At 46.4% G+C, this 68,454-nt stretch overlaps 12 protein-coding genes across 12 annotated transcripts; 5 read left to right on the top strand and 7 right to left on the bottom strand.

Annotated features, from left to right (window-relative positions):
* Positions 1 to 9,985: 9,985 nt before the first annotated feature.
* CCR75_002955 (uncharacterized protein) lies at positions 9,986 to 10,483 on the top strand (the record flags this gene model as incomplete). The annotated part of the gene is made up of 1 exon (XM_067961052.1): positions 9,986 to 10,483. The coding sequence occupies one exon, from the start codon at positions 9,986 to 9,988 to the stop codon at positions 10,481 to 10,483; it is 498 nt and encodes a 165-aa protein (XP_067823386.1).
* A 924-nt stretch (positions 10,484 to 11,407) lies between these two features.
* CCR75_002956 (uncharacterized protein) lies at positions 11,408 to 12,955 on the top strand (the record flags this gene model as incomplete). The annotated part of the gene is made up of 5 exons (XM_067961053.1): positions 11,408 to 11,496; positions 11,551 to 11,617; positions 11,697 to 11,787; positions 11,897 to 12,167; positions 12,305 to 12,955. The coding sequence occupies 5 exons, from the start codon at positions 11,408 to 11,410 to the stop codon at positions 12,690 to 12,692; spliced, it is 906 nt and encodes a 301-aa protein (XP_067823385.1). The 3' UTR covers positions 12,693 to 12,955.
* Positions 12,956 to 13,072: 117 nt separating this feature from the next.
* Positions 13,073 to 14,177, top strand: CCR75_002957 (uncharacterized protein; the record flags this gene model as incomplete). Its single annotated transcript, XM_067961054.1, has 2 exons — positions 13,073 to 13,375; positions 13,452 to 14,177. The coding sequence occupies 2 exons, from the start codon at positions 13,073 to 13,075 to the stop codon at positions 14,175 to 14,177; spliced, it is 1,029 nt and encodes a 342-aa protein (XP_067823384.1).
* A 397-nt stretch (positions 14,178 to 14,574) lies between these two features.
* Positions 14,575 to 16,023, top strand: CCR75_002958 (uncharacterized protein; the record flags this gene model as incomplete). The annotated part of the gene is made up of 1 exon (XM_067961055.1): positions 14,575 to 16,023. One exon carries the CDS (start codon positions 14,575 to 14,577, stop codon positions 16,021 to 16,023), a length of 1,449 nt encoding a protein of 482 aa, XP_067823379.1.
* Positions 16,024 to 16,183: 160 nt separating this feature from the next.
* Positions 16,184 to 16,792, bottom strand: CCR75_002959 (uncharacterized protein; the record flags this gene model as incomplete). Its single annotated transcript, XM_067961056.1, has 2 exons — positions 16,184 to 16,509; positions 16,579 to 16,792. The coding sequence occupies 2 exons, from the start codon at positions 16,790 to 16,792 to the stop codon at positions 16,184 to 16,186; spliced, it is 540 nt and encodes a 179-aa protein (XP_067823378.1).
* Positions 16,793 to 17,168: 376 nt separating this feature from the next.
* Positions 17,169 to 20,142, bottom strand: CCR75_002960 (uncharacterized protein; the record flags this gene model as incomplete). Its single annotated transcript, XM_067961057.1, has 3 exons — positions 17,169 to 19,279; positions 19,358 to 20,014; positions 20,103 to 20,142. The coding sequence occupies 3 exons, from the start codon at positions 20,140 to 20,142 to the stop codon at positions 17,169 to 17,171; spliced, it is 2,808 nt and encodes a 935-aa protein (XP_067823640.1).
* A 128-nt stretch (positions 20,143 to 20,270) lies between these two features.
* On the top strand, positions 20,271 to 21,296 carry CCR75_002961 (uncharacterized protein; the record flags this gene model as incomplete). The annotated part of the gene is made up of 1 exon (XM_067961058.1): positions 20,271 to 21,296. One exon carries the CDS (start codon positions 20,271 to 20,273, stop codon positions 21,294 to 21,296), a length of 1,026 nt encoding a protein of 341 aa, XP_067823641.1.
* Positions 21,297 to 32,942: 11,646 nt separating this feature from the next.
* On the bottom strand, positions 32,943 to 34,040 carry CCR75_005775 (uncharacterized protein; the record flags this gene model as incomplete). The annotated part of the gene is made up of 1 exon (XM_067963850.1): positions 32,943 to 34,040. The coding sequence occupies one exon, from the start codon at positions 34,038 to 34,040 to the stop codon at positions 32,943 to 32,945; it is 1,098 nt and encodes a 365-aa protein (XP_067815971.1).
* Positions 34,041 to 34,402: 362 nt separating this feature from the next.
* CCR75_004562 (uncharacterized protein) lies at positions 34,403 to 35,023 on the bottom strand (the record flags this gene model as incomplete). The annotated part of the gene is made up of 1 exon (XM_067962648.1): positions 34,403 to 35,023. One exon carries the CDS (start codon positions 35,021 to 35,023, stop codon positions 34,403 to 34,405), a length of 621 nt encoding a protein of 206 aa, XP_067822016.1.
* A 1,614-nt stretch (positions 35,024 to 36,637) lies between these two features.
* Positions 36,638 to 37,396, bottom strand: CCR75_004561 (uncharacterized protein; the record flags this gene model as incomplete). The annotated part of the gene is made up of 1 exon (XM_067962647.1): positions 36,638 to 37,396. The coding sequence occupies one exon, from the start codon at positions 37,394 to 37,396 to the stop codon at positions 36,638 to 36,640; it is 759 nt and encodes a 252-aa protein (XP_067822015.1).
* A 23,921-nt stretch (positions 37,397 to 61,317) lies between these two features.
* Positions 61,318 to 61,599, bottom strand: CCR75_002965 (uncharacterized protein; the record flags this gene model as incomplete). Its single annotated transcript, XM_067961062.1, has 1 exon — positions 61,318 to 61,599. The coding sequence occupies one exon, from the start codon at positions 61,597 to 61,599 to the stop codon at positions 61,318 to 61,320; it is 282 nt and encodes a 93-aa protein (XP_067823637.1).
* Positions 61,600 to 64,218: 2,619 nt separating this feature from the next.
* CCR75_002966 (uncharacterized protein) lies at positions 64,219 to 64,446 on the bottom strand (the record flags this gene model as incomplete). Its single annotated transcript, XM_067961063.1, has 1 exon — positions 64,219 to 64,446. One exon carries the CDS (start codon positions 64,444 to 64,446, stop codon positions 64,219 to 64,221), a length of 228 nt encoding a protein of 75 aa, XP_067823634.1.
* Positions 64,447 to 68,454: the final 4,008 nt, after the last annotated feature.

The raw sequence follows: 68,454 nt of genomic DNA, 5'->3' as shown, positions 1-68,454 counted from the left end.
CCAAGACATTTAATGTCTCGGTTTCTTCCTGGGATTTATCCACAGACTGCCGAGGGATTAATCCCTCGGGATCTTGAAGTCTAGTCACTTCAACATTAACTATTTGAGGAGGTTTCTCCTCAAGTGCGTGGGGACTTATTCCCTCAACGTCTTCCGAATGTAATTGCGCTATCACAGTCGGGTACTCTACGGTCGACTCTCTACTCGACCTAGGATCATCATGTTGTTCCGTTGGGGAAACCGGTATATTCCTTGAATGTCGCCCGCTAGGCGTACATTCATGTCTTAATCCACTCGACTTCTTCGAGTGGTGGGCCTTCGGCGCTGCCTGCATTCGTACAGCCGCCGCCAGCTGACTCCACAGTGTGATTAGTAATCACACTGTGATTCTGTGCAGTTCTACTAACGACCGTACCAGAAGTGAGACCATGGCACTCACTCGTAGTACATCAACACGCTTGTGGACGCTCCAAGACGTTCATCAGATGGCCATCTGATGAACAAGTGGCAGGCATCTTTATGGATCGATGCTGCCAGCTGATTCTTGGCTCATATTTTCTGAGCCAAAATAAACCTAGGATGACATCAAATTTGTCAATTAAATCCAGTACGATGAAATCATCATAATACTGTAAATCTTTTGACGTGTTGTGAAGTTTCACTACGCGTTTCATGACTGTTATCGATGCACCTGTCGCTAGACGCACCGTCATCCTCGTTGGAGGGATGTCGCGCTCAACATATTTGAGCCTACGACCCTCTAGTGACTGGCGACGAATAAAGTTATTCGACGCTCCGCAGTCCACTAGGGCTCTAAGTGACAAATCATTTGTCACTTTTGACTTCAAGGTGATGAGGGATCCCTCATCACCAGTTGAAGAGTCACAAAATGATTGTGTGTCTGGAGCAACTTTTGTCAAGAGATTTGCAAATTCTCTTGAGCGGCGTTGCGCCCTTACTGACCCCGACCGTATTTTGGCGGTCCGCCTCGCTGTTGCGATTACGCAACAACGTCGGACCCGCGACGGTTGCCTTTTTTAGCATTCGGTCAAACATTACGATCAGTACCTTTCGGTACTGGGCATGGCGCATTGCACTCATGAGCGTAGTGTCCTTACTTTTCGCAGCGATGGCATTTCTGCGATCGCTTATTGCTCGAAAAGGAGGTCTCTCGCTTTCGATGTAAAAGAGGTCCATGCGTTCTGGACCTCCTAGCTTGTGTCGTGTTGGAGGAGGATACGATGACGAACTAGCTTGAGTCTGTCTCAAGCTAAAGTCCTCCTGTTCCGCAACGGATATTGCGTCTTCAAGCGTATCCAGTTCCAAGCGGAACAGGTGGGTCTTTACGGGACCATCCGTAAGACCTTGCATGAACACCGTAATCAACGTGTGTTCGTGGACTGGGCTATTTGTAATACAACTCGCTAAGAGTCGTATGTGCTGAGGGCATATGCGTGTACATCACGCTTGCCTTGCTTGAGTTTCAGAAGCTCTGAACTCAGCCCTAGGCGGTTCAAACGTCTGTTTGAGCGGGGCTTTAAAAGCCTCTAGCGACCCAAGACAAGGGTCGCGGAATTTAAGGCCCAATGCCCAAGTTTTGGCACGACCTGCCGAATTTGGTTGAGCGAATGCGACTTGCATTTGCTCGTCGATGATGTGACGTGCCTTTATGGCATCGTCCAACTCGACAGACCATCTTAAGAGGGAGTTTCCTTCGACTCTTCTATACTTAGAGATATCAACTTTTAGAGTTTCGGGACGACGCGTATGCGTCGTCCCAGATACAGGGGTCTGTACCTGTTGTAATCTCAACAGTTCTGCCTGGTAAGAGCCTTGCTGATTCAGCAAAACTACCTTCTATTTCACCTCGTCAAGTTCATGTTGTATGAACTTGGCGAAAATAAGTACCCACGTATCATAATATTCAGGCTAGTAAGAATGTATTGCTTGAGCATGTGGTGAGCACTTTCGCCGCGTGAGGTTGTAGTATGACCAAAATTCGTTATACTGTCAGTCCAAGTAGCCACAAACATTTTTGTGAAGGGAATCCATGTTTCGATAATGTATTCTATAACTGCTCCGTCGACATTCCATTCAAAAAGATTCCATAGTTCATCAAAGGAGCTTTATGTTTTTGTATACATGATTGCCCTCCATTCCTTCATGGCTGTCCATTCTTCTTTTTTTGAAAAATATGCTTCGCATTTTTTACTGTACTTTTTCAATATGCCATACACAAGAGAATGTCGGAAGTTGGGAATTGTTCATGAATTCCTAAAATTAGTGCCGGCTCGCGATCAACAATTTTTTTTAAAGGAGCAGCGTCCTTAAAGATCGATCGAAAGAAGTTTATTGCGGAAGGGTATGAGGATTGATTTTCGTTTACAATGAAAACAAATGCGTCAGAAAATGTTCTATACATTGACAAGCACCCAACGAGATGCAACAGTGGAAGCTTCAAAGCATTTGTCTTGTATGTAGCATCAACCAGAAACATGTTATTGTGACTCCGAGCCAGCTCCGTAGATTTTGGATGGGCAAAGTACAGTTGGGATATTTTGCCGTCAGAATCGCTCACTATAGCTTTTACATCAAATTGTAATCCGCGAAATTTCTGTACAAGGACATTCATTGGGGTGCGGCCATCTAAAGTTCTTTAAATTGAAGCTTGACGGGCGTTGTTCAGTTTGTTTATTGGCAAAACAAGTCCATGATCATTCCGTAACAAGTATAGATGCTCCTTGTTGAGACCCTAGCATAATACAATCCAGCTATTGTCTTTTTATTTCTGAGGTGGACAGGATGAGCGCTCATACAGGTGGATGGCAAATGGTTATGACCCTCTTCAACCACGCGGAAAGTCCAATGCAGGTATTCTGTATTGCTTCGACCTGAATGAACAATTGACGAATGCTGTTGAGGTTTTCGTGTTCTAGTTCGTTTTGTTAGACCAAGCCGATTGCGGTTAACCCCCCCCCCCGATCGCATTTGAAATGGACCGTATAGTGTCCACTTCGCTGCTTGTAGAATGATTTTGTCACTATCCCATTGCCTTGGGTGGCAGCGAATTCATTCAATGCCTTTTCCATGGCTTCGCGAGAACAATATCTGATTATAACAAGTCCGATTGGTGGCTGCAGCGATTTGTTCTGAGCATTGATCTCAGATTCCTCAAAATAATTAAAATCCATTATATGCTTGAAAACGGCTTGTGTTGCGCGACTCGTTGAATTGCTAGGGTAGGGAGGAAAGCAAGGAAATGAGAAGGATATTATTATTATAATACTTAAGAATAACAAAAAGATGTGATTTACCGATTAGCCAATCCGAGGTGTTTTGTCTGTGGCAATAGTCAAAACGTCTGTGGCAATTATTAAATCGTCACTGGCAATAGTCAAACCGTCTGTGGCCATAGTCGCACCTAATACAATTTCTGTACTACCTGGAGCTACTACGAAATTACTGCCGCTTTTTATCGGGCCGTTTACGGTATTCGAGGATGTTGGAGGCCGAAATTGTAGGCTCATTCTCCCGGCATGAAGATGCAATCCGTCTTTTACGTGGGTCGTCTGATACGGTATGTTGATCCAAAAGAGATCACATATCCCCATCCGTCTAAGGAGACCGATGGTGACGCCGACCGTGAGTTGAGCTTCGTTCACAGCGCTTTGCGCCTCAATAAATGCAGGACAAACTGGCGCGAGTATGCAGGCGTAGTCGCCACTGCTATCGGGCGCCGCCTGCATTGGCGCATGCTGCTGGACTCCAACGCTTCCTTGTTGGAAGGTTTGCCCACCTCTCCGTGAAGTATAAGCTTCAGATCCTCGTCCAATGGAGAGAATATTCAAAGAGTTTCGACTCATGGATACCGGTTGACGCCCTGCGCGTTGACGTACCGGGACTTGTGTCGGCCAAACCCGGCATGGTAATGCGCTAGTATAGATATTAGTACTAGTAAAAAGTGCCCTGTTACACCTGGTAGCACTTCGTAGTCCACCCAACGAAACGCGGCGAGTGCCGTCATTATTGGTAATCTAGTGTGAAGAGCTCAGAGATGCCCCAACCGTCGTGACGCAAGACCAAAATTGTTGTGGGCTGTAAGAAGTCTCATAGAGATAATTAGGGTGCGCTTGGTCAACAGATTGTTTCACGCAAGCAACTCAGTCGCATCAATTCCACTACATCGCACCAACCTTTCCATAAATTTAGCGACGATTGATCCGCGGACATCCGCACCGCATTCTAGTGAAGATCCAAATTTACGCCTTGACGTCGCATCGGTTGTCACTCCACTAGTTCCAAATAGACTAGCAGCAGCAGCGTGATGAAGAGAAACAGGGGGTACAGTATCGCCCATGACTTCTCTTACACGCAAATGAGCGAAGCTTTTTCGCTGCGACCGTTGTTTCGCCACATCAGAATGTGACTGAAAACAGCGTAGGAATTCTGCTAGTCATTGGTCAGCTGTTTCTGTCGAGCGCAACACGCTCGAGATCGGGGAAACACGATCAAGTGATTTCTCTTGTGCCTTCACGAATCCTAGACGCCATAATAATAATGAGCGTCTTCAGTAGCGCGCTGTAGGAGCGTCGTACTAGTTTTATCCGAACGAGGACATTCAGATGGAGGTGGCATAGGGGTAGTATACCACCGGTCACATAGCCGCGTTCAATACGGCTGTTGCGCTGTCAACTGGATTCATTGATCCATCCCACTTGCACAGTGATGATGTAGATCCGTCGCTCATTGATGACAACAAAGAGTCGACACCTTTGCCATCACCACATTGTATTGATGAAAAAGAGCTAATGGGGGAGGGCGATGGCGCTATAATGCTCATTCACAATTCACCTATTACTCCTAACATGAAGACGCCTTACGTTGCGAAGGCAACTGTCTCGTCATCTGCGCCATCTAGCGCAGCGGCCATTCATGAGAGCACTGCCCATAAACGTGCGATTGCTTCTCAGCTGGGTAAAATTCCACCATCTGTCGTCCAGACCTTCCCTTATGGAGACTCTGACGCGGAAGAGCCTGAGCATAAAGCTTAAATGATGGTATGTGATCGTGTCCAGTTGGTGTCAGCAGTAGCTGTCGGTGACGCAACAGCGACGGCGGCGTATTATCGCCACTCGTACGTTTTGTTTTGGGTTGTGTGGGTGTCTTCACAGATGACCCATCAACTTTGCACTTTTTAGGTGGCATAACAAGCGCCGGGTGATGTCACCGTAATAGGTGATCACACTGGTCGCTAAAGGAGTGGCTGAGAGGACGTCGTGGGCGGCTCGGTGCTCGTTCTTCCCGTTGACGATGATTTCAAAATGAAAAATCGTTTATAAGAGGGATGGTGTAACGGGCTAGCTGCCTTATGCTACACACCCGTTAAGGACTCTTAATAGAGAGGTCAATCACTCACCGTATGTGTAATGCACATAGGGCATTCACATTGAATAGATGACGTCTTGCATCATCCGCGAGCTGAGGTATTCAAAATAATACGCGCGCCATGCAGAGATGCTCATCTACAGGGATGTTAACTACTGATTAGGTAAAACGGTTTTATATTTAGTTATATTGAATACAAATCAGTCTCAACACTACTTTCAAAATATAAAGTGTGGACGAGAAGTCGGGCAACAGCTTCCGTAACCACACTTGTTCTAGGGTACAAGTTCGTTGGGTGAGTCGCTTAGCCGTCCACCAACTGCCTCACTGCACGCGAAAGATAACGGTCAAACCACTACTTCGCTGTGCTTGAAGTTGGGTGCTTTGTTGTGCGAGGTCGCATAAAAAGCGCCTGCCTACAATGCGTGAGCATAGGTCGTATGCAAATCTCAAGTGTATATTCGATACAAACGAAATACCACTTCTTGGGTGCATCGTGGGTAAACACGGTGTAACATCCTGTAGATATCAAGTCCTGGCGATTGCAGACCAAGACAGACCATTTGACGTGGTCTGTGACGCCAGCGATTTTGCAATCAGCTGTGCGTTAATGCAATATGACACAGGCGGCGCAGGGCGCGTCGTTTGCTATAGGTCGCGTCAGCTACAACCAGCAGAACGCAATTATTCAGCGCATGACAAGGAAGTAATTGCCATGAAATATGCACTGGCTAACTTTAGTGTCCATCTTTTGGAAGATATACCGCTCATTGTTTATACGGACCATGCGTCTTCACGCACTGCCGTAAGCAGCCCACATATCTCGCGAAGAATGGCGAGATGGTTGTATTTCTTTGCTGAATATAATTTCTCTGGACGGATTTTAAGCCAGGCCGGCTAAACGTCTCGCTGATGCCCAATCGCCCCGGTTCGGTTTGAAGCCGGCTGCGCAAATTAATAGTGAACATGAGCCCACCATTAGGACAAAAAGTGTACCATGATTAACATTACTTGACGATGAAAGAAGAGTCTATCAAGAAGATGACGCTGTTAAAAGGCCTCATAAATCACATTACAAATCCATCACAACCGTCCATAAAAAACTGTCGAACTGTATTTATCTTCATCTGATACATAACATGCAATGGTTTCCTGTATTTTACAGCCATTGCTGGCGAAACACCCCGTGTCGTCATTCCCACTCATAATAATTTGCGAGTTGTAATCATGTATATGCACCAGTTAGTGGGCATCGTAGACGTGTTAGGCATATCTCACGATAAGTCGCTAGTTTTACTGATCTCGTCATTATAATTTGTACGCAGTTTACATACGTGCTTGCGAAGTTTGTCAAGGGTTGAAGCCTAGTGCACAACCATTGAAGGCCTCGAGTGGTGAGTAGCGCTTTCTAGTTGAACACTTCTTAACACACCGCGAGGTAAAGGGGGTCCGAACAATTATCTCGTTCGATGGCGGAGATAACTACCCTCGCATGATAGTTGAAATCGCGCCCAACGATGACCGACGTTCCTGGTCTCGTCCAACAGTACGATGAGACCCATCCTCTACCTCAGAGGCCCAACGTAAAACGAACGCTTTGCGCGTGAAATGATTGTAAGTTATCAATCCTTAAAGTCAACCCCACTCACAATTTTGAGCTATGCGCATCTCAGATGGGAGAAACGTCCTCCAATGAGGATCTTTAAGGGAGGTCGCCTCCTAGGGGTATGGGACTGCAATTTTCAACAGCAGAGACATGGGGGCAAGGTACCTGCCTCTCTAAACAAACGGGTCACATAAAAGTAAAGTTTGGTAAGCCAGGCCTCAAGGCCTGTAACAAGCACATTATGAACGAATAATTTCAAGCCTGTTACAGGGGAGTTACATACTCGGCACGCTTGCAAGCGAACAATCGATGCTGAAAAAAAGGCATTGATGAAAAAATTCGTTGTTTTGTTTTCTTCAGACTTGTGAATCCTGAATGAGTCAAACAACGTGAACTTATACGTCCGCTGACCAACAAACTAAGTCGCTCTTAGAGGGCAACCAGGGCATGTTTCTGGAGCGAACCGCAACGTATTCCGGTCCTTCTCCCGTTAACTAATGTTTGCACTGGGGCTAACATTCCACCAGAGTTGTTATTAATAATGGAGTCATCACAAGATGACTCAGGTAAAATCATCACTAGGGTAACGCACAATGTTTGTGTGTGAGGAGAAACTCTTGTCAAGAGGCCAGAAATTATCTCGACGTTGCTGGACCAGTTGGGTGCTCCGTACTTACTCACTCCGACCATTTTTTATGATCCGCCTCGCCGTTGTGATTTAGTAACAGCGTCATATCCGCGTCTTCAGTTATTTTAGCGGGAGGTCGATCGTTTCGCTCAGTGCTTTTCGGCACTGGGGTGGGGCACTATATTTGTAGTCGTAGTGCCCTGTCTTTTGGTAACGATTGCATCTTTGCAACCGTATGTAACTTGAAGAGCGAGGTTTCTCGCTCCACACATACAAAATATATAGATTCTGGGCCTCCATGTTCTTGTCGTCTCGGTAAACGATAAGCACTACAGTGGTCGAAAGCCTGTTCCAAGATAAAGTCCTCCTTTTTCGCTACAGAGATCGTTTGATCTAGCGTCTAAGTTTAAGCCGGAATACGTGAGTCTTGACGGGACCGTCCGCATGACCCTGTGTTTGTTCATAAATGGGTAGACTCAAGATACAACTTACAAGGAATCGTGAGCGCCGGGCGCAAGCGCGAAGGTCATGCTTGCCCTGTTTCAAATTCGGTAGCTCTGCTCGAGCCCTGAATTCGGCACATGGCAGCTCAAAGGTTTGCCTGAGCTGGATCTTAAATATCTCATACGACCCAAATTCGAATGGGTTGAGAAGCTTAAGCCTTGAGGCCCAAGATTTGGCACTTCCAGCCAAGTCTGACGTGCCAAACTTTATTTTGTCGCATCATCATCGATGCGGCGAGCTTCGATGGCATCACGAACCATCTTAAAAGGAGTTGCTTTCGGCTGCCTTAAGCTTAGAGATTTCAATTCTTAAGGTTTCGGATCGACGCAAAAGGGTCAGCTCGCTAGCACCATGTGAATGCTGCTGTCTCAGCAGTTTTAAATGTTATGCGCCCTGTTTTCTTAACACCTCTGCGTGCTAAGAGCCTTGCTGCTGAAGCAAGCTATCTTTTTCGAGCCACGTCGAATTCATGTTGTATGAACTCGGCTATAGTCGCATGTTGTTCGTCTTTTTGTACAGCGTACAACATTGAGTCTACAGCTGGCCCGCTTACGGCCGAACTCGTTCGTTAGACCGCTTCCATTCGAGGTCACTCAAGTGAGTAAATCGTCCACGCGTTGCGTGATACCCTTCTTGAGGGCTTAAAAGCTCCTTTCTTTTTAATTTAAAATTTTCATGTTGATGGACGTACCTGGCCGTTAACGAACCACGAAGAGCTGCCAGGCGTAACTAGGCAGATTTCAGTAAAGGTGAGGTACTTGACGTACACAACGTGCAGAGAATGGACCTAAGTAGCTAAGAAGTCTTGGCTACTAAAGGTCAATACTGAAGGCTTAGTATAGGGAAAAGTACAAGTGTATTAATATATTAAGCTCCTACGTAACGATCTTCTCATCTACTGACTTTAATAAATTACTATTAAAGTATATATAGCGCCTCCCTCCGTGCGCACCGCTGATTCGTGATTTTTGCAGCGATGGGCGGGGTAAATTTGAATTAAAACCAACCAATCAGCAGAACTGTTGTCTTGTTGCATCAACATTACCAGATACGGTAATATTAGAAAGAATAGGTAAAAATTAGTAAATGATAATATTATACTTCTTTGTTATTTCCTCTATAGGAAATAATATGAATTTTACCTATATAAAAATAATATTTACGTAAAGTACACCCGTTATAAGAGCCATCATTTGTGGAAAAGGACCTTTCTGTAGCTTGACATACAAAACTAAGGGAAACTTTTAAATGACAAATTGTAATATCAAAAACCTCATTTAGCTTCGAATGTTATTTTAATTTGTGCCGCTGGCGTCCATTAATGTAATTAACGTTCCGAAATTAAAAATCGAGATTTCACTTGAATAATCTAAGCAGCGGCTTCGATTTTGACAAGTTTCAACGATTGTGACGAAGAAGTTACACACACTATTACCTGTTTGAGTCATCTGCGCATTTTATAAAGATTTAAGTTTTACTAAGTCACTCTCACAGCGCTTCACTCACAAAAATGTCGTCAATCAAAAAGTGATTTTATGAAATCCCTTCAAACTGGTAGGTGACACTTATCACATCCAATGTCACGTAATTCTATCGTGTGCTCGTAACAAGAAATGTGATCAAGCAGCACAGAAACGCACTGCAATAATTGATTGAATAAGCGTTTCCTGCCAAATTTTCCACCCAAATTAATTTGATGACTAGCCGCGCGGCTAGGTGTAAGCATTCTTTAGGTGTAGGGAGATGAAAATGATTTGCTAAAGAAGAGAAAAATGAGAACCCGTAAAATTTCTCGCCCTCAATAATGAAAAAGCGTCATTGCTGAATTTACTTCAAGCTACGCACTTTAAGACTGACAAGAAATGGTCTCTTCTTCTCTGCCGCCGTCAACACTCGACGCCCTCGCTCCTCCGTTCTATCCATCGATGTCTTGGTATCCTACGATTACTGATGACTATTACATGGAGCGGCGCCACTCGCCCGGCGAATTAGGCTTCGTTATCGCTGACCACGTAGACCCGGTGGTAGAGATCCCAGACGAGGAGTTGTTTGACTCCGCGTACTACCCGATGACGGACGCAGAAATAATGGAGCTTGAGCAGGTGGACGAGGTAAATGAAATTTTAGCTGAACTGGAATTAATGGAGTGTCATCAAGAATTGCACTTTAAGCTTAGCGAGAAGACGCGCGAACTCCGCTCTAGCTCGGATGTGGATGCTGAGATTTACAGCCTGATGTCCAAGACTTCCCGGTCAAAGAGCTTCTCTTCAAAGCCAAAGAACTTTTTGCCTTTCAGAAACAATTTGCACTTTAAGAGGAATGCGCGCTCAGCATTGCACCAGCCTCGTTCGGTGAAGTAGTGCTATATGCTTGATGTGTCAACGGAGTGAGAGAAAACGCAACAAGCGATCGTGGTTTTGTACTCATGATTAATACAAGCTCCATCGGGCTTTTACAAAAAATACCAGGGTAGGTTGATGGTTGTCTTGGGCATGGATTTGGCGGCAACAGTCGAGGACCCCTGAAAACGAGAAAAAATTAACTTGCGACGGATAAGAGAGTGGATACAATGGACTATAAAGAGGTCGAAAAAAAGAATGAGCGAGCGAGCGGCGTGATGGTAGTACTAGGCCTAGGACTCTGGCTGTTTGATTGAGGTCAAGTCAATCGTAATTAAATCATGAACTCATCGTTGCGGCGTGCAGGTGCTTAAATGGCAAAGTTTGCGGTGCGAGTGCGCACCCTTTTACTAATAATGAATAAAGATGGACCGAATAAATCATGTTTTTGTTTTATATTTAACCGCCTTGTACTTGCAAAGCTGAGCGGTTGCGTTACGGCTGCTTCTACAGTAGATGGGACTTCGCCATACGGGAGCAGAGACAAATTTGTACGTGAAGCAGTCATCTTAGAATTGAGGTTTTAGCATCTCTAGGAGCAACGAGCCACCGAGGTTGCAAGGCGCATATCTCAACAGATAAGATGATCGAATGCAACATATTGCGTCGATACTTTGGCGCAAAATGTATACTAGACAAGGTTGAAAACAAAAAGAATACCGGCACTTTAAAGACCGCACCGGCTCGGACAATTTTCTCCAGATTAATCTTGTACTGGAGAGTGCAGTTCCGCCAAAACTTGACGTCCGTGGTATAGTAGTAATGAACGACATCGAATGCCGATAACAAAGTCGGCGTCGGCGACTGCTAGGAAATGTGCAGATTAGGAATTTCCTTTATGTATAGTTAAAATAAAATCGATTTCATAAATAAGATCAAATTTGCATGAAGACATGGGTGCGAGAATCGGCGAAGCGCACGCGGCAGCCACACTTTGGACCTGCACTCAACTACTCAGTGAATCTATCATTGCTGTGCGTTTGTCTTTTCATTATTATTGCCTACTCAAGCGTTTGATCGTCTTGCAGTGATTCTGCCTTGCAGGAGGCGTTTGTGCAGTTGAATTGTGACGACGAGTCTCAAGCGTTCCTTGATGTGCATGAAATGCGATGCAGGATTGAATCAACTATAAGTCTGGCTTTTAACGGATTGCATTGCAATCTTTCGCTGACAGGCATGCACAGGTGGAAGTTTGTGGGAGTCCCTGAGCTCCACCGTGCTCGGACTCTTTTTTTCGCTCACAGACGCGAACGGAATTTTGGGGCGTACGTCAGCGCGATGGTCGGCGCCAAAAATGACAAAAGCATAGCAAAATATGTTTTCTATCTAATAATTTTGTTCTAATGCCCTCGTTTGTATTGATACATGATTCAGGTGGTCAGATGTTTGTGCTTTCCCAAGCTCAAGTGCAGCGCCTTCTCTATCTTGAGCAACCCATGGCTGGTGGTGGTGGCTCTCTGCTTGACATTGGAGCAGGAGATGGTAACGTTACGGCGTCGTTGGCCTCTCTTGTGTCACAGGTGACCACGACCGAGGCTTCTGCACCCATGGTGGCTCATTTGAACGCACGAGGCTACAACAGCGTCCAAACTTGCGACTTGCAGCACAAATTTGTGCAGTCGCGGAAGCCGTATAACATTATCAGGTTTGTCGTCGTATGTGTCTTGCTTGAGCTATTGGGTGTGTCCCTTTTTCGTAATTTTACAACCTTGCGATGTGTTTGATTGTCAACACTATTGTGGCGGATTTGATTGTTTTGCTGTGCGTAATACCAACTATAAGCATGCTCAATGTGTTGGATCGTGCAGATAAGCCGCTTACGATGCTTCGTGCGATCCGCGAGATGCTAGACCCGCGGGAGGGTCTTTTCTTATTGGCGGTGGTACTGCCGTTTTCAGCTTTTGTGGAACAGGGTACCCGCCGCATGGAGCCAAATGAAAAGCTGCCGATGCAAGGTGGACTCTGCGCCGAGGGAGCGTCCTTCGAAGTTGCGGCCAGCTTACTGCTGCGCAACGTTCTGCTGCCAGCGGGCTTTAAGCTCCGACACTTTAGTCGCGTGCCCTATCTCTGTCGTGGAGACATCCAGCAACCTTACTATGTCCTGTCGGACGCGATCTTTGTGCTCGAAGTCGACAGCCAATTCGACATCAGGCCAAGCTTAGAAAATTAAGCAGTTGATAGTAGCTGTTTAGCCACGTTAGTGGCAAGATTTATGAAACGGCCACATGTCTGGCGTAAAGTGTAAAGGTGCAAGCAGCTGGTGTAGAGTGCTGCGTGTACTGACAATATACTACAAGCAGCAATAAAACCGTTAAGACTCTTCGATAGTATTCGATTCAAAAGCCCTGAAGCAGGGCATTTCCTTCCCGTCGCGTCTGATTTCAGCCTGCTGTGAGTGGTAGTAAAAATAAAATCTTATGGTTGACAACGTCAGGTTGCGCACATGATATTAATTTTTAACTCACTCGGGTATTCAGTTTCAGGGAGAGAGCCGCTCTCATCACAACACGATTTGCGTTCCGCCCGCGTAAGAGAAGGACTCGTTAAACTATGGCACCACTACCTGAAGCCTCCGCATTGCCACCTCCTGCGATTTTATTAACATCAATGCGACAGCAGAATAAAGTGGGTGAGTTGCAAGAGCCGGAGAGTGAGAATGCGTGCAATAACGCCCAGATCAAAGAGCTTGCCGAAGCTGCGATGGATCACGCTATGGAGATCGCCGTACAGGAAGACACGATAAATATGGATGATCACAGCACTTTAAAGAAAAGCGTGCGGTTTAATTGCGCAGAAGTGGTTGAGTTTGAGCCCACTATGTGGACAGCTACTGTTTCTTCTGAAGGCGTGCCGGTAAGTTTCGTGCTATTGTCGATCCTAGTAAAGTGAGATTTGAGTTGTCATATTTGATTTGGATTTTATTTATTAGCTGGGCATGTCTGTAGACGTTCGCCGTCGCACAAAGCGCCAATTAGACACGTATGAAAGCGAGCGCAACTCGTTTCGTGTAGGGCGTCAGGATTTCATGGAACTGGGATATCTCGAGCCCGAAGAACGATTGGATATCTTGGAGAAAGCGGGCCACTCGATATCAATTATTAGCCACGTTGAGCGTGAGACCGTTCGAATCAATCGTGAACGATCTGAATCCAATGAGTATGATCTCATGTACCAGTACGGATTAGGCGAAGTACCTTTGATGGTGGACAGCAATGTAGAGATGACGGAACAAGACTTTGGTGATGATGGTATGCTCGTGGACGATAACAGCGCTAGTGCATACCTTTACGGAATTGGTAGCCGAAACATGGTTGTGGATTCTTTTATTATGGAAGATATGAAGGCTAATGACAGCATTAACGCTCGTGCGTACGACGGCTTAAGTATCGTGTACGCCTCGGACTGTATACTTGGGGACGGTGAGAGCTCCGACGAGAGCTTTGAGCTTCCGTACTCTATTGACTCGTTTGACTCGCCCCTGAGTTGTGACTTTTTGAGAATGAGTACGTCACCTACCGACGTGTCAAGCACATCAGATTGCGCGCATGTTGCTGCTAAGCCCGCGAGCTGCGCTCTATCCGTCAGTAAATCATCTGCGAATTGCAGTCCAACAGAGGCTGCCAATGCGGTAGAAGCCACATCAGTCGTCGCCTAGTAAAGTTATGTGTGAAAATTAGCTGTCTGTCCTTTTACGCATGCCATTTGCATGCGCTGCGCCTTTCGAAGCTTGGGTCGAAAGAAGCGCACGACATTCTTCAACTATTGAGTACGCGACATGGAAGCCACTACGCTCTGCCCTCTTTTTGCTGTTTGTAGCTTTGACAGCGAATGTCATCATTGCACGTAGTTGTATCGATAGGATAGCATTTACTGTATTGATATTATTTTATCAAAAGCCCCTGTTGTTGTTTCATTGATTTTGATTTTTACAAAATGTGATTCCAACTAAATATGAGCCCATTATTTAAATTCCATTCCCACATATTGGAAAGATTTACCAAACAAGTCGCAGAACCTGCCATATAAACGTCACAACAGCATCCTTTAGTGTCATGGTGCTTTCCTCCGTCGCGCGTGTGTCCAGCCGCTCGCTACAAGGCATACGCAGTCAAACCTTTCGTTTGCTTTCCACTTCATTGCCGTTTGATTCAAAAGTGCCGCACTACGACGTCGTAGTCGTTGGCGGTGGCCTCGTGGGCTCCGCCTTGGCTTGTCAAATCAAGAGCAACCCAATTTTTAAGGGCAAGCAAGTCGCTGTAATTGAATTGGAAACGCCTGCTGCCGTGTCCTCTGTCGAGGACGATACGCCTGATCTTCGTGTATACACAATCACGCCAGCCAGTCAAAAATTAATTGAGAGCGCTGGCGCCTGGAGCCTTATTGCCGACAGCCACAAGGCCGTGTTTAGGGTCATGCAGGTCTGGGATGCCATGGGCGATGGCTTTATTCGCTTTGATGCTAATAAAATCAATAAAGACATACTCGGTCACGTCATCGAGCATCGTGTGCTCGTGCGCGCGCTACACGACCGCATGAATCAGTTAGCCGCTGACCCACAGGACAGCGCGCCGCTCAAGCTTTACTGCCCCGCCAAAGTCAAGCACTTTCAACGTCCTACAATTGTATCTGGTATCTCGGACATTGGACTTGAAGACGGTCAGCGTTTAAAAGCCGACGTCGTCGTGGCAGCTGACGGAGGCAACTCGATCATTCGTTCGCTCTCGGCGCTCGGTACATGGGGCTGGGACTATGACCAACAGGCCGTCGTGACTACCGTCAAGACGGACGGGAAGAACGAGACGGCTTGGCAACGTTTCTTTCCGACAGGCCCCGTGGCGCTGCTGCCCATGCGCGATGGCTACTCGTCAGTCGTCTGGTCGTGTACTGCGGAGATGGCCAAGGAGCTCACTGCTCTCAGTTCTGAAGCCTTTATCACGCGTCTTAATGAAGCGTACGCTGCCCCACCAATGTCTCCTGTACCTCCCGAGTTCCCAGGTCTTCCAGTGCTCTCGAGTCTAATGAATGGTGTGCATCAAGCTGCCGCCACTATCATGTCAGCTGCTTCTCTTACCGATCCGTTTGTTGCCCCGCCTAAGGCTGTTGCTGCAGTGGGTCCACGCGTTGCGTTCCCTCTCAAATTAAAGCACGCAACCAAGTACATTAAGCCTGGCATTGCACTTGTGGGGGACTCGGCGCACACTATTCATCCACTTGCTGGCCAGGGTTTGAACCTTGGACTTGGAGACGTCAACGCTTTAAGTAACCTTCTTGTGGGAGGCGTTAAGAGTGGAGAAAATCTCTCGAGCGAGTATTTTCTTCAGCAGTACGAAGATGAGCGAATGAAGGCAAACATTACCATGCAGTTGGCTATGGATGGTTTCAAGCGGATGTTTGGGCCTACCCCCGACGCTGTCTCGGTGGCTCGAAACGTTGGCATGGGCACGCTTAATGCCGTAGAACCACTCAAGAATCAGATAATGAAGTACGCTATGGGCTTGTAGATGCATTTAAGCAATTTATCGATAGCAAGTTGGCGTTAAATCGATCGATAATATTGCAATGTATCGCTCCAATGGTGAAGGCCGGATTTTGTAGATGTTACCATGTCGAATGTAGTCAATTGTTAGTGCTTAAAGAAAGTTGCTATCGAAATGTTGACTTTCACGCTTCTTTGAGCGGCTTGTTCGGGTTTGTTAAGAAAAAGTGGCTGTTAACGTCAAAAATGGAAATATCTCCGATGCCGGGGGTAGCCTGCGTATCATTGTCGAAGAACGTGGTCCCTTTCGGTAGCGGCACCGTGTGTGTGTCAAATATTGTATCGAACGACTCCAGTCCGGGCGTGGAAATCAAATTAATAGCCTTGTAGATGACCAAGGAAAATACGTAAGTCACGACGATCATTGCCGGTACAGCCACAGCCCAATGCTTCGAGGGCAAGTAGGTTAACCCGTAAGCTTCCAATGTCGCTTCGGGCACGTAAGCCCAAACTAAAAAAAGCACTATACCGGCATTGCAGTCAGATAATGTATGCAACTCGAACGGAAGAAACAACATACCATAAAATAGAGCAGAAGCCAACCAACCTCCAAAACCGAAAAGCTCCATTCGCATGGCATGCAACCGCTGCATTTCTTTAAATGATACTTGGGCTGTTGCTGGCTTTCCGGTTGGAGCTATTATTGCGCCATGGTACGTATTAATCTGGGGAGCTTCTATGGAGCTTGCAACATTAGCTAAAGAATCAACTGCTTTCGTCTTTTTGCCGGCCATGATTTGCAATAATTTATGATCTAATAGAGAAAATTATTTTTAGCTGTCGCAAGAAGTCTGATCGATCCCGAGCCTGGTTTGTTTGCGATTGTTAGAACACCGAATGAGATTGTGTTCGTATGCTATGCATAAGAATATAGTTTAATTTGGAGCATTATATTGCGCTCTCTTTTACAACTGTAGCATTTTATGTTTTAATATTTTTACAGAACTCAATTCTATTATCCTTTCTCTTCAAGACGAAAATGGCAATCGTCATATCATACTCATATCCATATTGGCGAAAATCTAGCTGCAAGGTGCTCCGCTCGGACAAGAAAGGCTCACTATCTTAAACTTGACCAATGTTACCTTTTAAATACACCATCATAACTGCTTAGTGGGGTAGCAACGCGTTTACAGCGTCGTCATTCTCCCTGTCGTCAATGTTTTCTCGCACAATTGAAATTGAGTTGCTTAAAGCACGCTTGACTTGCTCGGCGCGTGAAACAGTGCGACGAAGTTTTCTGAAAAATCTAACTGGAGACGGACCCGAGATTGGATAAACTTCGTCCGACTCAATGCTTTTAGCCAGGCGAAAGCAGCGCGTGCAATGCTCTTCCTCGAGCTCACGTCGCGTTATAATACCACGCACATTATTGTGCCGATTCACCACAACGAGATGGCGTAAACCAGCACTTCGAAAAATACGATATGCACGCACAAAAGGCGCCTCCTCTTGAATCACGTACGGCGTCTGGTTCATGTATGGTGTCAAATCGACCCACAAAGCGCGGTCTTCCTCTTGCAATGTGTAAAATTCATCCCCAGCAACTCTTCCAGCATGGACAGCTGCTCGAAAGTCTTTGTGCATTCGAGATGGGATTGGATACCGAGGATAATGGACTTCCATATCTTGGTACGATAAGCAGTAATTGTGAGCTAGAGGCGATTCCAACAACTTCTGATCAATGCGCGTCCTGCCACTCGCTTCCACATCGCTTGATCGGGAACGACGAAAACTCTCGGATCGCTTCTTGTCACTGTAACATGAAGCAGGATGGGGTTGGCGGTGAAATGGTTTCGGTTTCTCAAAGCTAAAGTCTCGGTGGCTTAATAGTACATTTAGCTGTTTTCGTAGGATGATACCAGCAAAAAAGTGGCTCCCAAACGTAGGGTCCTCTACGATCACTGGAAATGCATTGTGTTTGGTACTCAGGAGCAGATCAAAGATAACACCAGCCCGTTCAACCGTGCGCAATGTTTTAGGGTGAGCCGTCATGATGTGTTTGACACGCAAAAAGGAGCCACGAAGGGGTGGATTCCAATCTAGAAACGGTACATGGCGCAAGTGGATATGAATATCGTAGATCCCTTCGTTGTAGTAATTGCCCACCCAGCGAGCAAAGAAGGACGTGAGAATCAACGGAAGTCCAAATTCGACGTTTCCCGTACATTCGAGAATAATGACAGTCAGGGAGATGGTCATACGAGTTACGCCACCGAGCATTGCTAAACTTCCCACAAGTCCGTACAAGCGTGGATCAACCGTTTTAAGGTTATAAAGACTGGTTACAAAATTGATGACTCGAGTCCATAGTCGTCCATACGCCGCGCCAATCAGCAAAGCCGGCACAAATAATCCGCTTGGGATTTTTAAACCGTACGTGATACACGCGAGCACCAGCATTACGAGCCAAAAGACGACCAAATTGCGCACGCTAAAGGAATCAGGCGGGGCATGAAACAAATGCTTGATGGCAATTTCTCCTCCTGTAAGCATGAGCGATGCCAAGTCATTGTATTGGCCGATAGGGCAGTAGAAGCGTACGAGTTCTTTTCGGTATGGATACGCCATCGTCTCGTCGGCTTGATAGCACTCTGCATTATCCATTAAAATGCTCGTACAGTTCTCACAAATGCAAGCTGAATTTTCCTTTGATAGCTTTTCCATTCCAAATGCAAAAGCTTTGCTAGGGGCACCATTAAGCAATTCAATAGCATGCGTTTTTGGAAGATTATGACATTTTCCAAGCAGAAATGGCGTCGAGAAAAGAATAGATGAGACCAACATGGACACTAGCAAAGCCTCGAGCCATGCGACACCAGGCGCACGGATCCAGCGAGACCGTATTCTCGCTAAACGTGTATTTAGTCCATTAAATAGAGCTCCTTGGAGTCCACCACCAATACCCATGAGAATAAAAAGCGGCAATTCCCAAATCTGGTACGTGCTGGATGCAAATGGTCCAAAACTGAAGCTGCCTGTATGGCTTCCAAGCGTTCCCCATGATAAGTTATCATTCATGCCAGATAGAAAAAATGCCAGCGTAAAAGTTGCTGACATGGCGCAAAACAATGTCCGCCATGTAAGTGACTGGTTCCAAAAGGAGGCTCCCTCCTCCAATACAAACAAGACTCCACCGATAGGAGCACCAAACGCTGAAGCAACACCAGCAGCGGCTCCGCACGCTACAAAATCGCGCTTTTCTCGATCATTCCGAAAACCTGCAAAGTAGGAAAAGCTAGTAGGATGCAGCGTTTAAAATTTAAGAGCACGTAACGCTTAAATATTCAAATAAATACCTGGTATCGTAGCCAACAGTCGACGATTTTCCCTGTGAAAGACCTGCTGCAACAATGGCACCACTGGAGCTTCATGAGATTTTCGAGTGGGTACGCGTAAGAAACACTTTGTCGCGCACCTATGTATCATAGGACCTTCTTTCCCTAATGGCAACCCTCCAGCAACGGAGCATACCGTACCAATAACTTTGCAACAGAAGGTTCGTAGTCGTAGCAAGTGCGGAATTTTCATGCCATTAAGTGTTGTTTTCACCTCCGAGATGCCTACGAGCAATGCATTAATATGAAGTATTGGTCGCGAGCTTTGCTGCCACGTAGCCAATAGAAATGTACCTGATCCCGCCGCAACAAGCTCACCAAAAACCGTCATAGTTGCAGAGATCATCACAAGTCCAAGATTAAATGCCACAAAGCTCCAGAATGTCGTACCAAAGAGCACATGCTTTGTTAATTCGCGATGGATCGTGTACTCGAGCAAATGGTGTTTAAGTGAAAAGAGCAGCGTCGTAAAAAAGAGCATAAAGACCGCTACGAGTGCCGTTATAATGCCTGTGAGAAGCGTTAGGAACCAGCGTGCATAGATCAGCCGATTTTTTTCTTGACCATCTCGGTACTTGAAGCCCATGCCAGACTTGTTTACAACGCTTTCAAACAGGTCTGTATTCATGAAACAAGGACACCAAATAGCACAAATCTTCGTGTCATTGATTGCAAAGGATTATATAAGCGCTAGCAGGCATTGTACCATAGTCAAGACTCTCGAGGTCCATGCTAGTCCACAACATCTCGCGTCAATGTCCCGAGTATCTCAATGTAGCCAATTTTGGTCAATCATAGCTAGGAGTGTATACTAAATATACTTTGTATACATACCGTTTTACGAACACGAGGCAATTTACTCAAATTACCAACCATGTCTTCGCACCGGGAACGTCTCCAGCGCTTCTACGATAAGTATAATCCAGAAAAGCTGCATGAAATTGACAGTGTGCTGGAACGGTTCAAAGGTCGAGAGGCGCAGCTGTTCTCGTCACTGGTGAAGAAGTACGGCGCTGAGCCTACCGAAGGCGAAAATTTCGATCTTGTTAGTGAGACGCAAGAGAACACGGAAGTGGCCAATGCAAAAGGTGTTGCTGCCAATGTTTTCGAATCGAATGAGGAAAAAGATTTTAATTACCAAAGGCTACTGGCATTTTACAGCAAGTACAACCCCGAGAAGATTGACGATGTCCCCCAAGTTCTGCTTAAGTACAAGGGCAACGAATCCAAGCTATTTGACGCATTGGTCAAGAAGTACGGACCAGAACCTGATGACTTGGACAAACAAGACGATGATGAATCACACGATGAAGTGGATGCGGACGACAACCAGCCGAAGCTACGTCACGTAGTCTACTGCCCAGTTGACACGTTTCCGCCCGAGTACTGCGAGTACGGTCCCATGTTTAACGAGTGCAAGCCGTGGCTGGCTGAACACTGCCCCAATTTAATGCTCACGAAGTATAATCGCACAGTGACTGAGCTCTTGGAAGTTGAGCAACAGATTGCCGACGGCGTTGAAGGCATTTCGCTCGAAGTAAAGGGCAAGACCGTCAAGAAGAAAAAGAAAAACAAGATTGAGGAGGCAGCGAAGCGCAAGGAGAATTGCATGGTGACTATTTCTAAAAGCTCACGTAAAGGTCGCAAGCGGCTTACTTTCGTCACGGGTCTCGAAGACTTTGAGGGCGTGAACATCAAAGAGGCGTGTAAGAGCATGGGCAAGAAGTTTGCCTGCAGCTCCTCGTTATCCAAAACGGATCTGGGCCAGCAACAAATTCAGCTGCAAGGGGATTGCGTAATTGAGCTATTGGATGTGCTCCCGGAGCTATTTGGTGTGCATGAAGACCACATCATTGTCGTTGATGAACCCATTAAGGCTGCTAAAAAAAATAAAAAGTAGCAATACCAATTAAAAGCAAAAATTTACTCTTTAATTGTAATATTTGCTTGTAAATTTAAAGAAAGAAGGCATTGCGTGAGATTGGAAATGAGCGACGACATTCTAGACAACATGTCCCTCTCGGACGACGAGATGCTGGACGATCTGGCGGGCGAAATGCTGATGGAGATGGCGGAAAGGGACTCTACACAACCAGCTCTATCCTCTAATTCGACAGTACCGGCGTCATGGGCCCATGGAACTGTTGTCACGTCGAATAACGTGGCAAACCCGCCCCGTATGCCTGATTTGAGTCAAATGATGTCCCAAATGATGCCCATGGTGTCCCAAATGTTTAGTGGTAATGGTGGGAGTGACACGCTTCTTGGATGTAATGCCAACTCCTACCAGCAAGCCCCAGTCTCGTGGCAGGAGCTCGTTAAGCGCCACGTTCCTGAGAATGAACAGGAAGACTGGCTCAGGTCTATTGACGCCGACATAATAAAGCTGCGCCTAGCCAGTACGAACAAAACTCTTTTTAAGCCTCACAGTTGCTCCTACCGCACCAAGTCGTTGATGATGCCAAGTGTATACATGGCCGTTGAGACGATGCTCGCCACCATGCTGAGTGAAGCAGTGCGCTCTGCCAATCTGGAGCACGTTTGTCGCTGGCAAGAATTGCGAAACATGTTGGTCTCGGAGCTCGCACAGACAAACATGACGAAAGTCTTTGAGGCAAAGTTTAAGGATATGTTGTGGAAGCGTGTTGCCAGTGACCCAGACTACCTTCTAGAGAAGGATTGTAAGCGCTACCGCAATATAAGAAAGACTTTCTCAGCCGTGAAGTCATGAGATTGTAGAAAAACTCGTGAATTTGTTTTGGGATGGACAATTATTACTTCATGTAGCGGAGCTACCTCGCTTCTAAAGTCAGAGGAAGACTTTCAGACTCGGAGAGTCACTTAGTTATATTAAAATAATGGTGTTAACAACTTTAAGATCAAAAGGGGAAATACACTTTATTTAATAATTTAAATCTAAAAAAACTTACCCTAGCTAAATTAAAATAGATTTTGGCCGCCAGATTTATATCTGGCGGCGACCACATTTGTTACCCATAATAAATGGAATTTAAGTAACTAACTATTTTAAAATTAGATAAAAGGGTGTTTTACCCATAAAGTAAATGTACCACAACAACGGTTCTCCAACCGATGTGTGCCCCATTACACCCCCCGCATCAGACTGTTGACACCGAGTGACAACATTCGCTTCATTTCCTCGTTGAGGTTGGAGCCTTAACAGCTAACCGTTCGGTTGTGTTTTTCATTCCTTTGTCTCATGACAATCAAGCGTGAGTCACAGACTCTTAGCACCTTCCTCGACGATGAGGGAATGGTGGACTTTGAAAGTCACTCTCCTTCAGAGGAGGAGGAGAAAGAGCGTCGTTCTCTCACGCCTTCTCCTCCGGGTGAACATCGGCGGGCCCCGAATCCGCTCCCAGAACGTGGTGCCGCTGATGTCTTAACTGCATTGAGCAGGATACGGGACCCTGAGTCCAACATCATTACGAATCCGCTCCATGAAGAGCAAGAGCGGATAATCCTCATAGAGGAAAAAGGTCGTCGTCGGGCTGCCGAGATAGCGAAAGGTAAAGCTCATAGTGAATATAGATTCACTCCGCTTAGTGTGGACGAGCGTCTCAAAGAGATAGCGGGTCACAGCTTGGGCACCTGGATCTCCGGTGACCCGGAGAGGACGCCGGAAGAGATCGCTGCCCGCGACGCCTTTCATGAGCAATACCTTACGTCAAAGATAATAACGCGATGCCAGTATCTGACGCGTTTACGTGATCAAGCCCGTGGAGCTTCGGTGACCTCCATGGGGAAATTCCGATCGTTCTGTCTCCAAACGAAACAAGGAATGAAAACGAAGTCTCATTTGAGAACTGGGTCCACCGGGCCCGCCGACTTCGTAATATATATTTTTTGGAGTATCAGAGAGTCTGCGGATAGAGGTGATGTTCATTTGGAACGGAAGCTTCGCTTCGATTTCGCTAAGCTTAAGGCCAAAGGCCAGTTACGTTCGGCATTTATGCCACAAAACGAAGAAAGGCCTAGCCGATATTTCAGTGCTTCGGTTGACCGTACAACCATGAATCGAAGCCGCATTGAGGCTATTGATCCACCTAATCCCACGTTTAGTGGTGGGAAGCGTCGTTTGACGCGAGTTGACCCTGAGCTTGGCGCTCAAAAACGTCAACGGCGTACGGGCAATCTTGCCGAAGAGGTACCTCGAACTCCCAAGAGTTTTCAGAAGAGGGTACCCTAGCCACTTCACCAGATACTGGTATTGACCCTCACGACGACGTCGCTTTAAAGTTTATCCACATGAAACTGAAGGTTCCCCCGCGCATCAAGCAGCGCGGGAGGGGTCCGAATTTTCGGCGGAAGCATTTGATGTTCTACGGCACGAGGTGCAACTTCTTCGTGAGGTCCTTGCTCGGGTTAAGAGCTCTTTTGAGGCGGTTCGGGACCGTCTTTCGACGCTGGAGCGTCAGCAGCCTCGTTTAGAGGGCCAGCTGGACATCCTGGTGAGGATGCAGCAATCTGCGGCACGACCGCCTGTCTCGGCGCAAGCGCCTTCAAGTCTACGTGGGAAGGGTCCCGAAAGGCTTAAGCAAGCCAACGTAGAACACTGGATGCGTGAGCAGCTTGCTAGGAAGGTTTAGCGTATAAGCTAGGCCCTTCTTGGCCACGACCGTAAATGGTCCAATAAAGCGCGGGCGCAATTTGGTCTTGAAAACTGCGGAAACCAAGTTGGTAGGTAGATTTAAGCGTTTAGTAAAACTCGGTCTCCGACCAAATAATAATTAATACAGCTTTTGCCTTTGGTATCTGCTTGTTTTTTTTGTTTGTCTTGCCTATCAGCCATCGTATCACTTACATGTCTTAAGACACTAAATCGCGTCGCGAGAAACTCGCTGACTTGTTTCCGAACGGTAACAGGGCTGACATCAGCAAGCCTATCGGCTAATTTTCCCTTACCAAGCCCTAAACCACGTAGTGGTATCGTTAATGGAATGCGTAGGTGGGCAAGACCGTTTACATAGAACGGAGTATAGCCTGTAGAGGCATGGACAGCGTTATTTAACGCAAATTCCACCACTTGGAGCATTGAGCTCCAGCGCATTGGTGTCTGAGCACACACGCTGCGTAAAAGTCTTCAACGACGCGATTGACACGTTCAGTTTGACCATTGGTCTGCGGATGGTCCGCAGTGGACATATGTAATCTGGTGCCAAGCACTCAGAAAATTAGTTTTTGAATTTACCCGGGAAACGGCGGTCCCGATCAGAGACAATTGCCACTGGCAAACCATGTTGTCGAAACACGCGATCGATAAACAGCTTAGCTGTACCTTCTCCATCAATGGAATCCGGCACGGCCGCTAAGTGAGCCATTTTGCTCAATCGGTCAACAGAGACACTATGCCGGAGTTACCGGCTGAATCTTTCGGTAGAACGAAAACAAAATCCATACTAATGGACTCCCAGCAACCTATTGGGACGGGAAGGCTCGCCAGTGGCGCCGCAGCATGCGGCGAGGGTTTAACCCGTTGGCAAGTTTCGCATGTGCGAACACATGTGCTGACCCATTTATAAAGTTTGGGCCACCAATAACTCTGGCTTATAGAGCCGTTGATATTTTCTCTACCAAGATGACCATTAAGGACAGTATCGTGTGCTTCATAGAGGATTCGGTACTTCAAATCCTCATCATGAGGAACAGCGACACGCGGAGGGTCCGCGATGTCTGTGCAATAAAGCAACAGGTCGTTACCGATAGAAAATCGATGTAACCTTGCACGCAAACGTGCCAGCAATTTAATACCTGAATCAGAGTTCTTTAAAGCTCGTAGCAGAGCTACACACTGTTCATCCTTGGCGTAAGCCGAACGGATTAATTCAGGAATAGGCGACAAGATAGTTGTTAAATGAGAAAGCTCATAATCCAGGCTGCGTGATAACGCATCGGCCAAAGCATTCTCCTTGCCGGGCTTATACTTCACCTCGAAGTTCGACTTAGTCGCCGTGCGTAATGACGCGTCATCTGTATATATCACAAACGGCTTAGAGCCGAGCAGGTGAACTCTGAATTTGACGAGAGCATACTTCATAGCAAGTAACTCTTTGTCATGAACTGGGTAGTTCTTTTCCGCAGCTTAAAGCTGTCTAGACTCGAATGCAATAACACGTTCATGCCCATCAACATCTGTTTGTAACAGAGCACTGCCAATGGCAAAATATGATGCGTCACAGAAGACACTGAAAGGCCAATTGGATTTGGCATTGCCAGAATCGGAGCATGGATAAGACTATCCTTAATTGCTCGAACAGCATTATTTTCGGTGCTAGTCCAGCACCATTCTGTATCCTTTTTAAGGAGACTAGATAGTGGCCTAGCTATATCGGCGTAATTTTCGCTATATTTGTGTAAATAATTGGCGAGACCCAACCACTTGCGCAAATATTTTTGGATTTAGGAACCGGACAATCTACTATGGCTTTTACCTTAGCGGGATCCGCTCTAAGGCCTCGCTTTTCAATGAAACATCCCAAAAGAGGAATTTGTCTGCGCTAAAATACATTTAGATGCATTAACATACAGTTTATTTGTGCGCATACACTCAAGCACTGCTCGCAAATGGTCTAAATGGTTGTCCATATCCGACCGACCCTGCTCCGCACGACTATGGACAAAAATGTTATCAAATTAAGTCTGTGCATAACCTCGATGAGGGCGAAACAGTTGCGTCACTAGACAATTAAATGTTGCCGGGGAGTTGGAAAGCCCTTGTGGCATTACGAGCCACTCCCATAACATACCGCTTGGGGTGCTAATCGCTGTGAGCGGAATATCGCTAGCTCGCATGAGCAGTTGGTAGTAACCATCGACGAAGTCCAATGCACTGTGCATTGTACATCCCACCATATTATTCTGAAGAACATCCTTTCTCGAATGGGGGTTTGTGCTGGTATAGTGACATCATTAAGCTTATTATAAAAGCATGTACGATGCGCCATTTACCATTTGGCTTTTTGACACAAAATGTCGATGTCAATGAGAGATTTTCTCTCTCGTACCATTCCAGCCTCGTGCTTAGCACGGAAGAAATCGTCAATGACGTCACACTGCTCCCTTGGTAAAGGCCATTGTCTTGTATCACAGTATTTTGTTCCCGGAACCAAGTCAATTTCATGACGAACACCTCTATCCGGAGGTAAAACAGATGGTGAATTATTACATACCACATCTTGGAATTCCTTAATTAAGGAATTAAAGGGATCCATAGGATCTTTAAGGATCGATGACCTATTTCGCGCACTAAGTGAGCTTTTGTGTCATCCAGGATAGCTTCGTCTAGAAGTGACGATGAGTTCAACTCAATTGTTGGTCGAATGACCACCATCTCAGATAAGTCGCCAGCCTTTAAGGCTCGGCCGCACTCATCAATAGACATTTCGTCTAGCTCTTAAAGAGCATGTTACGAAGGGATTGCCGCAAGGCTAACTTCCCCCTCAATGTTACCGGTTACACCATTTACAAGCGTATGTAATTCCTTACTCAAATCACTTTGCGAGGGTATAGACCCTTCGCGTCTCGCCAGCCTTGGAGTAGAGACAATACGCCTCTTAGAGGCTGGGACATTCACGTCTTCAAATTTTCAGCCTGTATGGGATCTATACCAGAGCTGGTGTCTACTTCGACATCCGACAAGGAATTAGGTAACTCAGCTTCCTTGTCCAGCGACCGTTTACGTGTCATTTCACGTGCATTAAAAGGGTTTGACCCGAAATGCCATGGCGAACCGCCAATTATGTCACTACTGACACTCAGCATGATGCCACCTCGGCCGACCACGGTGGACTTAGACTTGCCACTCCACGTATCTCAGGGATATAACACCCTTGATGACTCGGTCTTAGGCCAACAATGCTTTTAGCATTTAGTGAATCGTTTTTAAAACAATTGCTACTCGACGGAATACGTGCCATTCCAACTCCTTTTTCTGAGTTAAGCCCAAAATAAATGTTTTCAACATTGGATTTAGTAACTCAGATATTACAATGTCTAACACACTGATAAATTTAGTCAGTCATATGCGCCAATAGCGCTTTTGTCTCCTAGCAAAGGTGGGCTCATGACTTCTCAGAAATTTGCTTGGAACATTGCGCGTGGTGCCTAAGGTCTTAGACCTCCAATCGATCCGTGACTCATGGCGTTTAATCCAGGCCATACCAAGGATGGGATCATATCTCGAATTCGATTAAGGACGAGGCAGCGTTCCATACTGTCAAAGTCCAGAAACTTCTTGCCTAAATTCAAGAAACTTTAGGAGCAGTGACACGAGTCCCAGTCGCTAAGCGAGCAGTGATTGTATCACTTTCATGCGCTTTAAGTCCCCAACGCATTAGTTTCCCTCAAGCGAAAGACGTCAAGCATAAGTGCAAGACGCTCCTGAGTCAATTATAATTGACCACGGCTTATCAAAACCCTTTACAGTCGCTAAAGCGACTAGCAGCCAGGCTTGTACTCTCACCGATCTAATTGGGGCTAGATTCTATTTATTCTCACCTCCTAGAGTTTTAACAGAGCCTAGGTCTTCCCCAGTAGAGCGGTTTTCACCTACATGGTATCGACGTTTTCCGCACCGTACCAGATTTCTGGTATAGGTCGGAATTGGTGCTATTTTGAGCTTTACGAGTATTTTGTAGGGGACAGGCCGGACGTAAATGTTTCGTGCTTCCGCACATACAACATCTACAAATGATTTCATGCTGTTCCACTGCTTGAAGTGCCTTTTCTCCCTCCTCAACGAGGCGTAGATCCATGAATTCCGGTCTATTAGACGGTACCAATGTGCTCGAAGAGCTTGTTCGGTAAATAGGCGGGCTAACGCGAGCAGACTTAAAGACGAACTCAGCGCGTAGCGCTATGGCAATTGCGTCTTCGAAAGTAGCTGGATGGGGTCGTAATAATTCCGAACGGTCAACGCCTTCATTGAGAAACCCCAAAAAAATTTACGATAGTTGCTTCTTGCATCGGGCCTTGAAGCATAGATGCAATGAGTGTTCTCAACTCCTGGGCATGGTCCTCTAGGGCTCGTTTACCCTGTCGAGTCGCTATGAGCCGTGATCGTATGCGTAAAGCCTAATCAGGCGGTGCAAACATGCTGGTCATTTGCTGAATTACCGAATCCCATGAGAAAAAAAAGCGTCGTCTATGGACGCTGCACGAGAGTGCCCACTCCATGGCTCTATCTTCGAGGTACAGAGATATACCGAGTTGGCATAGATGCCGCAAGGGTGATCCTGAACCTGGCCGATCGGGGAGGATTCGTACGCATGAAGGTTTCAACCCTTGCATGCAAAACCTCTGGTCCCTGAATATACTGAACTTTACATATTCAAGCCCAAATAAAGTTTTGAGCTTGTCATACGCTATGCCCTGCGCTTCTATAAGTTTTGAGACCTCTTCCATTTCAGTGAAGGCTTAGTCTTATAAAGACTCAGAGATTGACTACTAGTGCTACCAGATGTAGCGGAGCTTCTTCGCTGCTAAAGATAGAGGAAGACTTTTAGACTTCAAGATCAAAAGGAAAACTCAGCATTTTTAATTTTAATTTAAATTCAAAACCTTACCGTAGCTAATTCAAAATAGATTTCGGCCGCCAGATATATATCTGGCGGCGACTACATTTGTTACCCATAATAAATGGAATTTAAGTAATTAATTATTTTAAAATAGAATAAAAGGGTATTTACCCATAAAGTAAATGTACCACAACAACGGTTCTCCAACCGATGTGTGCCCCATTACAATAAAGGTACCACAAAACGGTTCTCCAACCAATGTGTGCCTCATTACAGAGGCAGTCAAAAACACGTCGATTTGGGCGAGCGCGCGTGAACAGGCACAACCGCGTCTCCGATTGCGCATAAAATGCAACGTCAACATTTGATGATATTCCATATGTCTAACGTTAACTCCATTTTGTTCGGTATTGAGGTTTCGACCTCCAAGCGGTACGGAACCGTACATTCGACCAGCACCATTTGTTGGACACACTGCTGAGCTTTATAGGAACGTTATTTAAGTTGTATATGGCATAAGCGGCCACTATAGTAATTTGATAAGGCCTTTCGGTGCGCGTGCTGCTCTTCGAGTAACGCCAAATAGGCAGCCTCCGCATGTGTGATTAGCTGTACTCGAAAAGGCGGGACCAAGCCAGACCCATTCTTAGACCCGGCTTTGATATTGTCGATTACCAGATCAGGAGCAAGCCTGGTATGAGCGAGCGTTAAAATTTTACGCATACGCCAACTGCTGACGCTAACCTAAATGTAGTGATAGCGTAAACGACTTTCAGTAGACAGCGAAGGCCTAAATGATACCTGCATCTTCCTACGATGTTCCGCTGTAAATATATGCTGCAGCGAGTGTACGCTCGAAATTATGCTCGACCTCTAAAATTAAAATTGCGTGGGCTAAAATTTAAGCTTCATTGTAAGGGTGGTCGATTTGGCTATTTTCGCCTCGCGAACCAGACTCAAGATTTTTATTGATCTTCCTATCTGATGAATTTTAATTAAACGATAAATGCTCAGGACTCAATTCAGGCATCAGTAAACTGCAAGCGGGCACGTCGTAATGCGGCCACGCTCTACTTATACACACACCATAGCACAGCGAGGAGGCGGTTTAACCAGCTTCTTTTGCGTGCAGTGAGGTAGTTGCGGTGGGCGCGTTAGCGACTTCACCTAACGCACTAAGTACTTTGATTAAGTGTCTTCACGGGAGCGGTAATCCGGCTCGTGCTAAATAGTTCCGCTTACCATTTTTGGTAGGTGTGTGGACTTCTTAGATGGACTTTTGGGTAATCAAACCAAAGGAAGTTGGAGGCAATAACAGGTCTGGGATGCCCTTAGATGTTCTGGGCCGCACGCATGCTACGACGGGGTGTATCGTTACATAAAATTAACACTTATAAATAGTTTATTAATATATTATCTAAAAGGTAGAGAATATTTGGAGAATATTACTTACATAGTAATGTTCAGAAATCTTATCCATAAATAGGTATAGGCCATTATATCTATTTATCCACCACGACCTGATTGGCACGTTCTGTTTGGCCATTGATCTGAGGATGGTCTGCAGTCGACATGGGGAACTCGCCACCTAGCAGCCCAAGCACTTGTCGCCAAAACCCAGACGTAAATCATTGATCCCGGTCCAATACTATGGACTCGGCCATCTCGTGTAATCGGTATACGCGATCCAGGACAAGAGAGCTGCCTACTTGCCTTTGATCGATGTCTTACATGGTGCTGAATGAACCATCTTGCTTAGACCGTTTACGAAGACGACGAGCCCCGTCCGACCCTAATGTGAAGTCTAGACTTACTGACTTCCAACAGTTGGTTGGAATCGGTAGCGGCTTCAGTGGCGCACTGCTGGACGGTGCAGGCTTTATGCTGACACTGTTCGCAAGAGCGAATATAGTTGGCCACCCATCTAAATAAGTGCGTTCACCAAAATTTCTCTGACACTCGTAAGAATGTCTTTTCACGGCCCAGATGCCCACTAGATGGCGCATCATGGAGCTCGTGAAGGGTCATCAGCTTGAGGTCTGTGTCATGAGGCACATAGATTCCCAAGGAATCACAAGGTGACAGCTGATGCCATAACAGGCCATCGATGAAGCTAAAGCGATTTACCTCAGCTTTCTCCTGCATTTTTTCGACCCCTCAGTGGTAGATGCGGACTCATGCGTCTCGCACGCTGGTTATTGCCATCGCTCTTCGGAAAGGGATTCCTCTTGCTGGGCGTCTTCGCCCCAGCAGGGGCCCAGGCATAGCAGCGCTCATATGACTGCGCTTGCCACATTTGTGACAGACAACGTCTGCATTGCCCAACTCCATGGAAGTGACACCTGTTCTCTCGGCCGACGGCTTATACCAAGCTATCGCCGAGGCACTGTTGTAAAATTTCTCCTCAACTAAGGCAATTTGGATTCCATCGTTGACGGCACCTTTCTAATAAGAGCCTGTCACGATGAGCCATGACGTATTCCGTTCATAAACTTGGGCACTTTTATGTGCTCCCCAATCGGACCTACGGTAATTGATCCCGACAGCTAGTGCATCTCCTGCACATGCTCTTGCATAGATCGCTTCGCCTGCCACGCCCCGAAAACGCGCACCTTATGCAACACCTCGTTGTTTGGTGGCTGGCACATGGCGCGAGTCTTTGTCTTATAATCGCCCATGAAGGGAACACCTTGAATACGCTATACCCGCCGAGTAAGCCCACTCTGAGGCTTTACCGCGCGGGTGCGACATGGAGTACGGCACCATCGGGCTGTCATCTTCGATTAGCTGCGACACACCGCATTGCTTTACTGCTAACAGCCGATGGATATCGTGCGCGCTGCAGTTCCATCGAACTTGGGCGGGTCCATCCGAATAAGCCTCGGCTGAGAGCGGAGAGCATCTTAACAGTCCTGTTGAAAGCCTCGCTTCGAGCCTGCTCTCGCCTTAGCTCATCCTGAGTCTGTGTGACAGACTCCGCCGTAGCATGGCTTTGTGCCTCGGACGCGACCCTTCGCTGTCCGAGCATGAGTGCGTCAAACTGCTCCAACTGAGTAACATGTTGCTCAGGAGACTACCCAAGACCCTGGCCATGGCTTGTTCCCTAAGTCCCTGCGCCGTCTGCTCAGCCAACTCCCGATGATGTTCGGAGGTGGGGGGAAATGAGTCCAATCGATATTGAGGCTCATCCTCACGTACACGCTCAAAGATGCGGGTCGTGGGAAGGATTTCAAGTTCCACCAAGTGTAGACGGGCGCTACTTAAAGCTGCCACGTACTACGCACGCACACACCTTCGACGATTTACCGCCTTCTCTCACGTGCAGTGAGGTTTGTGGTGGGCGCCTTAGCGACCTCACCCAACTCACGAAGTACACTGATAAAAGTGTCGTCACGGGAGCGGTAATCCGGCTCCTCGTGCAAACTTATCAAGTATATTGTAAGTTTAAGACTGATTTATATTTAATCGCATTAAATATAAATTTCTGTTATTACCTAGCATAAATGCCGTCTTTGTAGATAGACTAATATGTGCTGCGAGCGTATCGTTTTTGGGTATTTCGCATAGCGGATGACGCTAGGATGTACCAATGTGCATCACATACATAAGGGTGGGTCACATATATATGAAGCACACTTAAGTGGTAGGTTTTTTTTTTATTACTTCAATTAAGTACCTAGGAATTTAAGTTGAATATAACAATTCCAACGTAAATACTTCTTTATTATTTTCTCTTACAGAAATAATATTCATGTTTTAACGGTACACCCCGTTCCATTTCGTGCTAAACTGACGGCCCCGGGTCACTCGATGTTATGTAAGAGCTAATTCCTGTCTAGGACAGCGACTCAAAGAAGTAATTCACTATTCTTTCCAATCCTGGGTGCAGGTCCTAGTGCCGTGTCATCTTTTGTGCATTTGGGCATGTAAGTTCAGTGCTTAACAATTAATTCATTGTAAATGCCCACATAACGCGATAATCTTTTATCGATAAAGTCATCCAAGAATCTTTACTCGCTCTGTTGATTACAAGCTTCCGCAGTGAATCTCGTAACGTCCAAGGAGCTTTGAGCAATGACGTTCTCGAGACGCTTTTCAATATCGACGGTATGAAGCAAAATTCGCTGCATTAGAATCGCCGAGTCGCCATCTAATCCAGGAATCAGTGCCTGTAGATTCCGTTCGCCTTGCCACAATTGAATAACTCCCGCTTTCAGTGAATACCCTTGAGCATCGAGGTCATCGAGACCTGATCCGTGTTCAAAATGAGTTTTAATAGCTTGCTGTTGCTTGTCGTCGTCGTCAAGATATGGCACGACAGCAATAAGCTGCAACGTGTCGTCTAACTCATTCAGAACCTTTTCAATCGAATGATCTTCTGGTGCTTTACGATCCACGGGATTATAAGCCGGAGCTGAAGAATGCCGTTCTTCGCGCTTGGCCTCGTGACGGTCGTTCTCATGCGTTTCATCTTCCTTTTCAAAGCCTAAATTTGGATTCTCTACTGCGTGTTTACCTACACTTTTGCCCCAGCTTCCTTTGTCCCATTGAAAGACCTCAGGGAGCCCACAGTTGCTGAAAAATTGACCCAATGCCTCCTCTACCAACGTATTACATGCACCTCCCGTCGTGCGTAGTTGCAACTCGACTTCTTTAAATTCACCCTCGATAGGTGTTTTTAAAAAAAATGGAAGTTTTAAGGTCTTGGCTGGGGGAAATTGATTGTGTTTCTCAATGGCGTCCAGGATGCCCAAGAGCTCTTTGTACGATTCCTCATTTGCGCGCTGCTGCGTTGGATACTGTCCAAAGAGATCCGGATGCGTACGCAAATAGAGCTTGCGCAACGTTTCTTTAAGAATTGGCACCTTGACTCCTTTTTGGCTCTTGTTGACGCGTAATTTCTTCCGACGGAGCGTGCGTTCGCTGACTTTTGTTCGTACAAAACTAATGCTGCTGGTTCGGGTTGATAGGAATGGAGGGTCGATAGAGCAAGGCACGCGGTGCTTATGCATTTGTTGCCAGGGAATTGCTGTGCTTAAGCGTGTAGACGCGTGCATTTGGAAGCGAGAAACGATAAGCGTCTGACGAGCTAGTGCGACGAAGCCCATTACCACCGCTTTTCAGAGCCCTGAAGGCAAGAATGAATAAAATTATTTATCACTTTTTTTGAGAGCAAAATATGCGTTTTTCGTAATGAGCACAAATTCGGGTCATGCCTGAAATTACATGTTGCCCATTTTCTTGTGCATTTTACGGCGAGGTATTCTTACAATCGTTCTTTATTTCTAACATAAGATAAGGAGAATTTATCAATGGTGCAAGTATACGTACATCATTTATACGGGACTTAGACGTCTTGATTGCCTGTGTCGAATCAAAAGTTAAGAGCAAAAGCAAAGCACGCGGGCTCGACCAAGATCTCCGCAATACCTTGATGGTGTCGAGATGACTTCTTTTTTAACGGACAATCTCAAATGACCTGATTGTCTTCTTGCAACTCATCTTTGTCATCGGGATCAACTCCACCATTCGAGAGCATCTCACGCACTTTTCTCTCAATATTAAGCGTGTGGAGCAGGATACGCTGCAGAATCTGGGCCGAATCGGTATCCAATCCCTCAACAATCTTTGTAAGGTCGCGCTCACCCTTCCAAATCTTATGCGTCCCAGCTTTAATATTATACCCACGTTCATCAATCTCATCAAGACCACTGCCACTCTCAAAGTGTTGGCGCACTTCCCCATACTCCTCTTCATCCATCAGTGGCACAGCAGCAATAATTTCAAAAACTTCATTGAGCTCTTTCAGCAAGTTTTCAATCGAAGCATCTTCAATTGTCATTTCACTGTCGTCAAATGCTAGCGTAGGTTCAATTTCGTTCTCTTCTGGCAGGACCACACGCTCGCTCACCTTTGTTCGCAAAAAGCCTACTCGAGTCGATAGGATCGGAGACTCCATCGCACAGGGCAAGCGCTGCCACTTCGTTCGCTGCAAGAATTGCTCATTAGCTACAAGAGGACAAACGCGCATACGGGAATAGAGGAATCGAGAAGTGGCGCGTGCCTGACGAGCTACCGACATGAAGGCCATGACGCAAGGCGAAGAGTGTTGTTTTTATTGGTTTTGAGTCATTTCTTGTACAGCGTGATATTAGGTACGTAGTCCATTATTGCTTCAAAACTTTTTTTATTTTCAAGCTGACAAGCAATAGTAGCCGAAGATGCTTTTTTAGCCGCTTAATACTCCATAATAGCTCAAATTTAAAATTTAAAATAGTTTCTTACATCCTTGACAACCTCAAAATGGAAACTGCAAAAAAAAAGTAGCGTAAATAATACTGTACATACAGTACATCGTCTGATACAACCGTTTGCTCTTGAGGTCACGGGAGAGCTGTAACATGAGTTATTTAAATAGTGTCGGAAAACCTAAAGTGACCTCAGGCAATTTGCATACAAGGCCAATGCAAGTCTTTAACGCTACCAGTAGCTAGAAAGCCTGTTGCATGTGACAGAAAAACACGATCTAGAATATTTTCGTGCCTTACATAATAGCACTCCTCTGAATTATGCAATGCGGAGACCTCCAACACATTCATGAGCGCACATTGCAATGAAGTTCAGTCGCAAATAATAAACTGTTTTTGGGAATATGCGTCCAATATTGCGCAAAAGTTTGTTTCGCGAGGAACATGAAAGTTTGCAGCGATTGATCGAAGAGCATTTTTTTATTTGGTGATGAGCAAGCTAAGTGACTCCTACACGGCCCCGAAGACTTCGCAAAAAAAATTGCGTCTTAATACGGCAATGTGAAGAATGCGTCTTTTTACATGACAGGACGTCGACGCTGGCATACCTCTAAATCGTTAAGTTGCTTGCTAATCACTTTTGAGTACCGCGAGTTTTTACGTGTTTGTATAGAAGTCGGATGAAAACCTATTTGCGCTTAAAATATTAGAGGAAGGCACCTTGAATTCTCTTGGTAGAACCACCTTTTGCCATCACGGCCGGTCGGCTGCTTTTGTTTTGATACGGAAAACAGCCTGCATTTTCGTGGCTTATTGCAGTTAGGACGTCGACAGCTTGATTTAAACCTCGCATTAGCTTGAACGATATTGTGCTTTCCCTTGAAATTAATTAGCTATTTCTTACATCGCAGTGTTCTAGCCATTAATTTTTAGCATCACATTCCAGAATCTTAAGTTGTAATCGCGATAACTTTTTTTCTGTTTGAAAGTAATCGTTAAAAGGTATAACAACTCCCGCCAAACAAAATAATTGAAAATTGCTGCTGCAGTGCGAGGGAGCACCAGCGCAGACTACTCGTATAATTGTATACTCTAATAATAATCTAAAAGATTTGCATATCCATTCCAACGAAAGAAGACCTTCACGATTACAGTCTGTCAGAAAAAAATTAAAATCCGCCCGTGTCTAGCATTTTAAATACTGAAAATTCGGGATCTAATTACGCACCTTGTGATAGTCAAACCCAATAAGAGCTCTGCAGACCTAATTGGCCTGGCGTCGAATGAATAAGAAGTATCTCTGACATTTATTTTGTCTAGCTTGGTCCCGACGAACAAAAAAAAAAATAGTGCGTTTGATACACGCTGAATGATAGCTTTTAGATTTTTTTAATTATCTGAAACTTACTCAATTCAGCAAAAACTTGGACAAGACAAACGTAATTTAAACACTCAATTTAATCATGCTTGGTACCAGTGGTCGTGGCAAAACGCCTCTTTAGTCTTGGGAGCACAAGGCCACCTACGATAGCAACCACTATAAGCTGCATCGTCGTGGCGCTATCAATAATGTCTCCACGCGATCGTAGCTCGCGCAGAATAAGCCCAGCTTTGCAGCTCAGGAAATTGTACGGAACGAGCCCAAATAGCGGGCCTAACGTAAATTGGCCTAGCGGAATGGCCAAGTGGGGCGACGCCATGTTAATAAACCAATTGGGGGTGAATGGAAATACGCGCAGGAATATCATATTCAGCGCCATTTCGTCGCGATGTGCGTCCAATATACTTCTTAAGCGATCGAGTTTTTGCGGAAAAAAGTGCGTGACGACGCGGTAGCCAAAACGCCGCGAAAGGAGAAACATAAAGACCGATCCCAGTGTGTTGTTAGCCAAGCACAGAGGAAATCCCAGCGTCATCCCAAACAACGCGCCGCCCAATAGATTGAAAAATACGGTGCCCGGAATCGCAAATGTTTGCAGGTATAGATAGCAGCCCATGTGTGCGAGCAAAAGTGAACCTCGTTGGCGCTCGGAGAAGCTCTGAAGGGTCTTGCCTAGCTCTTGAGCTGCCTCGAGCGTTGTAGGCAGTCGAAGCGCGAGCCACTCGGTGTCTGTGAGCGTCGAGATTACCAGCGAGTGCAACATCACGCCTAATAGCGCCGTGGTGACTATGAAAACGACGCCCACGAGCTGAAGATCACGGCGCCAGTCCGACATCGTTGCTAAACTTTGTCGACTGCTGCGGATCCTGTTCAAGAAAGTGTTCGGAAGAACGGGGGGTAGGTTATTTTTTGGAAATTTTTATTTTGTTATTTGAATGGATTTTATTGCCAGATCGTTATTAATTAAAAAAAAGAATGCCAGTTAGCAAACAGTTTAACTAAGTAAAATTTTAGGAAAACATGATCCTTTGGCTGATGTATATTTGGTAAGGCTGTAGAGATAGAGTGCGGCAACCGATTCTAGTTTACAGATGGACAAAGGTCTAAGTCCTTCATACTAGCCATAGAAGGATATGAATATTAAAAATAACGACGACAAGAAACAGTCTCTAATTTGCTCTACACTGTTTAGTAAGTATACTTCGTTACGACGTAGTGCTAGCTAAGTAAAATAAACAGGTGTTCCTTGTACCGCACACTATCTCCGTCCCAGCGCGAGATTGTCAGGACCATTCAACTCGCTGAGCCCATGACCACTCATTTCGATTTATCTTTTATACCATTCCTTTTCTATTGATTCAAATTACATATGCGCCATAATAAAAACAAGTAAAAAGGTTGGCGCAATAAGGAGAGATGATACTTAGTAATAATTAGATTTAGGATAGGCGATCCTTAGAGGATGAGCCAAAAGTATCGGCTAGTAAAGCAAAAAAAATAATTCAGTCGTAATTTACCCTCATTCCTCACAAGTGGTACCACTTGTTGGTCTTCCGCTCGCTTCTTCGCCGTCCGCTCGCTTCTTCGCCGTCCGCTCGCTTCTTCGCCGTCCGCTCGCTTCTTCGCCGTCTACTCGCTTCTTCGCCGTCTGCTCGCTTCTTCGCCGTCCGCTCGCTTCTTTGCCGTCCGTTCGCGCTTCGCTGGATTGCACTGCGTTGGATTGCCCAGCACTACTTGTAGCGTAAGGGATTCCACTCGCAGCCAGTAACGTACTGCTTGTAGCGTGGGAATTTCCGCTCGCAGTCAACTGCTCCATTCCTTTGGAAGCGCTGCGTAGCAGTTTTGATTGTGTGGCTTCAGTATCCACTGTAACTCTAAGCGTCTGCCTGACAGATATAGTCGCTTAGTCTGTGTGAGGTTGGGACCGGCTTAACACGGTGAAACAGTTAATCCATCTGGAATAAGATTGAATCTCTTACCCATTACGCTTAATGGCTAAAGAAAGTCGTTGAGATTTATGAGCAAAAAGCTAAAAGCTAATAATCAGATTCCATACTACTGTAGTAAGGCTTTCCTCTTTGAGTACGGTGAAAAGTCTGCAAAGACTGCGAACGATTTGCCTGCGTCATTACAAAAGACCCGACGCATTACAAAAGGCCCGACGCATTGCAAAGATCTTAGCAAAGCAACTCACCAAGGAGAAAGGATGCCTGCCCAAGCAAGAGTCCACCTTATCAGCTCCGTTACACGAGGTATACGCGCTTTTAGAAGAAGCCGAGCGCACCATTTTTAAGGATCTTCGGTTCAACTTAAGAGCCTAGTCTTTTTATAGTTCCGAACACATTCTTCTTCCATTATGGGCAACCCTCAAACGCCGAGCTAATGCAGCAAATGATGCACATGCTACAGCAACAACAAGAGTTAATCAAAACATTCGCTAATTCCTAAAAGATAGGTGGGCTTAAGGTGGACGGGCTAAGGATGCCGACGTAAAGCGGAAAAAGCGAAGAGTCGGTTCGCCTTTATTACGCGCAAGTACAGCAATATTTTATTGCGCACGGTAAGAAGTGGAAAGAGGACGCAAAGGCTCCTCAAGTACTTGCCGTACTAGGAAGCTCATTGCGAGGACCAGCAGCACAATGGCTCTTGCTGCATCAAAAAAGAAATTCACTCAGCCGATGAGTTTTCTCTAGCAGTGAAAAAAAAACAATTCGTCTTTGCGGATCTGCAACAACGTCTTCGAGACGATCTGCATCGGCTGAGACAAGCCAATTGCAAAGGCTTAACGGACTACATTGCGAAATCTCGACACATTATTTCGCAAGTTGAGGACATGACTCGAGTTGACATTTCATCTATTTTCAACGAGGGTTTAAAGCAAGAACTCAAGAAGAAGTTCAATATCGACGGGGAAACGCACTGTAGGATGCTATTACTGTGGCGCTCGATTTTGAACGCACACATTCGGGTGTTTATCATCACCACAACGCTACAAAACCTCGTCCTGGTCCACAAAATGTGGCCAGAGAATTAAACAAGAAGCCAGAGCCGATGGAAATCGGCAATGCTCGGCCATTTAATAGGTCTTCTTGCGTCCATAATCGACGTCGAAATAAACGAAAGTGTGCATACTGCAAAATACTGGGGCACACGATTCAGCAGTGTTACAAGCGCAGGAACCAGCAAAATAATCGCGGCAACGGATATCGTCGCGATCGTGCGAACGCCAACTATTTCGTGAATGAGTCAGTTAAAGAAGAAACCATCGCGACTGCGTCAAACGAAGCTATCACCACACTATGTGAAGCTGACTTTGCTTCCTTCACGGGAAAAGATTTGATCATCTAAAAGGGTCATCTTGACGATCGTGCTGTCAATATGATACTCGATTCTGGCGCCACATGCAATGGGGTGAAGCCGAGTTTGCTGCAATGCGTCATGTCCTGAAATGGCTTTCAAGTCACTCGTTTCGAAGGCACTAATAACACCAAAAATAAGTGAAGAAAGGAGTCGCCAATAGCCCATTTGATGATAATCGAATTTCTGACGTTCCGGTCATTGAGTGGCCAATGAGCAATTGCCATGATGTAATTCCGGGTAAGCCCTGGTGTGCTGCGCACGAGCCAATCATTAATTGACGTACTCATCAAGTTTCGTTCAAAAGTGGTGACATACCATATGATGAGGTTGTGAATCGGTCATTATTCCTCTGCTGACTTCTTAAGGAAATTGAAGACATCACAATTTGAAGAAGTCTATCGTGTCAAAATTTATCAAGAGTCGGAATTTACAAAACCTCGTGAAAACGATTGAAGGCTTTACTCGATTCCTATAAAGATGTATTCCCAGAAAAGTTACCGAATTCATTGCCTCCTCATCGGTCGGTGGAGTTTGGTATCAATATACAGCCCGGTGTGCAACCGAGTAATCGTTCGCCATTTCGACTTTCACAAGCTGAACAAAAGGCTTTACAGAAGTTCGTCGATGAGAACCTTTCATGCGGATAGATCGAGCTTTCAGACTCGCTTTGGGTATCAAACATCTTCGGCATTCCTTAAAATGACCCAACGATCGGTACGAGGTGTATCTCGTTCGGAATGGATTCGATCCGGAAACGCGAACATTTTGCTCAGTTGGGTGATTGGCTTTCGTTACGTCAACTCAACGTCAGTCGTCCCTAAAATACCTTTGCCGCGAATCGATAAATTATTCGATAAGATGTATGGTATGAGCTACTTCACAGTCATTGACTTAGCTCAAGGGTACCATCAGAGGCATATTCATCCGGATAGCAAAACGTACACTGCGTTTCGTAAATCAAATGAGACATATCAGTGGTGCGTTGCGCCGATGGGCCTTGCTGGAATGCCTCGCATTTCGTCGCGCTTGATGCGTGTTCTTTTTGAAAAGTTCTCATTCGTTGTTGTATATTTGGATGGTACATGCATCTTTTCCGTCTCAAAAAAAGGTACTTCTGAAAATTCTAAATTATCTGAACATTCATAACCCTGACACCATTGGCTATTAATTACTTTTAATGTAATACTGGGGTCAATTATTTCATGCTATCGTGTTCGACGTCTTACGCAAGTGAATACTCTTCGCTCACATTGGTAAGTGCAAGTTCGCGCGTCAAGAGGTCAGCTTTTTGGGGCACGCTGTTTCTGGTGACGGATTATTTATCGAAAACAAAGGCGGAAGCAATCGCGAAGTGGCCTTCACTTACCTCTGTAAAGGAATCGCAAAGTTTTCTTGGTCTTGCTTGTTATTATCGCCGCTTTATTCATCAGTTTGCGCAAATAGTTCTGCCGTTGAGCCATCTCGTTAGGAAAGATTTTTCATGGGTCTTGAATGCAGAACAAGAGGATTTGCTCGTAAGGCTGAAGTCTGCCTTACAAGCTGCACCTGTGCTGACTTTGCCTAACTCTTCACGCCCGTTTGTTCTCACTACGGATGCATCGGGGTCGTGCATTGGTGGCGACTTATCGCAATTTATCAATAGACATGACCATCCAGTAGCGTTTTACTCAAAGAAACTTGGAATCCGTGAGATTAGTTGGCCTGCTCGTGAGAAGGATCTATTTGCAATAAAAGAGGGGTTAGAAAAATGGGCAATAGCGCCTGCTCTTGGCTTCTTCATCATCCGTCAGTCTCGCCGAAGTTGGCTCGATACTTGACCACCTTCGCTCAATACGCGTTTACTATACACCACATTAATGGTGCTTTAAACGTTGTAGCTGATGCGCTTTCGCGCCGGCCTGATGATTCTGTCGTGGACAATATCCGCTTTCATAAGTGCGATTTTCTAGTTGCCAACAACGAGGTACACGTTTACTTTGTTCGCCCTCGGTGCCAACTCTGCCCCGGGAGGAAGCTGAGACTCTGCAAGTTGCTGCCTTAATGACAGTGTCGTATGGCGAGTTGTCAACAGAAGTTCGTAAGCTACTTCAATAAGGCTTTGCCAGAATTGCCTAAAGAAGCATGGAAAAGCTCCGAAACAAGTTTATTGATTGTGAAGCAAGAGAAATTGTTGTTTTTGCGCACATTAAACGTCTTTGCGTGCTCAACAACAACCGCTTGCGAACGAATGTAATATCGAAATATGATAATTCGGCAATAGCTGCTCTGCCGGGCAATCGCAGAACATTCTTGCGAGTTGCTCAGTGGTATTACCGGAAATCGTTGCAGAGAAACGTCAAGGAATATGTCAAAACTTGGGAAACCTGCGCACGTCGGAAACATGATAATTAACAAAAAAACAACGTATTACTTATGCCAATTCCAATACCGGATGCTTGCTGGCAAGTGGTATCAATGGACTTTATAAGAGGGCTTCCTGTTTCCAATGGATTTGCCATCCTAACTGTTGTCGATAAGTTTTCCAAACGCACGAAGTATGCAGCAGTGCACGATAAGGACGATGCATGCACCACAGCAAAAGTATTTTTTGATGCTGTCATTCGACACCATGGTATTCCCGCAGTTAATATCAGTGACCGAGATAGCAAGTTCACGTCCATGTTTTCGAAGTCATTGATGACGATCATCGGTGTTCGTCTAAGTATTACAACCGCTTATCGGGCTTAAGCCGATGGACAGACCGAGCGCCAGAACCTTGTGGTAGAAGACGCACTCAATCGCATAGCATCTTACCATGGCACTGACAGGACCGAACACTTGGGAAGCATAGAGTATGCGTCTATACTGGTTCGTGCATCTACTGGATACTCTTCCTTTGAAATAGATACGGGAAGAAGGGAACGCTCTGCATGGCAAAAGTCACTGGGCTGGACTAGTCAACCAAAGGATATTGACGTTTACGCAAAAGAGTTTATCGAAGTACGAGCAAATATCATCGATCAGGCTCGCAGAAATCTGTTGATAGCACAAGCTTCGCAAAAGCAATATTACGATCAAAAGCGCCGAATAAATCAGGTCGAATTCAAAGTTGGAGATCTACTTATACTTGATACTCGCAAAATATCGTTTAAACACGCTGCGAAAAATATGGGACACCAAGAGCCAAGATTGCGGCAAGAAAGGTGGAACCATTCGAAACTATCAAAATGTTTAATTCTAATGTGGCAAGCTTGAGTTACCACAAACTATGAATAGGATTATTCCAACCTTTAATGTTGATGTTCTATCAAGTATGAACCGACACCGGAAAGGTTTCGAAGTCGCCCGATACCGAAAGCATCACAATTCGTGGATAATGGCACAGCGGATCATTTTCAAGTTATTGAACGTCTGTTGAAGAAAGCCAACTCAATCGCTAACCATACTGGCTCGTACAATGGCATGGCGAAACTAAGGAAGAAGCAAGCTAAGAAAAAGAGAAAAATATTCGCCATGTCTCCCACTGGAAGGACCTCGTCGCCGACTTCAATCAGCGTCAACGAGAGATCAAATCGGGGAGGATGTCAGGACCAGTTAACTCGCTAAGCCCTTGGCCACTCATTTCGATTCATCTATTGAACCATTCATTTTCTTTAATTCAAATTTACATATGCGCCATAATTAAAACAAGTATAAGGTTTGCGCAATTAGGAGATATGATACTTCGTAAGAATTAGATTTAGGATAGGCGATACCTTAAGGAGTGAACCAAAAGTATCGGTTAGTAAAACTAAATTAATTCAGTCGTAATTTACCCCCATTCCACACAAGAGGTCCCGGCGCCATTCCGATAACGTTGTAAACATTGTCGACTGCTGCGGGTCCATTTTAAGAAAGTGATCGGAAGAACGTAGGGTAGTTATGTTTTGAATATTTTATATAGTTATTTAAATTGAATTTTATTGCCAGGTCGTTATTAAAATTAAGAAAGAATGCCAGTTGGTATACAATTTAACTAAGTAAAATTTTAGGGAAGTATGATCCTTTGGCTGATGTATATTTGGTAAGGCTGTAAAGATCGAGTGCGGCAACCGATTCTAGTTTACATTTGGATAAAGGTCTACGTGGCTCGGAGCCTACCGCCATAATAGCCATAGAAGGATATCAATATTAAAAATAATGACGACAAGAAACAGTTTCTTATTGCTCTACATTGTTTAGTAAGTATACTTAGTTACGACGTAGAGCTAGCTAAGTAAAATAAACAGGTGTTCCTTGTGCTGCACACTATCTCCGTTCCAGCGCGAGATTCATTTGCGACGTTTGAGGTAATTCCCCCCGATTAAAATACACTTATTATGAGTACTGCGTAAGATGCATGGTAAGTTGTTCCTGAGCGAATCCGTCACATGTTTACGCAGGGCATCCCAGTGAAAAGCGCTCAGTTAGAGGCATGTCGATGAGAATGCTCTTGATTAAAGCCTACACTAAGATCAACGTGCCGGCTCAGGCTGATTTACTGATGCCTGAATTGAATCCTATCATCGGTTTAATTAAATTCGTCGGATAGGAAGATCAATGAAAATCTTCGCATCTGGTTCGCGAGGCGAAAATGACCAAATCGACCACCCTTACAATGAAGCTTCAATTTTAGCCCACGCAATCTTCATTTTAGAGGTCGAGCAAAATCTCGAGCATACACTCGCTGCAGCATATTTTTATAGCGGAACATCGTAGGAAGATGCAGGTATCATGTAGGCCTTCGCTGTCTACTGATAGTCGTTCACACTATCGCTACATTTAGGTAAGCGTCAGCTGTTGGCGTATGCATAAAAATTTACGCTCGCTCATACCAAGCTTGCTCCTGATCTGGTAATCGACAATATCAAAGCCGAGTCTAAGAATGTGCCCGGCTTGGTCCCGCTATTTCGAGTACAGCTAATTATACATGCGGAGGCTGCCTATTTGGCGTTGCTAAAAGAGAACGCGCACCGAAAGGCCTTATGCCATTAGTATATTGGCCGCCTATGTCATAACAATTTAAAAAACGTGCCTAGAGTGTAACGGGCTAAAGTTGCCCGAATGTAACACAGTTCCCGTTAAGTACACTTGGTGTACTTAAGGGGATGGTCAATTACTAAATTATAGTAACTAGACCCAGCACTCGGGTGTGGTGCACATTTGTGACCAACCCTTGTGTATGTGATGCACATCGGTGCATTCACATTACGAGGGATGACGCCTAGCGTCATCCGTTACGCGAGGTATCTAGAAAGATACGCTCGCAATACATATTGTTATCTATAGAGATGACATTTCGATTGGTAAAAATAGGTACTTGTATTTAATATGATTAAAAATATAAACCAGTCTGAAAACTACATCCTGCTTGGTAAGTGCGCACGAGGAGCCGGATTACCGCTCCCGTGACGACAGTTAACCGGAGTACTTAGTGCGTTGGGTGAGGTCGCTTGCGCGCCCACACAACTACCTCACTGCGCGCAAGAGAAGCTGGTTAAACCGCTTCCTCGCTGTGCTAGGGTGTGTGTCTAAGTAGAGCGTGGCCGCATTACGACGTGCCCGCCTACATATAGAGCTCAGCAATGTGTCCAACAAATGGTGCTGGTCGAATGTAAGGCTCCGTATCGCTTGGAGGTCGAAACCTCAATACCGAACAAAATGGTGTTAATGTTAGACATAAGGAATACCAACAAATGTTGACGTTGCATTTCATGCGCAATCAGGGACGCGGTTGTGCCTGTCTACGCGCGCTCGCCCAAATGGACGTGTTTTTGACTGCCTCTGTAATGAGGCACACATTGGTTGGAAAGCCGTTGTTGTGGTACATTTACTATGTGGGTAAAATACCCTTTATTTTACTTTAAAATAGTTGATTATCAAAATCCCATTGTATTATGGGTAACAAATGTGGTCGCCGCCAGATCTTTATCTGGCGACCAAAATTTATCTTAAAATTAGGTACGGTAAGGTCTAAAGATTTAATTAATTAAAAAAGTTGAGTTCCCCTTTTGTTCTTAAAGCGTCTAGTGTCTTTTTAAGGCTTGCGCATTGATCTGTGACAGATAGAAGCCTTTCTGAGATACATTGGTTCTACGAACCCCTGAACCCTTGAACTAGGATTCATTAAGCTCTAATAGCTTGTACGAATTCCTAAGTTGTTAAACCCAATAGTTCTATTGAACGAAGAGGCTCTCTGAGGCTAAAATTCTTTCTCTGACTTAAGGGACGAGGTAGCTCCGCTACACTCGGTAGCACTCGTAGTCAATCTACGCCTGAGTCTTTACAAAACTAATCCATCACGAAAATGGAAGAGGTTCCAGAGTTGTCAGAAGCGCAACGCGCCGCTTATGACAAGCCTAAAACCTTATTCGAGCTTGAACGCGTGGAATTTATTATTTCCCAGGAACCAGAGGTCCTAAATGCAAGGCTTGAAGCCTTCATGCGGAACGAAACCTCCCTGGTCGGTCAGGTAGGACCACTTTGCGGCTTCTATGCCAACTCGGTATATCTCTGTACCTGACTCAGAGCCGAGGGCTCGCCCTCTAAATGTAAATGTGAAGACATTTGAGGGAAAAGAGGGAGAAAATCTCCCTTTTTGGATTGAGCAGATGGAAATGTCCATTGATTCCGCCTTGTTCTTAACAGAACGGCAAAAGGTGGCTATGGTTATTTCCAAACTTGGAGGTAGAGCGGGCACTATCGTGCAGCACGTCCATAAATGACGCTTTTCCCTCATGGGATTCGCTGAAACAGCAAATGACCAGCATGTTTGCACCGCCTGATCAGGCTTTTCGCATGCGAGCACGGCTCCTAGCGACTCGACAGGGTAAAAGAACCCTAGGAGACTTTGTCCAGGAGTTGAGATTTCTCATTGCATCTACGCATCAAGACCCGGTGCAAGAAGCAATTGTAGGAACCATCTTTATGGGGGGTCTCAATGAAGGCGCGTTGCCCGGACGGAATTAATCCGATCTCATCCTGCTACTTATGAAGAGGCAGTTGCCATAGCGCTACGCACCGAGTTCGACTTTAAGTCTGCTCGCGTTAGCACGCCTATTTACCAAACAAGCTCTTCGAGCACATGGGTACCATCTAATAGACCGGAACCCATGGATCTAAGCCTTGTTGAGGAAGGAGAAGAGGCACTTCAAGCTGTGGAACAGCATGAAATCATTAGATGTTTTATGTGCGGAAGCAAGAAAAATTTACGTCTGGCCTGTCCCCAACTAAATACTCGTTAAGCTCGAACGAGCACCAATTCCGACATATACCAGAAATCTGGTACGGTGCGAAAAACGTCGGTACCCAGTAACCGGGGAAGACCTAGGCTCTATTAAAACTCTCGGAGGTGAGAGTAGACATGACCTAACCCCAATTAGCTCTTTGCGTAATGGCACGGGACGTGAGTACAAGCCTGGCTTGTTAGTCGCTCAAGCGACTGTGAATGGACTTTGATAAGCCATGGTCAGTTTTAATTTGCTCAGGAGCGTCTTGCAATTATGCTCGACGTCTTTGATTGTAAGAAGTCAACAATACGTTTAGGACTTAAAGCGCATGAAAGTAATTCAATCACTGTTCGCGTAGCGACTGGGGCTCGTGTCACTCTTCCTAGAGTTCCTTTGAACTTACGCATAAAGTTTCTTGGCTTTGACAGTATGCAACGTGGTCTCGTCCTTGATTGGATTCGAGATATGATCTCATCCTTGGTATGGCCTGGCTTGAACGCCAAGAGCCATGGATCGATTGAAGGTCTAAAACCTTAAGCGTCACACGCAATGTTCCTAGCAAAGTTTCGAAGAGTAATGAGCCCACCTTTGCTAGGCAACAAGAAACGCTATTGGTGCGAATGACTGACTAAATCTGTCAGTGGGTTAGACATTGGAATGTCTAAGTTAATAAACCCAATGTTGAAAACATTAAGTTTGAGCCCGCAACAGAATTAAGTGGAACGGCACGTATTCCGTCGAGTGACACTCGTTGTAAAAACGCCTCAATGAATGCTGAAAGCTGTTGGCCTTAGACCGAGTCATCAAGGGTGTAATATCCCTGAGAAACGTGGAGTGGCAAGTCTAAGTCCACCGAGTTTGTTCGGCCGAGGTGGCACCATACTGAGTGTCAGCAGTGACACTATTGGCGGTTCGCTAGGGCATTTCGTGTCAAACTCTTCTAATGCACGTGAAGTGACATGTGGACAAGGAAGCTGAGTTTTCTAACTCCTTGTCGGATGTCGAAGTAGACACCAGCTCTGGTATAGATCTTATACAGGCTGAAAATTTGAAGACGTGAATGTGCCGGCCTCTAAGAGGCGTATTGTCTCTACTCCAAGGCAGGCGAGATGCAAAGTATCTATACCCTCACAAAGTGATACGAGTAAGGAATAGAATATGCTTGTAAATGGTGTAACCGGTAAAATCGAGGGCGAATTGAGCCTTGCGGCAATCCCTTCGTAACATGCTCTTCTGGAGAAAGACAAAATGTCTAGTGATGAGTGCGGTCGAGCCTTAAAGGCTGGCGGCTTCTTGAGACGGTGGTCAGTCGACCAACGATTAAGTTAAACTCATCGTCACTTCTGGACGAAGTTGTCCTGGATGACACAGAAGCTGCACTTAGTGCGCGGAGTGGATCATCAATCCTTAAAGATCCGCAGATCCATTTTATTCCTTGATTAAGAATTTTAAGATGTGATCTGTCAAATATACCATCTGTTTACCCCCGGATAGAGGTGTCCGTCATGAAATTGACTTAATCCCTGGAAACAAATACTCTGTCACACGACAGTGGCCTTTACCAAGGAAACAGTGTGACAACATTGACAATTTTTCCGAGCTAGGCACGAGGCTGGAATGGTACGACAAAGCAAATCTCCCCGTTCGACACCGACATTTTGAGTCAGAAAGCCAAATGGCAAATGGCACATTGTACTGCTTATAATAAGCTTTTCTTATGCTGTCACTATACCTGCACAAACCCCCATTCCTAGAAAGGATGTTCTCCAGAACATTGTGGTGGGATGTACAATGTACAGTGCACTTGACGTAGTCGATGGTTATTACCAACTGCTCATGCGAGCTAGCGATATTTCGCTTACAGCGCAACTCAGGCAGTATGCCATGGGAGTGGTTGGTTATGCAACAAGGGATTTCCAACGCCCCGGCGACATTTAATCGTCTAGTGACGCAACTGTTCCGCCCTCATTGAGGTTATGCACAGACTTATTTTGATGAATTTTTTGTCCATAGTCGTGCGGGGCAGGGTCGGTAGGATGTGAAAAATTATATAGACCATTTCGAGTAGTGCTCGAGTGTATGCGCACAGATAAATTGTATGCTAATGCATCTAAATGCATTTTTGGTCACACGGCCAGGACGTCGGAGGAGCTCGCTGCTCGCGATATTCTTCATGAGCAATACCTTACGCCAAAGGAAATGACGCGAAGAATCTAACGCATTTGCGTGATCAGGCCCGTGGGGCTTCGGTGACTTCAATGAGGGAAATTCCGATCGTTTGTTTCGAAACGAATTAAAAGTCAAAACGAAAACGAGGTCTCATTTGAGAACTGCGTCCATCAGGCCCGCCGCCTCCGCAGTATTTGGAATAATAGAGTCTTGGACGTGGCTGATAATCGTTTGGAACGGAAGCTTCGCTTTGATTACGCCAAGCTTAAGACCAAAGGCCTGTTACGTCCGGCATTTAAGCCACAAAACGAGGAAAGGCCTAGCCGATATTTCAGTGCTTCGATTGACCGTATAACCATGGATAAAGCCGCACTGAGGCTATAGATCCACCTAATCCCACTTCTAGTGGTGAAAAGCGTCTTTGACGCAAGTTGACTCTGAGCTTGGCGATCGAAAACGTCAACGGCGTACGGGCAATCTTGCTGAAGAGGTACCTCAAACTCCCAAGAGCTTTCAAAAGAGGGGTACCCCTGCCACTTCACCAGATACTGGTATTGGCCCTTACGACGACGTCGCTTTAAAAGTTTCTCCACGTGAAACTGAAGGTACCCTCGCGCATTAAGCATCGCGGGAGGGGGCCGAAATCTGGATGGAAGCATTTGATGCTCAAGAGCACGAAGTGCAACTTCTTCGTGAGAGCCTTGCTCGGGTGAGGGCACTTTTGAGGCGGTTCAAAACCTTCTTTCGATGCTAGAACATCAGCAACCTCGTTTAGAGGGCCATTTGGACATCCTGGTGAGGATGCAGAAATCTGCGGCTTAACCGCCTGTCTCGGCGCAACCGCGTTAAGTCCATGTGGGAAGGATCCCGATATGGCTTAAGCAAGCCGACGTAGAACACTGGGTGTGTACGCAGCTTGCTAGGAAGGTTAAGCGTGTAAGCTAGGGTCTTCTTGGCCATGACCGTAAATTGTCCAATAAAGCGCGGGCGCAATTTGGTCTTGAAGATCGCGAAAACCAAGTTAATAGGTTAATTCTTAGCTTTTAATTAAAGGTAATCTCCGACCACATAAGCATTAATACAGCTTCTGCTTTTGGCATATGCTTTTTCTTTTTGTTTGTCTTGGCTATCAGCCATCATGTCACGTACATGTCTTAAGACACTAAATTGTATTGCGATAAACTCGCTTACTTGTTTCCAAATGGTAAATAGGGCTAATATCAGCAAGCTCATCGGCTTATTCTCCCCTACCAGCCCTAAGCCACGCAGTGGTATCGTTAACGGAACGCGTGGGTGGGTGAGGCCGTTGACATAGAGCGGAGTGTAGCCTGTAGAGGCATGGACAGCGTTATTTAACGCAAATTATCCCACTGGAAGCATTGAGCTCCAGTGCTTTGGTGTTGGAACACACACACTGCGTAAAATGTTTTTAATGACGCAATTGACACGTTCAGTTTGACCATCGGTCTGCGGATGGTCCGCAGTGGACATATGTAATCTGGTGCCAAGCACTCAGAAAATTAGTTTTTGAATTTACCCGGGAAACGGCGGTCCCGATCAGAGACAATTGCCACTGGCAAACCATGTTGTCGAAACACGCGATCGATAAACAGCTTAGCTGTACCTTCTCCATCAATGGAATCCGGCACGGCCGCTAAGTGAGCCATTTTGCTCAATCGGTCAACAGAGACACTATGCCGGAGTTACCGGCTGAATCTTTCGGTAGAACGAAAACAAAATCCATACTAATGGACTCCCAGCAACCTATTGGGACGGGAAGGCTCGCCAGTGGCGCCGCAGCATGCGGCGAGGGTTTAACCCGTTGGCAAGTTTCGCATGTGCGAACACATGTGCTGACCCATTTATAAAGTTTGGGCCACCAATAACTCTGGCTTATAGAGCCGTTGATATTTTCTCTACCAAGATGACCATTAAGGACAGTATCGTGTGCTTCATAGAGGATTCGGTACTTCAAATCCTCATCATGAGGAACAGCGACACGCGGAGGGTCCGCGATGTCTGTGCAATAAAGCAACAGGTCGTTACCGATAGAAAATCGATGTAACCTTGCACGCAAACGTGCCAGCAATTTAATACCTGAATCAGAGTTCTTTAAAGCTCGTAGCAGAGCTACACACTGTTCATCCTTGGCGTAAGCCGAACGGATTAATTCAGGAATAGGCGACAAGATAGTTGTTAAATGAGAAAGCTCATAATCCAGGCTGCGTGATAACGCATCGGCCAAAGCATTCTCCTTGCCGGGCTTATACTTCACCTCGAAGTTCGACTTAGTCGCCGTGCGTAATGACGCGTCATCTGTATATATCACAAACGGCTTAGAGCCGAGCAGGTGAACTCTGAATTTGACGAGAGCATACTTCATAGCAAGTAACTCTTTGTCATGAACTGGGTAGTTCTTTTCCGCAGCTTAAAGCTGTCTAGACTCGAATGCAATAACACGTTCATGCCCATCAACATCTGTTTGTAACAGAGCACTGCCAATGGCAAAATATGATGCGTCACAGAAGACACTGAAAGGCCAATTGGATTTGGCATTGCCAGAATCGGAGCATGGATAAGACTATCCTTAATTGCTCGAACAGCATTATTTTCGGTGCTAGTCCAGCACCATTCTGTATCCTTTTTAAGGAGACTAGATAGTGGCCTAGCTATATCGGCGTAATTTTCGCTATATTTGTGTAAATAATTGGCGAGACCCAACCACTTGCGCAAATATTTTTGGATTTAGGAACCGGACAATCTACTATGGCTTTTACCTTAGCGGGATCCGCTCTAAGGCCTCGCTTTTCAATGAAACATCCCAAAAGAGGAATTTGTCTGCGCTAAAATACATTTAGATGCATTAACATACAGTTTATTTGTGCGCATACACTCAAGCACTGCTCGCAAATGGTCTAAATGGTTGTCCATATCCGACCGACCCTGCTCCGCACGACTATGGACAAAAATGTTATCAAATTAAGTCTGTGCATAACCTCGATGAGGGCGAAACAGTTGCGTCACTAGACAATTAAATGTTGCCGGGGAGTTGGAAAGCCCTTGTGGCATTACGAGCCACTCCCATAACATACCGCTTGGGGTGCTAATCGCTGTGAGCGGAATATCGCTAGCTCGCATGAGCAGTTGGTAGTAACCATCGACGAAGTCCAATGCACTGTGCATTGTACATCCCACCATATTATTCTGAAGAACATCCTTTCTCGAATGGGGGTTTGTGCTGGTATAGTGACATCATTAAGCTTATTATAAAAGCATGTACGATGCGCCATTTACCATTTGGCTTTTTGACACAAAATGTCGATGTCAATGAGAGATTTTCTCTCTCGTACCATTCCAGCCTCGTGCTTAGCACGGAAGAAATCGTCAATGACGTCACACTGCTCCCTTGGTAAAGGCCATTGTCTTGTATCACAGTATTTTGTTCCCGGAACCAAGTCAATTTCATGACGAACACCTCTATCCGGAGGTAAAACAGATGGTGAATTATTACATACCACATCTTGGAATTCCTTAATTAAGGAATTAAAGGGATCCATAGGATCTTTAAGGATCGATGACCTATTTCGCGCACTAAGTGAGCTTTTGTGTCATCCAGGATAGCTTCGTCTAGAAGTGACGATGAGTTCAACTCAATTGTTGGTCGAATGACCACCATCTCAGATAAGTCGCCAGCCTTTAAGGCTCGGCCGCACTCATCAATAGACATTTCGTCTAGCTCTTAAAGAGCATGTTACGAAGGGATTGCCGCAAGGCTAACTTCCCCCTCAATGTTACCGGTTACACCATTTACAAGCGTATGTAATAGCTCACTCGTATCACTTTGTGAGGGAATACACGCTTCGTGTCCATCCTGTCTTGAAGTGGAGATAATACACCCCTTAGAGGCCGGGACATACACGTCCCCGGGTTTCCCAGCCTGTATTGGTTCTATACAAAACATGGTGTCTAATTTGACATCTGACAAGGAGTTAGGTAACTCAACTTCCTTATCCAGCGAACATTTACGTGTCGCTTCACATGCATTAGAAGGGTTTCACCCAAAATGGCCTGGCGAACCGCCAATAGTGTCACTATTGACACTCAATATGGTGCCACCTCGGCCGACCACACTCGGTGGACTTAGACGTGTCACTCCACGTATCTCAGGAATATTGCACCCTTGAGGTCCTGGCGAACCGCCAAAGTGTCACTACTGACACTCAGTATGATGCCACCTCGGCCGACCGTACTCGGTGGACTTAGACGTGCTACTCCACGTATCTCAGGGACATGATGATTCCGCTTAAGGCCAGCAATGCTTTCAGCATTCAGTGAATCGTTATTACAACGAGCGTCACTCGACGGAGTACGTGCCGTTCCACTTATTTCTGCCGAGTCGGACTCAGAATAAAAGTTTTTAACATTAAAGTTTATCACCTCAGACATGCCAATGTCTTAAACACTGACAGACTCATTCAATGATCCGCGCCAATAGCGCTTTTGCTGCCTAGCAAAGGTGGATTCATGACTCTCCAAAACTTTGCTAGGAACATTGCGCGTGGCGCCTAAGGTCTTAGACCTCCAATCGATCCATCGCTCATCGTGTTCTCACAAGGCCACACCAAGGATGAGATCATATCTCGAATCCAAATCAAGGACGAGACAGCGTTCCATACTTTCAAAGTCCAGAAACATTATTCTTAAGCTCAATGGAATTTTGGGAACAGTGAATCGAGTCCCAGTCGCTAAGCGAACAATGATTTAATCACCTTCATGCGCTTTAAGCGTCTCAACGTATTGTTAACTTCCTTTAAGGGAAAGGCATCGAGCATAATTGCAAGACGCTCCTGAGTCAATTAAAATTGACCACAGCTTATCAAAGCCCTTTACAGTCGCGTGAGCGACTAGCAAGCCAGGCTTGTACTTCGCCCCGTGTCATTAAGCGCCAAGCTAATTGGGGCTAGGTTCTGTTTATTCTCACCTCCTGGAGGTTCAGCAGATCCTAGGTCTTCCCCAGTAGAGCACCCGCACCTACTGGGTATATGTTTTCCCGCACCGTACCAGATCTCTGGTATAGGTCGGAGTTGGAGCTCTTTCGAGCTTTACGCGAATTTCGAAGAGGGCAGGCCGGACGTAAATGTTTCGTGCTTCCGCACATATAACATCTACGGAAAGTCTTATGCTGTTCCAGAGCTTGAAGAGCCTCTTCTCCTTCCTCAACGAAGCTTAAATTCCGTGAGTTCCGCTCTATTAGATGAACCCATGTGCTCGAAGAGCTTGTTCGGTAAACAGGTGTGCTAACGCGAGCAGACTTAAAGTCGAACTCGACGCGTAGCGCTATGGCAACTGCCTCTTCGAAAGTAGCAGGATGAGATCGGAATAATTCCGTCCGGGCAACGCCCTCATTGAGACCCTCATAAAGATGGTCACTACAATTGCTTCTTGCACCGGGTCTTGATGCATAGATGCAATGAGAGTTCTCAACTCCTGGACAAAGTCCCCTAGGGATCTCTTACCCTGTCGAGTCGCTAGGAGCCGTGCTCGCATGCGAAAAGCCTGATCAGGCGGTGCAAACATGCTGGTCATTTGCTGTTTCAGCGAATCCCATGAGGGAAAAGCGTCATTAATGGACGTGCTGCACGATAGTCCCCACTACATGGCTCTACCTCCAAGTTTGGAAATGGCTATAGATTATTTTGTTCTGTTAAGAAAAAGGCGTAATCAATGGACATTTCCATCTGCCTAATCCGAAAAGGAAATTTTTCTTCCTCTTTTTCCTCAAATGTCTTCACATTTACAGTTAGAGGGCGAGCCCTCGGCACTGAGTCAGGTACAGAGATGTACCGGGTTGGCATAGATGCCGCCAAATGGTCCTGTACCTGACCGATCAGGGAGGCTTCGTACCGCATGAAGGCTTCAAGCCTTGCATGCAGGTCCTCTGGTCCCTGGGAGATAATAAATTCCACGTGCCTAAGCCCAAATAAGGCTTTGAGCTTGTCAGAAGCGACGCGTTGCGCTTCTGACAATCCTGGAACCTCTTCCATTTTCGTGAGGGTTTGGTCATGTAAAGACTCAGGCGTAGATTGACTACGAGTGCTACCAGAAGTAGCGGAGCCACCTCGCTCCTAAAGTCAGAGGAAGACTTTCAGACTCAGAGAGTCACTTAGTTCTATAGAACTAATGGGTTTAACAACTCAGGGAGTCGTACGAGCTAGTAAAGCTTAAGGAATCCTAGTTCAAGGAGTTCAGGCGTTCGTAGAACCAAGTGGCAACTAGTGCCCAAGAGGATATACCTTAGAAGGCTTCTATCTCTTACAAATCAATGCGCAAGCCTTAGAAAGGCACTTAACGCTTAAAGATCAAAAGGAGAACTGCACTTTATTTAATTTTTTTAATCTAAAACCTTACCCTAGCTAAAATAGATTTTGGCCGCCAGATTTATATCTGGCGGCGACCACATTTGTTATCCATAATAAATGGGATTTAAGTAACTAACTAGTTTTAAATTAGATAAAAGGGTATTTTACCCATAAAGTAAATGTACCACAACAACGGTTCTTTAACCGATGTGTGCCCCATTACACTTCATGTGAAGTATATTGACGCAATGTAGGCGGATACGTCTGAATGCGGCCACGCTCTACTTAGACACACACCCTAGCACAGCGAGGAAGCGATTAGACCGTCTTATCTTGCGTGCAGTGAGGTAGTTGTGGTGGGCGCCGTAGCGACTTCACCTAACGCGCTAAGTACTCTAGCAAAGTGTCGTCAGCGGTAATCCGGCTCCTCGTGCGCACTTACTAAGTAGGAAGTAGTTTTCAGACTGATTTATATTAAACCGCATTTAATTTCGATACCTACTTTTACTAATTAAAATGTCATCTCTGTAGATAACACTATTATGTATTGCGAGCGTATTTTCTAAATACCTCGCGTAACGGAGTGACGCTAGACGTCATCCCCGCTAATGCGAATGCACCTATGTGCATCAGATACACAAGGGTTGGTCACAAATGTAAACCAGACCCGAGTGGTGGGTCTAATTACTTTGTTTAAGTAATTGACCATCACCTTAAGTACACCAAGTGTACTTGACGGGAACTGTGTAACATTAATGCAACTTTAGCCCGTTACACGCAATAAGACATCACTTCCCTTGATTGTTTAATCTAAGTTTAAATCAACCCTACCAATCGTCACAAGACACGATAGCGTGATGCGCAAGTAGGCAGTAGTAGATAGAAGATCGTTACGTACAATTTCACTTTTTCTCTACTATAATGACTTATAATTTACTTTTAGTAGCTTATAGTTCTTAGCTACTTAAAACTTTCCTCTGCACATCGTGTACGTGAAGTAATCGAGGCGCCCCACCTAAACTGTAATCAGTGTGGGTTGACTAGTGCTGTTATTGCAACCGTCTAAAGTTGCCCTAATACTGTACAATCCGTTAAGTACACAAAATGAATTTAAGGGGATGGTCAATTACTTAAGTAATGTAGTTGGACCTACCGCTTGGGTGTGGTTCACATTGTGACCCACCCTTGTGTATGTGATGCCCTGAGGGCATTCACATTAGCGGGGATGACGGCTAGCGTCATCCATTACGCGAGATATCTAGATATGAATGCTCGCAATACATATTAATGTTATCGACAGAGATGACATTTTAGGATTGGTTAAAAAAAGGTAATTATATATAATGCGATTGTATATAAATCAGTTTGAAATTTATTTCCTACTTGATAAGTTCGCGCAAGGAGACGGATTACCGCTCCCGTGACGACACAAATATTAAAGTTCTTAGTGCGTTGGGTTAGGTCGCCAAGGCGCCCACCACAACAACCTGACTGCGGTTGAGATAAGTCGGTCAAACCGCTTCCTCGCTGTGTTAGGGTGTGTGCTTAAGAAGAGTCTGGCCGCATTAAGATGTGCCTGCCTCAACTTGGTAGCACTTGTAATTCTTCCCATGACCCGCATCTCTAAGTGTGAACGTGAGGATGAGCCTCAATATTGATTGGGCTCATTTCCCCCACCTCTTCGGACGCATCGGGAGGTGCCAAAGCACTTAGCGCAGGGACTTAATGAACAAGCCCTGGGCAGGCTCTTAGGTAGTCCTCCTGAGCAACATGTTGCTCAGTCGGAGCAGTTTGAGACATTCGTGCTCGGACAGCGGAGAGCCGCGTCCGAGGCACAGAGCCATGCTGCGGCGGAGTCCGTCACTCAGACTCAGGATGAACTGAGGCGCGAGCAGGCTCGGATAGAGGCTCTATCCAGGACTCTTGAGATACTCTCTGCCCGGCCGCATCAGCCGAAGCCCATTCGGATGGACCCGCCCAAGTTCGATGGAACTGCAGCGCACATAATTTCCACTGCCTTTAGCTGTGGAGCAATGCGGTGTGGCGCAGCTCATCGAGTACGAAACCCGGATGGTGTCGTTCACCATGTCGCATCTTCGCGGTAAGGCCTCAGATTAAGCTTACTCGGCGCTTATGGCTGGCGTTAAGGCTTTCCCATCATGGGCAATCTTTCATACGAAAATTGGCAACATGTACCAGCCGCCGAATAACGAAGTATTACTTCAGGCACGCTTTTTGGAGCGCGACAGGCGAAGCGATCCCTGCAAGAATATGTGCAAGAGATGGGCTCGCTGTCCCCGTCCATTACCGTAGGTCCGATCCCGGAGCTCATTAAGGTGCCCACGTTTATGAACGGACTACGGCATGGCCCATCGCGACAGGTCCTTTTCAGAAAGGTGCCGTCGACGATTGAAGAGGCAATCCAAATTGCCTTAGTTGAAGAGCAATCCTACAACAGTGCCTCGGCGACAGCTTGGTATAAGCCGTCGGCCGAGAGGACAGATGCCACTCTATGGAGTTGGGCAATGCAGACGTAGTCTGTTTTAAATGCGGCAAGCGCGGCCATATGATGGCTCGCTGCTATGCCAGGGTCCCTGCTGGGGCAAAAATGCCCAGCAAGAGGACTCCCTTCCCAAAGGGCGATGGCAAGAACCAGCGTGCGAGACGCATGAGTTCTGCATCGACCACTGAGGGGTCGGGAAATGTAGGAGCGTAGTGGGGGCGGGATGCTCTACTGACGCGGACTCGGAAGCTACCCCTAAGTTCAGAGACACCGCACTGCTCCACGGCTAAAAGCCAGTGAACAATCTGGTGCGCCGCTGTTCCATCGAGGACGACAGCCGGATGGCGTCGTACGTCATGTCGCATCTGCGCGGTAAGGCCTCATAGTGGGTAGTTCCGTCATAGTGGGGTGTTGTTTTAAAGCCAGTCCCAGAGGTTCAACAACAATGAGAAAAAAAACAATGGCGCGAGAGGGCATCCATGTCGAATGCCGTACCGAACGGGGATCGCCTCGGACAGCAGCCGTACACAAGAAACATGCCTTGGTGACAGTGTGCATTTGACGTATAAGGGCAACGAATCGCTCGGAAAAAACAAATCGGCGTAGGGCTGCGTAAAAGAACTCCCTGTCCAGAATATCGTAGGCTTTCCGGATATCTAATAGTATAGTGCATCGGCTGAGTTCCACTGACTTATTCTCGTCAATACAAGCTGATCTCCAAGCTGTGCCGATATTTTGGTGGCTCTGGAAGTTCTCCCAGTTTGAAACTTTTTTGTAAGTCCATCGGCCGCTCAGTGATTTGATGCATTCAATCGCTCACTCTGGCCATGTGTCCTTCTCGAATCGCTTCCATATTAGCGGTAATCCATTGTCGTCTCTTCTCATTAGGAGACGTTGATTTCTTCGAGTAACAGTGGCTTAGTAACGCTTACGAAGTTGCTTTTCGCGCCGATTCACTGCCTCTATGCAAATTTGCGCATTCGATGTTGTCGGTGTCCCAGTTCCTTGTCGTGATTTCGCGGCGAATACCCATATTGCCCATATCCACCAGCATTTGGTAAAGTACTCGCTCGGGTTTATTGGAACGTATTGGGTATGTATGGCGGGCTTGGTGTCTCGGAGGTTCCTTCGTCAACAGGTCTCTTAAGTGGAGGACGACTTCCTGTTGATCAGAGTATTGTGGTGGGTTCCGTGCTGTTACCCAGATCACCCGCGGTAACCATTCAGTAGGTACATAGAACCGATCAATACGGCTGTCTTGCTCGGCAGTCCAGTATGTGAAATGGTCTGCCACTTCATCTACCTCTTTATCGATCCCGTGTTCCCGCCGAAGTCGAGCGTTAGTCAGATTTTGAAAGAGAGAAGCAGGCATATTAAAGCTGGGTTATCTGGCCGACTGGCTGTACGTTACCCTAGTCGATCTAATTGAGGACTCTGCCCACTGTTGAAGTCTCCAAGAAGGATCGTGATCCACCAATCAAACTCCCACTGTTAGAGGGTGGAGAATAAAGCTTTTCAGTTTCCGCGCTGGTTGATGGCATCGACGCTGAGCACCTGCGTCCCATTGATGGTGGCTCCTAACTGTCGTGTATTCCACTGATTCTTATTCCACACAGTCGTCTGCGCTGCTGAGGGTGTCAAGAGGATTGTTACCCCTGCTGAATTGGATGACCCTGTACTCCAGAACGATAAGAGCGATTGTCGGTCTTGCAGCCTTAGTCCCCACAGCTTCTGCCACAATGTTCGTAATTCCTCCGCCCCGTCTTCTATATCTACATGAATTTCTTGGAGGCACCATGCCAGGTGCCTTTCTAGGACCGTTGTCCTGTTACATGCCGATAGCCACCCAAGTCTTTTTTCTTGCTGAAGCCTAATACGTTCAAGTTCACGATTCTTGTGTCAACTGGCTGCATCTTGGCGCAATGAAGAGTCTGTGAATCCGCAGTAATATCCAGGATTCTGTGACGTCCGTAGCCACCTGCGCTCATAATAAGTTGGCGCTACAATTGTGACACTTTAAGGACAGTTCCTGGCTGCCCATAATACGGGAGGAGATTCTTCTCCTCAGACTGTTGCAGTTCTGAGGCGAAGAAAAATACTTACGAGATGGTAAATATGCGAGAGTTGACTGGTTGTAGTACGCTTGCTTATAGCGCACGTCGTGATCGAAGAACATGGCACAAACGAGGTGCTGGCTCATCCTATTCCGTCGTTTTGGGTCATAAAACTTTAGTATGTCATCTCAAGCGTATCCTATTTCTCGGAGCTTTTGCCAGTCGCCCGCGTTGTCCCCGAGAGGAATGAGGCTCGTTTGTTGACTTCAATGGCGGGAGTTGTCTATCCAGTGTTCAATCCACTCTAATGCGAATTTATCCACAATTCGCGAGTTTGGCCTACAAAGGCCGTCGACCTTACATTCCCTCATGTTGTCGTCCACTGAACGAGCACTTTCCCGTCCAAAATCAAGAAGAGCTGGCCCAGGAAGACAAAATGCTTCATTTGCCATAATAGGTGGTCCGACACCTTTCGGGCAACCTGCTGCCATTCGGCAGTAGAGCTGATAGTTGTCGGAAAAAGTAGTTGCTGAGCGTAAGGCTAGTTAGCATCCAGCACCACCGAGGCACCTTTCCATTGAGAGCGATCCCTGTCCTCGTCCTCGCCCTCGTAGGTTAGTTGTTTGAGTATCTGATTGCTTAACCTTTTTTAGGATCACCGCGATATGGATATTTCTGAGTACCGTCCCGGTTGTTTCATCTGGCGTCTGAATGTAACTGCGCTTCTTCACTCTGAAGATGCTTGTCTTGTTTTCTACTGGTGGCGTAATGAGAAGAGCTACCACTGTAGTGACTGGAACTGGTACTCCTGCGCGTCTGGTTGGGGGCGATCTGACCCCGCTGTATACTCAGCTGGCGATGGTTAGATGGGGCTATAGCTACTGACCTCTAACGTTGCACTGCTCTGAGACGCCTGCACCTCCTCTTGACTAGACTCGGTGACTGACGCCCTGATCAATGTCCTCTATCTGTTGCTGCCACATTTGTAAGAGTGGTAAGGACACCTTGTTGTAGGTCATGAAGCGTAGAGCCTCCCTGTAGTCTGGCCCACAATTCATCGACTTTCCGCTCCATGTGAATGGATCTCACTGTTCGTCCATTTTTGCATCCTCCTGAGAGTCCCGAAAATTTGGGCTGGCTGGATTCGTTGCAGGTGCCCCGGTGGCGTTGGTGACTGTTCCGACCGGAAACTCTCCCTCGGTATCGTTGCTGGGCATGTCTTCATCCGCCACCTCTAAGACTGGCAGCGTGTCCACTCGTCCTGTGTAGATGAAAGCTGAGTAGTGCATGCCCCAATATTGAACTAGAAGTGGAAGTTGCGCGGGGTGCTCAGTTCTTTCAACCATTTTATCATCGATAAGATCCATTACCGAGATGTTTTTTTTTGCTGGTTCGATTACCTTACGATAACGTGTAATGGCCGATGGTTTGAATTTTCTGCATGCCCACTCCTGCTTCTGTACATCCGCCAAGTGCAAGACGTATACTGTCTGCAGAAGGTTATTGACTGCCATACTCATCGTACCCCCCCCCCAGTATCATCACTGATGATGACGGCTCTGTCAGTGGCGTAATCTTCCAAAAACAACTTCATATGATTGGCAGATTCGGTACGCTACATATTGGCCCACCCGCGGCGAGTGTTTGCTAAGGCGTTAACGCGTTGTTCGTGGGCTAATTGGTCTTCCAGATGGAGTAGTCCCGCAAATTTGATTCCTCTTTTCAGACTTGCGGTCATGTTTTCCAGCGTTTTTTCGGGTCCTGCTAGAGTTGCTTTTACTGCTGCCTGGGCTGACACCATCACCATGCCGTTTCTAGTGGCCGTGTTGTTTACCTCTCGGATGCCTAACTGATGTTTAACGTCTTGGATGAGACCGTGGCTTTTGGGCTAAATGCACTCCCAGTGGTAGCTGGGCGCTACCACTGCGACCAAAAGTTTGCAATAGTTTTCGGAACATGCGTCGTTCTTTACGCTTTGTGCGTGAGCAGAACGGGACTTGTTGTCTAGACCGCTTTGCCCGGAGCGAGTCCAATACCCCGTCGTTTCTTATCATCTGGTTCCTCAGCGACCTTACGGTTTTCTGTAGTCGCTATCGACTCATCCACCTGTAAGTCAACTACCTCTAAAAAAATCCGACTGATTCTCTTGCCGCTCGTCCGCTGCGTATCGGGTTCACTCGGTTCGTAATCAAGAACCTGATACGCTCATGAGCTAGCTTTTCTCTTTTCTTGTAGCGAGAGCTCACGAGCCCATAACAACAGACCACCTCCTAAACTAACCTTGATCCAGGGTTGTTTCTCTGAGGGCTCGGGTTCTGGTTACACATGCGCGAATTTCGTGTCTTGCTCCTCTTAAGGTGCCCCCCTTGGACTTTTATTATTCGCTGCTGTTCTGCCCCACCTGAAACAATTTCTCCTTTCTGGTCTCTACGGCTTTTGTCGCTGTCGCTGCCTCCAATCGCAGCTCAATACGCTTCGTGGCCGTGCTACAAATTTCCGTAAGACTTGAAAACGGCCTAGCCATGTCTTCCAGCTCTTGGATTTTATTTTCAGTAGCTACGATAGCCCCGGACCCCGGAGCAGACTGTCGCTAAAGCTACATCGTGCCATCGTGTGACCCAGGTTCCAACAATGGCAACATTTAATCCGATACCCTACATTGGGTTGTTGGCCACGACAGTCGTTCCAAACCATATTATTCTGACTATCCTATCCGAAAAAAGTTGTGCATCTCGCTAGCTTAAAGGTAATCTGCCACGCTATTGATGTGCGTGAATGCGGGGTTTTGGTATCCAGATCTTCCATATCATACTCCACCGATATCTTATCTTTAAGATACGCTGTGATTCGTCCAATGTCCGTGAGCCGCGTGAGGTTGTGTAACTGCACTGTGTACTCCGTACGTCTAGCATAGCCGCTTCCGTTTCCTTGGTGTTACCTTCGCCGGATCGTTTCCTTCTCGATTTGGAGCGCATTTGAAGCCTGTAGATGCGTTCTCTGTACATGACTTGGACACTTTGATGCCGTTGCGGTATATCACGGGTGATCACGGGTGAAGAAGTAGATATGGGTGGACTTAGTAACCTGGTCATAGCTTATCGTCTTGGTCTGCCCCAGCATTGCGTAGCATGCACCAATTCTAGGATTGCCACCGTGAGCCCTGTCTGCTGATCTTGATACTCCGGCTTCCGTCCAATTGCAAAATTAGTTCGCCTTCGACTTGAACCTGGATGGCACCGTAAAACGCAAGCGGTTGCGCTTTAAGCGCTTGTCGTACGAAGTCCGAAAGATGCCTGCATGCTACATTGCCTTCCACAATGCCTGCTAACACTGCACATTCATCATCCGTCCCGTTACGCTCTTATTAACGACTGATTAATGACTTGGACGTTGCAAATAAATCCTTACGACGAACGATCTCCTCGCTAGTGAACTTGGCTGGATTAAACATGTAGTCCTCGGACATCGGCTTGATAGCTCCAATAAATGGCACCGGTGGAGCTCCGACACCCTTCTTTACCACCTTGGTCCACTGATTCAGGACTGGGTGTGCGCTCATTTGTACTGACTCGATAGCTTGCGAACGATCTCCTTGAAAGATTATTTTGTGATCAGTAGTTCCTTGGTGATCGTTGTCGCAAGCTTTACCCATTCTGAAAAGGTTCTTGCTTTCTTGACGAACACTTGCTTGAAGAGGCTTAACAGACTAGCTACTTCCACCCCATTGAGTTTGGAGAATCGTTATCTCTCGGCTGATAGGACCTCCCGTTGCATGGGTACCGCTTCATAGGCCCCTGCAAATAGTTCTCTTAGCGTTGTGCGCCATGCTTCCACCTGGCCGATGCCTGGCACTTGTACCATGTCTTTTACCATTGCTGTGAACATCTGTTCCGCTGTTGCGCGTAAAGGTTTCTGCACTCTCAGTTGACCTGTTGCTCCTCCCATTGGGGGGCTCTCAGACGTTTGTCGTTGCTCAGACGTCAGATCTACTGCCTCCGGTGTACTCGTTCCGTGTTCTGGCTCCACCTCCACCCGACTAGCGTTCGTCGTTCATTGTTTTCACCGGTGGGCTTCTTTTCCCCGTCTTTACCCTCTTCCATGAGCGGGGGTTTGGAGGATGGTACTTCCGACTCTAATACGTCTACCATCTCGTCCGTGGCCGTCCTCTGCTCCCTGTTAAGTATCGCGTTATTCTTCTCCGATCTCGTCTCCATTGCCCTTATGCCCGTCCTTTTTATACTCCGCTTTGATCGGCTAATCTCTGCGCCTAACTTTGGGGACTGACCCCCTGGCACTTCAACTAAACGCTTATATATTTGCCCTCGTGAAAAAAACACATCGTTGGTTTTCTCTCTTTGGAATGTGTCATAGAAGATTTAGGTCACGCAGTTTCTCAGACCGCCCGAAACTGGTCTGCTTGTACAGTGCCGGGCTAAAGTTGCCCTACATTACACACATCCATTAGGTACACTTTGTGTACTTAACGGGATGGTCAATTACTTCATGTGAAGTACTAAGACCTGCCACTTGGGTGTGGTGCAAATTACTTCATGTGAAGTACTTAGATCTGCCGCTTGGGCGTGTTGCACATAGTGATCCACCCTTGTGTATATGATGCACAAAGGTGCATTCACATTGAAAGGGATGACGGCTAGCGTCATCCACGATCCGGTGCACATTTACAGAGATGGCATCCACTGATTGGTTAGGAAGTTTTATATTTAATTTGATCAAATACAAATGAGTCGATTTAGTACATTTACAAGATTTTATTTTTATATCGGTTAAGTGCGCACGTGAAGCCGCGTAACCTCTTCCGTAACGACATTTGTACCAAGGTACCTAGTTCGTTGGGTGAGGTCGCTTAGACGCCCACTAACAACCTTATTGCACGTGAGAGAGAAGACGGTCAAACCGCTTCCTCTCTGTGTTTGAAGGTGTGTGCTTAAGACGAGCGAGGCTGCTATAGAAGTGTTCGCTAACACTTGGTAGTACTAGTAGTCCTTCCCACAATTCGTATCTTTGAGCGTGTCAGTGAGGATGAGCCTTAATTTCGTTTGGGATCATATTTTACACCTCTCCAATCATCATCAGAAGGTGGCAAAGATTTGATGACCAAGCCCTGGCCAGGCTCTTGGGCAGTCCTCTTCAGCAAAATGTTGCTCAGTTGGAGCAGTTAAAGGCATTTGTGTTCGGACAGCGAAAGGCCGCGCCCAAGGCACACAGCCATGCGGAGTCCGTTCTTAAGACTCAGGATGAGCTTTAGGCGTGAGCACCCTCGCAATGAGGATCTCAATAGGACTCTTAAGACGCTCTCCGCCCGGCCTTATCAGCCGAGGCCCATTCGGATGGTCTTCCCCCAAGTTCGATGAAACTGCAGCGCACACGATTGTCCACTGGCTATTAGCCGTGGAGCACTATGGTGTGGCACAGCTCATCGAAGACCACACCCGAATGGTGTCGTATGCCATGTCGCATTTGCGCGGCAAGGCCACAGAGTGGGCTTACTCGGCGGTTATGGCGGACATTAGGCGTTCCCTTCATGGGCGATCTTTAAGACAAAGATTTGCGCCATGTATCAGCCGCCGAACAACGAAGTGTTGCTTCAGGCGCGCTTCTTTGAAGCGCGACAGGCGAAGCAATCCATGCATAAATATGTGCAGGAGATGCGCTCGCTTTCGGCGTCCATAACTGTGGGTCCGATACCGGAACACATTAAGGTCCGCACGTTTATGAACGGACTACGGCATGGCCCATCTCGACAGGCCCTTTTCAAAAAGGTGCCGTCGACGATGGAAGAGCAATCCAAACTGCCTTAGTTGAGGAGCAATCCTACAACAGTGCCTCGGCGACAGCTTGGTATAAGCCATCGGCCGAGAGGTCAGGCGCCACTCCCATGGAGTTGAGCGAAGAAGACGTTGTCTGTTTTAAATGCGGCAAGCGCGGCCATATGATGGCTCGCTGCTATGCCAGGGTCCCTGCTGGGGCAAAAATGCCCAGCAAGAGGACTCCCTTCCCAAAGGGCGATGGCAAGAACCAGCGTGCGAGACGCATGAGTTCTGCATCGACCACTGAGGGGTCGGGAAATACAGGAGCGCAGTAGGGGCGGGATGCCCTACTGACGCGGGCTCTGAAGCTACCCCTAAGTTCAGAGTTGTCGAACGAATGGGTAGCATCGTCCCTGAGGTCTCGAAATTTCGGACCTCAACCCTGCTGGTCTATAGCGCTCAAGTACGATGCTATGAACAGGTGATGACCCTCCTAGTGGATTCGGGTGCATCACAAAATTTTGTAAGACTCGCGGCTTCAAAACAGAGATCGGCGATGTGTTTGAGTCACTTTCCAGGATGGCAAGCGGGAAGAGGCGACCGTTCGTTTAGCGACTGGCGCGCTCGTAAAGTCTGAGGGAGTTAAATTGACATCGCCTTTAGTTTTAGTGACTTCTCTTGTAAAGAGAAGTTCCCAGTGCCAGGTATGGAGAGTCCGTATGACCTTATCCTAGGCATGCCATGGTTGGAAAAACACCAACCATGGATAGAATGGCGTAAACGCACAGTTGCGAACTCTACGCAGGACACCGGAAAATGTGCTCCTTCGAGAGGCCTATGCAACTGATGTCGTGTCAAACACAGTTGAGAGTGTGTTCCCGTGATGTCAAACGTCAACAAGCTAACCTAGCTCGTAAGGACTGAAAAAGTGAACCGGACGATGACAAGTAGTCATGCGTCCAATAGTCCCGCACAGAGCCGAAAGCCTGTGGCAGTAGACAGGAATCTGACAGGGAGCGAAGCTTCGCACGAACCGGTACAGTGCTTAAAGCCTGGTGCGGTTGGAAGGGGTGCGTGAGCCGGGAGAGCAACGGCACCCGTTTCCCAGTCAAAGGTCGTGGCTACTCAAAAAAGTACCCGACTGATAAAACGATCAAAAACCCGTCTAAACAAATGACCTTGAAGTTAAATCCTACGGAAGAGGACGGGCCTTCGAACGTGGTGTTCGAGGCCGTCAATGACAAAATTGCGAGGCGTTCTCAGTTGAAGTGCTCCGGCAAGTGTTTAAATTTGCGAGGAGATCGTAAAACTCCCGGAGATGTCGTGGGATCTCTTCCTTGACGAATTAAAGGAAGGAAAGATCTACGAATAGTCATACCAGTTCCAGAGGAGAACTCGGTGAACTGTTGCTCGTCGTTCACAATGGACGAGAACGTCCTAGAAACGGACAAGATAAACGATTCGCTGCTCAAAGATGGGATGCCTTGGGAGACAGTTCGTTCTTTGACGTTCTGTGGAAACATTGCGATGGGTTCCCAGAAGAAGTGCCGAGCCGCCTACCAGCAGTAGGGGCATCGGGCACGAAATTGACCTCGAATCTGTCAGCAAGTATTGTGTGACCAGGCAATGGCCGTTGCCAAAAGAACAAGTCGATTATATCGATGAGTTCTTCGACAAGCGAACCAAGTAGTGGCATGTACGTTACAGCAAATCGCCTCACTGCAGCCCGACCTTTTGTGTGCGTAAAGCGACAGGTGGATGGCGCGTGGTTCATGCTAATAATAAGTTGAACACGGTGATCATACCGGCGCAAACGCCAATCCCGCGGAAAGATGTTGAACTCCACAGGAAAGTCAACTATCTTTTCTGCGTTGGATTTGAAGGATGGCTACTATCAGGTACTCATGATAGAGTCCGATGTAGCCAAAACAGCTGTAAGCACCCCAAGCGGTATGCTTTGGGAGTGGCTTGTGATGCCCCAAGGTTTGAAAAACGCACCAGCGACATTCAACCGAGTGGTGGCTCACGTGATGCATCAGCACCGTGTCCACGCGCCCCACTACTTTGACGATGGATTCGTGCATGGTAGGGCCGAGGACAGGCTGACTGCAATAGAGTCGCATAAATGTAATTTAGATGCCAGCTTGTGATTCTTTGAGAGTCTATATGCCTCATGAAACAGATCCCAAGCTGATGATCCTTCACGACCTCCATGATGCGTCATCAAGTAGGAGTGTCTGAGGAATTTTGGTGGCCACACTCATATAGATGGGTGGCCAACTATATTCCCTCTTGCGAGCAGTGTCAGCGCATCAAGCCTGCACCGTCCAGCAGTGCGCTACTGAAGCCGCTACTAATTTCAACGGATTGTTGGAAGTCAGTAAGTCGAGACTTCATCGGACGGGGCTCGTCGTCTTTGTTGACAGACTGAGCAAAATGGTGCATTTAGCATAA

This window comes from Bremia lactucae, assembly GCF_004359215.1.
Source record: "Bremia lactucae strain SF5 chromosome Unknown BlacSF5_NotPlaced_9_SHOA01000002.1_551695bp, whole genome shotgun sequence".
Classification (NCBI taxonomy): Eukaryota; Oomycota; class Peronosporomycetes; order Peronosporales; family Peronosporaceae; genus Bremia; species Bremia lactucae.
This window is presented reverse-complemented; position numbering and strand designations above follow the sequence as displayed.